General features: G+C 39.7%; 2 protein-coding genes across 4 annotated transcripts; one reads left to right on the top strand and one right to left on the bottom strand.

Annotated features, from left to right (window-relative positions):
• Positions 1–2093: 2093 nt before the first annotated feature.
• On the bottom strand, positions 2094–7763 carry LOC122642281. 3 transcript variants are annotated; one of them, XM_043835737.1, is made up of 4 exons: positions 6633–7763; positions 4762–6257; positions 2469–3320; positions 2094–2432 (listed from the first exon to the last, which is right to left on the bottom strand). In XM_043835737.1, exons 2-3 carry the CDS (start codon positions 4918–4920, stop codon positions 2553–2555), a joined length of 927 nt encoding a protein of 308 aa, XP_043691672.1. In that variant the 5' UTR covers positions 4921–6257; positions 6633–7763; the 3' UTR covers positions 2094–2432; positions 2469–2552. The 3 variants fall into 3 exon arrangements, with proteins under 3 accessions (XP_043691672.1, XP_043691660.1, XP_043691665.1); XM_043835725.1 differs by having other exon boundaries at positions 2469–3325; positions 4767–6257; XM_043835730.1 differs by having other exon boundaries at positions 2094–3325; positions 4767–6257.
• Positions 7764–37274: 29511 nt separating this feature from the next.
• Positions 37275–46361, top strand: LOC122648704. Its single transcript, XM_043841931.1, has 5 exons — positions 37275–37907; positions 38354–39146; positions 39654–39745; positions 44847–45155; positions 45564–46361. Exons 1-5 carry the CDS (start codon positions 37611–37613, stop codon positions 46272–46274), a joined length of 2202 nt encoding a protein of 733 aa, XP_043697866.1. The 5' UTR covers positions 37275–37610; the 3' UTR covers positions 46275–46361.
• The last annotated feature ends 17231 nt before the right edge of the window (positions 46362–63592 follow it).

Raw genomic sequence — 63592 nt, 5'->3', positions numbered from 1 at the left:
ACTTGGAGTTATGCTCAGGTCACAGTAGATGCGATGGTAACAGTAAAGCACAATTCTGTTTTCAGTATAACAATATGTAGGTAAGAGAGAGAGGAATTTGAACAACATTTGTTCAATACATGTTGAAGGCCCTCCTTGGCTTTATTTATTTATAGAGTAGGATGCATCTCTTCAAAACACCCTCATTGAATAGATGTGTCCATTGATTCGGATGGATTTAATTGAACGATTCCAATCCAAACACTCAAATGTTAGTGTTCCTTGAAGGTACCCCATGGTGTGGTAGTAACCTATTTTATAAGGGCAACAAGAGAGTCTCTCCTCTAAAGGGCTTACACCCCTATAAAACCATATCCTATATATGGACCTTTATCCTTTCTCTTCTACTTCCAACGGAGGATTAAACATTCCACACTAAAGTGCATTGCCCAAAAATAAAATACAAGAAAACAAAAAAAATACAAATTTGTGAAAAGAAAAACCAAAATTTAAAAGAAAAGATATTTTGAAACTTATTTATAAGGGAAGTAGTTTTTCTGTCCTGGAGTTTGGCCTATGCCAACACTCCCATGTGTCTATCTCTCTCCTCAATATAAGGGGGTAAATGTATCTTTTCATATGGAGAGGAGAGAGATAGGCTCATGGGAGTGTCGGCATATGCCACACCCCCAGACAAAGTTCTATTTCCCTATTTATAAATAAGAAAAAGGCTGGGTATGCTAATGGTATACCATAAGCTAGGGAAGAAGATAGAGATAAACACACAGGACGTGTTAGCTTACATTATACCGCTAGCATACCCATTCCTCTCCCTTGTAAATAATACAACACTTTCTCTATGCAATCAAATGAATAATAAAAAAATAAAAAATAAAAAACTTTGTTTTAGGAGTTTATCATTACGTAAAGGTAGTTAAAATATTAGAGATGCTAATCTTCACTATTTGCTTTACAGACAGACTCACTCACTCACTCTCTCTCTCTCTCTCTCTCCAAAGAGAGAAGCGGTCATCCACTCATCATGTACCGTAAGGTGGCTACTGGCTGGTGGTGTCTATACATATTTTTCAAACGAAGGGAAAGTAGGAAATAAGGAGGAAGAATAGAAATGTTTTTGACAAAAATAAATAAATAATATCCAAAAGTGTCTTCATCGTCTTCATCTATATCGCTCATAACATGTCGGGGGTTCAAGCAAAACAAAAGAGATGGAAGAGGAAGCACGCCAAAAGGTTCACTATATATGTATGTTTAAACTTCAAATATAAATCACTGATTAAAACTGTTTGCAATTGGCCGGTTGACAAGTAAGAATGGCCAGTAAGTTAACATTACTTGATAACATAAAAAATATTACTCTTTTAAATCTCCATGACATTGGGAATGTATATTCATTCAATTTCATAAATTATTCAACAACATATACAGCATGGCTTACTCTTGGGTTTTAAGCTTAAATACTGCAATTTTGCAGTCAGCGGCCTCAAAAAACTCTTTTATGTCTCACCCAACAGTCAAACAGATCGTTTACAAAGTAAATACAAACCCTCTACAGATGTAATTCATTTGTATGCTAAAAATTTTGCAACACCAACCCCCCATCCCTTTTCCCAGGGGCAGTACTGCACCTGGACGAGCTCAAAATTCCAACAAGTAGTAGCTGAGTCAAGTTCCCAAGACAAGTATCACGCAGTCCTCTCCTGTTAATGCATCAAAGATGCAAGAAAAACGACTCTTGTTGATTAAGGGACACCATTAAACCAGCAAAGAGAACCCCTGTTGGAATGCCTAGCTTGCTCAATTTTTCAAACAACCTGTCGAGCTTGTGGAGCAAAGACAGGAGGACCCCGCAATAACACATTCGAACCTTCCAAAGTACCTTTCCACTTCACAGGGATTGCATGTACTCCTCCGGGGCATGATGCAAGAAAACTGGGCTTGGACCTTGCCGGTGGTGGTTCCCTCAGCATATAATAACCATCCCGTGACTGAAAGCTTGGAAATGTACTCACCTGTGCCAAATTAGAAGTAGGTGCAGTTGAAGTCACGATACTGGAGAAGGTTAGTTTCCCCCTAATTTCTCTCTGTTTTTAGCATTACTCACTCTTGAATCAGCATCATTTTCTGGAGAGCCATCAATGATTATCACCTCATGGATAGGACCGGCAACAGCTTCAGTGGCAGCAACAACACCCTGACATTGGAGGTGTGGAGAAGAAACAACCCTATCCACACAAGTAAATGGGGGATTTGGTTTGTTATTCAACTGCTTTTCTTGAGGCAAGGCAACACATGATGCTGCAATGAAGATGCCGCAGAACCTCCTATGTATGCATGTTTGAAAATTGTACACCTTGCGACAGAAGGAGCTTTTGGTGTGCCTCAGAATCACTCAGATGTCTGACCCCATTTGGTAAACCAACATCATAACATTGGGAGGTTATATCACAGGAATCATGGTTGACAATAACAGCACCTTTTGGGGACGAACGATAAATTGAAACACAGTCCTCATTGGGGGCATTGATATTAGAGTAGCCAAGAAGAGTCAATTAATAGTTTGCATTTGGACCACCGCTTGGTGCACCCGACATACACTCTCCGAGTTTGGATGTGTCTTCATCTTTGTTTACCACTGTTAAATTCTTGCCCATTAACCTAAGAACAGGATGAGTTGTGGCCCGAGGATGAGCATGAGAGGATGAAGTCGCAGAATAGGAATCACTGAGACTTGGGAAGTTCACGGAAGCTGCGTGAGAATTTTTCATAGCAATAGGACATGTAGGCAATTCCAGGGTGGAAACCATCATCTTGTCAATTTTCAAACTCAGGCAAATGCTGGGAGAAGCAAGCACTTCGGGCCTGGTATCTTGATTGCTACTCATCTCCTTTCCCTTGGCAGGAAATGCGACTGGTTGACCTGGGAAGTTTGATTCTTCACACATTAGGACAGCACCCCAAGATGCACCCTCCTTCCTTGAGCAACAACATGTTTGATCATCTGAATATTCCAGTGACCCCTTGGATGGAGAGATCACAGTGAACTTTACATTCTCTCTTTCAAAATTGGTTCTTTCTGCCCCATCCACACTCACCATACATGGAAATGTTGACGTATCTCTTACTGCTGGCTTGGTGCTATGATATGACAAGTTAGAAATTTTATCTTGAATTGCAGGAGGTCTTGCAACTGACTCGTGCTCCAAATGTTTTACATCAGTTCCTCCCATATACGGATGAGAGATGGCAGAGGTTGCAGAAAAAGGAGATCCTGATGATTCTCTATCAGTTAGAGCATATATGTCTTGAGAAGTTAGAACCCTATGTAAGTACCGTGGTCCTCGGGACGAGGGTTCCTCAACCTTATGGCGACAAAGATTGGCTTCGATGAATAATGGTGTATCGTTTTGACATATCATCATGGGGATTGGGATCATACCTCATAAAGAAATGGAGTCGTCACCTAGGATTAGGGCCTAGAACCCAGTGGGTGTAGCCCCATCCGGGATTAGCGAAAAGGATTACGTGATTCCATATGGTCTGGTTAGAGATTCAGGGTAAGTAGTCAGGTTACGAGAGTGGGAAGGTGTTAGGCACCCACCTCGCCCGGATAAACCGGTCTTTCTACTAGATGCTTGTTTTCAAATATTCTCCCTTAATAATATATCATATACTAACATGCAAGGCTAGGTTATGATGCACTAATCATGACAAAGAAGAAATCATTTACTATGTACACTAAAGCGAATTACTTTAATTGTCAACATTACGCCAAAAATAATAAGAAGGAAAGAAACAGATACCTGTCAAGAAATACAAGAAATAAATGAAAATGCACCAAATACGAAATATGCGATGTCCCACGGCTCAGGTGGAGATGGACGATCGGCTTGCCTCTCTCTTGTCGGACAGAGTAAGGACTATATGAGATGGGTTTCGTCATTCACTTCGGGCAGAGCAACGGCTATATAAGGGATTCTCGTTATCTGTATGCAGACAGAATAACAGTTGCAAAGGGGATTTTTTGTTATCCGTACACTGACGGGAAAACAAAATTGCGGGATAAGAACCGCTCTTTATTCGAGTGGGTAATCGAAGGATCTACCCATGCCTTTGGAGTCTCGCCAACAGATGCTCAAGAGGGAGAGAATTGGGGGAAAAAGGGGTAAAAAATGAGTTGGGAGGGTCTCTCTGCCCTAAAAAACTGGGTTTTGGAGGGAGGGGGACCCTCCTATTTCTAGGGGAGGGTGCCCCACAGCTTGGGCGTCGTGGGGGACTTCTCCACGGCGCCATGGGTGACGTTAGCAGGCTGACGTCGAAAACCCCTGCAGCACTGTGGCTCCATACACCCTTGTCGTGGGGGACCTCCCCGGGGCCGTGGGACACTGTCTATAGCGCCGTGGACAGTGTGGTCCCCCTCATTTCACTTGTTGGGTCCAAATGGGTCATTTTTGGGTTCTAGAAGGTATTTGGGCCCATGGGCTTGGTCTTTTGGGGTTTTCTTTTCCTTTTTGACTCTTTAGAAAATTTTCTGTCGGGGGGCTCTGCCGCCCTACACCCCCCGCAAGGGGACCGCCATGGTTGGGGAAGGTGAGCAGTACCTCCTTCAGCATTTGGTAAAAGGGTCTTATAAGTCATTTTAGGGATGTTAGAGTGATTTGATTTAAATGTAAGTACAAGAGTCCTTCTTGAGAGATACCGATGTCTGTCCGTGTCCTGTTGTCATCATCATCGGAGGGTGACAAAATTCAGTACCTACACCCTGCTTGAAGTAAGTGCAGAGCTCTCCTGGAGAACTTCCGAACCCCCAGGACTTGGCAAAAATGATCCTGGTGGTCCTGGGATTGGTATTACATCAACTTCAGAAAGTGAATTTTCAACATTTTCAAGTATAATACCAACTTTATCCACACCATCCATCTCCAGATCATCACCAAAACATAGTTCAGTTGGTCCACTCTGTGTTTGGGTGCCACATACAAGTCTTTTATGCTTTTCATTACATGGCAAGTTATTGGCCCAAATATCAGAATAATTACCGACCTCATGGGGTTCTAAAGAGAAGTTTCTGCTTGATCTAATAGTGAAGCTTCACACAGTTTTCTCCGAGGAAAGCTTAATTACTGTATCCTTCTCATAGGTACAAGTACCCTCAGTAGCAGATTCTTGACGAGCAAACATATCAGGTACATTCTCTCTACCGTAGCAACAACCACGTTTAACCTGAGAATCTGCAGTAGCTGCCAAATTAAGACCACAACAATTGGGTTGAGACTGCAAATTCCCAAAGGTGACTAATTTTTGCCTTTTTGAGGCAATTACAACAAGTCTTCCTTCTCCAGATTCAAGTGCATTGGCTCTTCCCAGAGTCACCCTATTTGTGATCTCTCCCGTTTCAGTCTCAAAAATATTGTTTGAGCAGTCTAATTTATGAGTCCCTTCTATTTGGCTAACGCATCCGTAAGCAGAATTATGTCCCTGATCATATTCTTCATCCAAATTAGAGGGGATTGTTTTTACCTGATCTGTTTTTGCAATGGATCTATGCATCCGAGACTTCGATCTTAAAGGTGAAATGACTTCCATTGTCATTAACTCTAGATATCGGAGATGCTGGCCCAACTAACATTCTCTTCCTCCAAGTGGAATTCTTGCCTTTTTCTGACAAAAGATGACAAGTCCTAGATGGTTTTGATATCACCTTGGGCAAATTGTTGGAGCTTTTGACTGGGCCTGCATGAATCTCAACTCTCATGCTTCGTGACGAAGCAGTATGGTTTCTTGAAGATCTTGAAAGCTTCATCACACATCCATCAAGCTTAGAAGAAGTGCTTCCTTTACTCAACTGACCAAGATCACCAGCTTGCAGTTTTGAAGATTTTTTTTCTACTGGGAATGGCTGGAGCTCCATATGAGAGACTTCCTACCCTCTTGCTTTTCAGAGAAGAGATGGGATCTTCAGATGAGTTTGGAAGTATGTGCATATGACTCTTCTCCATAGAAGAATTACTAGAGTTTGATTGATCACTGTCATTCAATGGGTCCATCAGCGCTAGTGACGAACAGTTAGGATTATGACTGCCATCTTGGCCACAAAACTTCTTTGACAGACCAGTTCGTTTGGAGCATACCCACCGTCCTACAGCTCCTGACTCACTGGGTTTGATCCTATCATGAACTTCCAGGAGTTCAGATAGAGACTGTTTTTTCTTGAGACTTTCCTTCATCCCATACTTCCCTCCTGCGACCCCACATATCTGTTCATCAACAACAAAGCTACCATATTACTGAGATGCCATAATGGGGTAATTGCTATAAGAGGCAGTTAAATGGATATTTATGTAGTGCCTTTGTTTTTTGGAAATCCTAACCTAACATGAAATAACCTGAATCTGGAAACATATGCACTCAAGAGAAAGGTGTTACAAATCATTTTGTCTCATCATGATTATGGAACCCCAAAAGACTCACTTGTTCGGTGATCGAGGTTAAAGAAAATGCTAGTGCTTCAAAAATTTGTTAAATAATAAATTCCCGGTTAAAAGGGAAGAACATCATTAACTCTCATATTTATAATTAATTTTCTAACAGGATGAAAGCACAATAGAGAAAAGCAATTAAGAACAAAGTACCTCAGCCCTATCTGGCTTTTGAGGGAATGCCTTAATTGGTCTGAGGCTTTAGTTTCGCATACTCGGAATGTCTAGGTGCAAGATGTCTTCTCTTTACGGTAGAAAAGTTCTTGATCTGTCATATGCTTCCTGTGTTTGAAATCGATCCTCTCCAACGGTTGACGGCAGTGTGTCCTTAAATTTAGTTAGAATCCGAAGCTTTGTGCCATTAGAATCAAAATAGACTGCACCATCTTCTTCATTGTCCTCCTCAAGAGACATGTGGAATAGTCTTTTTTTTTTAGCTTCAGTGCAAACCTTGACATTTCCAGAAGGCATTCTTAAATCTGCAGCCCAATTTGAACCATTCCTCTTATCAAGCTCTTCGAGGGTACAACGTGGTGCGGATGCACAGATGTCTACCAATAACCTCTTTTTCCTCGGCTTCACGATATGCTTGCCTAGTTTAGAATTCACAGTCAACTTAGGAAGACATTGGTCAATAGGAGCATTCAATGTGGTGTTTGAAGTAGAAGAGAACGTCTTGCAAACAGGGCAAACTTTTGAAGCCAGGGAGTCTGATATGGTAGTAGTACACAATGTGTGGTCTTCAGTGCAGGGACTGAGATTAGAGATGCTACCCAATTTAACTATCAATCTGCACTTCTTACCCTTTGGTTCAGTTGCTACTCCAGGCTTGGGGGACGTGCAAGGAGGTCCTGCAACCTCAAGATCTACTGAGTCCTCCGGCAAAGTGTTGGCTTCCGGGGGCTGATCGAGAAAGGGAACCCACTACTTGGACATGACTCACTTCCGAATTGGGCATGCAGACTCTTCACCTTTGATGGGATATTCTCTTCACCTTGATACAAATCCACTGCTTTGGAAACCGTTAAATCTTTCCTGTTCCTCTACTAGAAACGGAGCTTCCAGACCCTAAAATCGATGGTTCAAATGGTGCACAAGATTCCCCATGTAGATCAACGGCGATTTCCCTCCCAAGTGAACCAACTTCCCCAACACAATTTCTTCGAAGTTGATCGGATCCTAGAGAAGTGTTGCTGGAACACCAACACCTTTTTCTTACAGAATCAGGAGTTTCAAACGGTGGCAACGGGTCCTTGATTCCATGCTTCAAGCAAAGTTGGAAATACGGCATACCAACACCATTTACAGAAAGAAAGAAAGAAAGAAAGAAGAGACCGAGATGCATATATACCTTATAGAGAATTTGGGGAGCTGATGATGATTATTATCAGTATCATCAACATGAGATTTCTTCTTTTTTAGCAGATCTGCCTTTTGCAAGGCACGCCTATCAGAAGCCCTTTCATCATCAGTTTTCAGTTGCGAAATCTTGCCAGAACATGAGGGATCTGGAGGGTTTTCGACGGATAACATCTGAAGAAAAACTTCCCTCTTCTTCTTGTGCTGTTTTGGCAACAGTCACAAAGTGCTCTTTGGCTACGATTCCACCGCCTTATCGTAGACTTCGTCCCCAGCATAACAAAGGGTCTGACCAGAGCTCGCTCCAAATTAAACCAACCACTACCGCCGATCTTACTACTGCTACTGCTACCGCCGCCGCCATCACCACTTCCTGCCAAAAGTGAAATTAAAGAAGATCGATCAAACCCCACAGTAAAGAAACAGTCCCTTTCTCTCCATCACCCATCCTGCAAGTAACAGATCACAAACCAAACGAAAAACAAGAAGAAAAAAGAAAATCACGAGTTTCCGAAACGTTATTTTATGTGCTAAGTAGTGGAGGCACGGAAGCCTCTGGGGCCTTCCGAACTCATGGCTACTATATATATATAGCAGTCGCTTCGACGCCCATGGCCATGAGCACTAACTAGAGGAGAACACATCTGATCAGACGTTACGGAAATAAACAAAACCCACCAAGACGGGAGAAGCAAACATTAGTTTTGAGACCTAGTAATAATAATAATAATACTAATAATAGTAATATCAATCGATGGTATTCTGGGAACGTCATTTTATGTGACGAAAGAAACCAGGAAAAAACGAAGTGAAGAATATCAAATTAAACTTGAGAGAAGACTCGCCAAAACCCATACGAATATAATTAAACCCACATCCCCCGCTCCTATACGATAAACTATCGGAAGGGGACCCAAATCCTAAATCAAAAGGGACTGAATCCGGGAGAGGAGATGCCTATTGACGACCGTAAGAGGAAAAAAAAACTAGAAAGATTGCGACTCGCGAGAAAGTGAGAACCCAGCAGTGAGCGGACCCAAGTTTCAGTTGGAGTGAACCGATACATTCGGGGTACAAGCACACTATTAAATCCAGTGAAAACCCATAGACAATAAGATTTTTAAAATAATGATCAACAGGCCCCTCCCTCTCTCTCTCTCTCTCTCTCTCTCTCTCTCTCTCAACAAGCAAAATAACCCAGCAGCTGAAAGAAAAACATGAAATTACAAGCAACTTTCTACTTACTTTCAAGCTGCATCTAGATGCAGTTCAGTGGACCACGAGAGAATATATGGATTTTGGAGGCAGAGAGAAAAAATAAAAATTAAAAAAAGGAAAAGATCATTTGAAAATTCCAAGCGATTGTAGAGGGGGTAACCATGAAGCCCAAGATTTAGAAAGTGGAAAAAGAGAAGTTGTAGCGCAAGCAAGATAAAATGAAAGGAGCGGTGGGGAGGGATCATCAACTGAAGATCGGAAACCAATCGAAGAAGAGAACTAAAATGAAACAAACCTGGATCTTCTCTTCATGGATTCTACATGAAAATCCGATAAAGTAAAGACGACAAGAGAGTTGGAGTCGGAGAGAGAGAGAGAGAGAGAGAGAGAGAAATTAAGATGAGAAACCGGTTTCAAGGTTCTAACGCATCAACAGTTGAGAAAACAGCACCACCCACTGACGCATCAAAGGGGTATCAGGTTCTCCACCAAAAGCAGGTCTCTTCTTCTCCTAATTCTTTAAATCTAAGTCTAATTTTAATTCCAATTCTAATTCTAATTGTATACATCAAACATTTAACAGCAGGCCCGTCTAGATTTACGTAGGGATGTAAACGGATCGAATTCGGTCGGATAGTGGCATTATCCTATTAGTATCCGATTATATCTAGACCGGATAATATCCTATCAATTTTCGGATGGATTCGGATAATTTTCGGATAGTGATTTTTTGAATACATGTTCTCCTAATTGGATATGAATACGGATTAAATACGATTTTTCGACTATCCGTTGACATATTTATCGTTTTTATGATGAGGATTAGGGTTGAGACTTGAGAGTTCAATAACTACCATTTCTTCTACCTTTTTTAGTCTTTTATTCTCTTACGATTTTTACTTTTGATTTTTTAATAGATATGTAATTCCATGTATCACATTGCATAAAACAATATATATAAACCAATAGCAAATCTAGAAAAAGAATCACAATATCTTAACTTATAAATTTATAAAAATAACACAACAAAATCCAATAAGGTAACTTAAAAGGATGGACAAACACAGAGTTATATTTTAGATGTTTTATTACCGTCAGACTGCTAAACGAATCGGATAATAACCGGTCAGATAGGGGGATTATCATATTCGTATCCGATTAATTTCGGACAAATTTGAATTCTCCTAAACGGATACAAACACGAATCGAATACGAATTTACGAATATTCATTTACATCTCTAAATTTATGTCTCATCAAAGTGATTATGAGAGAGAGAGAGAGAGAGAGAGAGAGAGAGAGAGAGAGAGAGAGGGGGGAAGGACGTCTTTCTCCAAGTAGCTGTCCTTTCTTATACCTACTATTAATTAGTTTTTTCTGTTTTTCTTCTTCTCTCTTTTTTATAATTTAATTTAATAAAATATTATGATATTTTTGGATATTATTAATTATGTATGTATGCACGCATGTGCAAGAAGGGAAAAGAAAGAGAAGATGAGAGGCCATGACCACCTTAAGGCTTAAAAGGGCCCTCCCACTCTCCTACTCCTATGCTCTGCTGCTCCATTATTTTCTACAAATGAAATAACCAAAACGGCACGACCTCCCTCCACATGTAAGTAACAATAACGAAATAGATATTATTAAGAAGATTAATAAAGTGGTGAATATATTGATAAGAGAGAGATTTTACAATGCGATTATAAGATCCTATGTATTTGAATCATAAATGAAAAAAGATGAATTGAGAATGTTGTTGCTCATATAATTAAAATAGGTTTGTTAAAGTGGAGAGTACGTCCAAAGTATTGTGTGATCGATGTATTTTTTTCAAAATTAAAAGAATTTTTATAAGATTGTCATACGATTAGTTCTATTATATGATGCGGAATGTTAAGCAGTTAAGAAGTGCATATACATAAACTAAGTGTAGTTCAGATGAAGATGTTGAGTTGGATATGTAGCAAAACTAGGAAGGGCATAGAAAGGAATCACTAAATTAAATTCATGATAAGGTATGTGAAAGTCAATTGAGGTACGTACAATGGCTATATTCAACGAACATCTTAAAGATGATCCACTTTAGAGGAGTGATTTGATTTAGATTGAAAGATCTAAAAAAAACAGAGGCAAACCTAAAATAATCCTAGGAGAGATGGTTAAAAAAGACAGGCGTAGCTTAGGCCTTCTATCACATATGACTTCGAATAGAGCTAATTGTAGCTAGAGCAATGATCCATGTAGCCGACCCCATTTAATTAATCAGGATAATGTTATATTATTGTATATTTAATACCTCTCTCAAGCTGGAAATTAAGAGTGCGTATGGTAACGTTCAGAACAGCGTTCAGAACAGTTCTTTTGTTCAAAAAGAACAAAAAAACATGAAAAAGTGTTGGCTTTACGGTTCGTTTTTTCGTTCTTTTAGACCGAACCGGAGGTCTTGAGCACCAAAAGAACAAGAACGACTCGCGACAGAGAAAACCCGTGATTTTCGAGACAAATCACGAAACTATCTCTCGCTCTGCTAGCACCAAGTTTGGAGACGACGAAGGGAGGACTCCTTGCTCTGCAGCCCTAGGTGAGATCTCTCACTCTCTCTTGCTTTCTCTCCCTCTCTATCTCTCGCATGCTCTGCCTCCCTCGCGCGCTATTTCCCTCTCTCTGTTTCTCTCCCTCCCTCTCTATCTCTTGCACTCTCTGCATCTCTCTCTCGCTCTTTCCCTCTCTCTGTCTCTCTCTCTCTCCCTCTCATACTCTCCCTCACTGTCTCTGTGTCGTTCTCTCGCTCTCCCTCTCATACTCTCCCTCTCACTGTCTCTGTGTCGATATTTCTGTGATGATTGATCCAATTTGGCTGATTTAACACTGTGGTAAGTCTGTTTTAGGGCTGTTTTCTGAACTGAATTGATCCCCATCTGAGAGAGATCTGTCCATCAACTTAGGGCAGGGTTTTAGGGCTGTTTTTTGATTTTTTTTTTTTTTTATTTGTATTTGTTATCAATATCTATTTGGTTAGTTTTAATTTAATGTGGATGAATTGCTTGGTTTCTTCCATGAGGGCCCTCCTGATCTGAAGTGGGTAAAGCGAATTCCTTAGACAGATGAGGGATTATGTGGATTTTCATAAAAAATGCTCTAATCTGGAAGTTTGTCTCAGTTCGATGGTTTTGTTTGGATGGATAGAATGGTCTGTACGTTGGGATAGATTTATTAGTTTTCTAATGTGTTTTTGATGATTTCCTTTGGTAGATATAAAGTAGTGTCCCCCCCCCCCAACAACAAGTTGCTGTTACTACAGTTTGTTCTTGATTTTCTTCTTGTTTTTCTGAATTATCTGAACTTCTTCGTCAAGGGGTTGGTAGTGAGTTTGGATTTTTGGAGCACCTTGTGGTGAACCTTTTGCTTCTTTTTTTTTGGGATATATGCCTTCTTTTGTCTGTTGAAAATAGGGGTGAATGGCATTGTACATGCCGGGAAATTTTTTAGCGGTTAATAGTCTGTTCAGCCCATTTCGAATCCATTCACATTCTTTGATGAGTTGCAGTAAGTTTAGAAGCTATTTTGGCTAATGGGTATCAGTAACTTTTTGACTGTTTTCTTGAGATCCTGTTGGTCTTGCATTAAATTGCCCCTACTTCCCATGTCAAGTCTGCCTTTTTGGTTTGGGTTTTGGAAAAGAAGAATTATCTAAAATTTAATAGTATCTCCCAATATATAGGATCATGTGTTTGTGTTGAAGGAGTGGTGGTTGCATTCTTTCTAGTTGCTTTTATGAGGTGATGCTTACCTTCTCTAAATGGATTGATCTATTTAGCCTTTTTCAGCCTTGGGTGGGTTTACATTTTGAGTGAAAATGAGTGAAAGTGAGTGAAAGAGTGAGAGAGTTTTTTTCTTACATTTGTTGAATATTTGGGAGTGAAAATGGGTGGTCTGGTTTGAAGAAATGGGAGAGATGCCTTTTCGGTTCAATTTTTTTTTACTGATCAGAGATATAGATGAACATTGGATTTTTAAACTATTCCATACATCACTAACCTTGAAATACTCTTTACCTTTGTTTGAATGGACATCCTGTGAGTATATAGAACCTTCTTAGGGGGTCTACATAAACATTAACCACAGAAACAGGGGATTCCTCTGTTAATGGACAGAACTAAGCAGAATAAATCAGCTAAAACTGAGAGAAGTAGTTGGCTTCATCAAGTAGTGTGTCTTCTTCGTCTTCACCTTGATTGATGATAACTTTAGCTAGTTTACTTCTTAGATTGGACAGCAACCCTTTTCCCCTGTTGTATAACTCATTGAGTAGATTTTATTATGCCAAAATGGGCAAAAGCTGATTTACAGTCTAAATTAGGGACTTGTTTTGATAAATTTATTTATTCTATATGCTATTAATCTGTTTGGTAAAGATGTACATGGTTACTGCATAATGAATGTATATGTCTCTCCTGAATTTTTGCAAATGAACACCAAAAAGAGTGGTTTAGTGCTCATGATCAAAATGGATTATTCATTCTTCCATACCTGCATGGACCTTGTTAGATCTATATGATAACAGATCAATCAAGGGTCTTTCCCTTTCAACAATTGCTGCCTTTAAACCTGCATAGCTTTGGAGAAGATATGGAAGATGAGATCTCTTTTCCTTCTTGTGAATGGATGTATTCATAACTTCCCTCCTGGATTTTCATTTTTTTTTTTTTTTTTCAAGTTAGATGCATTCATGTCGACTCTATTTATTTCCCATTTTGATGAGATCATAAATCACCTGCTGAATTCCTATTTGGAAATCTTGCTTGTTAACTTTCTCATGCAAAGATTCATTTCATTGCGACTCTCTTGCTGTATTTCTATTTTAGACCTTTGCTCATTTCATTCCTCATGTGAAGATTCATGCTACTGTGACTTTTTTTGTTGTATTTTTGTTTTGGATCTCTAGTTAATGGGTCTTTAGCTCAAATTGGTAGAGCACTTGGAACATGCTCATGTTCCAAGGGGATGGTGGTTCGAATCCACCAAGACCCTTTTTATTCAACTATTCATAGTATAGTCAGTTATGACACCAATCCACACAATAACCCAATATTAATGGTATTTTTGTAATTTGACATATTTTTATAATTATTTTGGTTATGTTAATGAGATATTTTAATTTTATGCTAAGGTTGGTAAGAGAGAAATTGATTTTACAAGTATTTTCTTGGTATAATTTAGAAGGAAATGGCATTATTGTAATTAATATAAAATTTGAAAGAACAAGTTTTACCAAACACCATTTTCGTTCTAAACTCATACTTGAGATCGTTACCAAACGGTCATTTTCGGTCTCAGAACACCGCTCTAGACCAAGAACGTAAAAGAACGTTTCTAATCAAGAACGGACGTTCTTTGTTCAGACCGTTACCAAACGCAAGCCTAAGGAGACGCTCCTAAGTCCTAATGGCAAATTAAGGCATTAACAATTAGCACTTTTGCTTCTACACACTTCAAGCTCCCAAGCACTTATTCATCATGACAAACTCAGATCATCAGCTGCATCAAATTTTTTTTCTTCCTGTGGAGATAAAGATGGTTTGAAGGAGGAAACTTGATAGTTCAAAGCGGGCCGGAGGTTTAGGATTCAGGGACCCAAAACTAGCTGCAACAATCAAGCGATGTTATCTAAGGTTAAGGTTGCATGGCGTCGTCTATCGGATCCTTCCTCACCCTGGGCAAGAATGATGATCAAAGCCGAAGCCCATACACTTCCCAACCACAGATTTTTTTAGACACTACAGCAGGTCCAGGTCGGAATGCATGCATCATAGGTGTGGCGGAGTACGTATTTTGGAAGGACGCAAGGCTCTAAGTTAAGGTAGGTAGGCTTGATATGGCAGCAGGTTCAAACAGGTGAAAATATAGCCATATGCTTGCATGGGAAGATAACTGGCCGTGTTCCTACGTACGATTCCAGGGTTTAAACTCAAACACACCCAAAGCAGCCTGAGGGAGGGTTGTCCAATTCATTTTGTTGCTGATATATATATATATATATTTTTATATTATTGATCAAGAAAACAGAGTTAATTAGGAAGTCTACGTACGTACCTTGCTAATTAAGTGCTTATTTTCATCAAGAAGAGGACAGGGAAGCAGCCATCCTCCGAATCCCATGAATTATCTCTTTTTCCCTGGCCTGGCCTGGCCTGGCGTGGCTTGGCCTGGTGAAGAATTAAGATATATAGTTTGCAATGGGGATCGAGCAGAGCAGCAAGGAATTGAATGGCAAATATAGCGTCAAAATACTACGTAGTTTATCTGGAGGATAATTAAATACCAGTACGCACCTCCTACAGCAGCTTATTAGATATCAGATATCCCCCCTTCTTCTCCCTTCTCCCTTCTCCCTTCTTTTTGGAAGAACGTACATTTGGCCGGACGTACTACTTGTCTTACTCTTCCAAAAAATTAGGACCCCGGCCTTCTTCTTATGGAAAGCGTGCTCGGGAGGCCGGTACGTACTCGGTACGTAGTGCCCACTGGTCTTAGCACTCTCCGCTCTCACAAAGGCATAATCAATCGACCATATACTCCTTTCCTGCTCATTTGCGAGAATGGTGTGGTTCGCTCGGGAGTCCTATATATGCCAGAGTCCTATAAGTATCTATTTGGTTGGCTGGCGAGAAATGAATTTATCTTAATTCTCTCATAAGATTAATGTCTCCTCCCCCCCCAACAGGTCATACAACGAGCCATCAAGGCTTCGACAAAAATTCATGGGAGAGGTTCATTCGGCTATACAGAAAAATATATATCACAATCAAACGCTAGCTCAGACCAGGAATAGTATCCCATCTTTCCCCCCCCCCCCCCCGAATCGGCCTGGTTAAATTAAACTGCGACGCAGCTCTTCTTGCAAACTCTACTAATTAATTAAGGGAGGTATGGGATTAATAATAATCCGCGATCATTGGGAGAAGCCGATTTCAGCAATCTCTGAGCCAGTAGTTATGACAGATATTTTATGTGTGGGGGAAGCTATGGCCATTTGATTGGGAATGCTTCCAGTTATTTCTTAAGTGTTCATGTGGAATCGGATTGCCTAGAGATAATCTCCCTTCTTTTGTATTAACAATATTTTGTAATATGTCAACTATTATACTATATTAATGTACCATAATATATCTGTACCTAAAATTCGGTTTGTTTTCGATTTTAACAGCCGATTCCTTTATTGGATCTAGAAAGTAACCCAGTCCCGCATCGGATTTGTTCCTCAATTCAGATTGTAACCAAATTCTATTCAGCTCCCTCCCTCCCTCCCTCCCTCCCTCCCTCCCTAAATTCCATTCATCCAGCTCTAATTCTATGTGCAAGATCATCATCATTTTTCCTCCCTTATGTATGATTGGACCTAGATCTTTAAAATTATCACTTTAAGGTATCTCTCTATCATCAATTTTCACTATCTACGCACTTCATATATCTAATTTTGTTCTGCTTATATAATCTGTAACCTTGTTTTCCTGTTTTTCAGTCCTTCGCAACCAAACTTTTTCCAGCCATCCAACTAAACAAAACGCTAACCTGTTTCACCCCTTAGCCCTATTTCAATCATTTAACACCACTCCCATCCTCAAAACACATATTACAGCCTTTAGCATTCCTAAGGCCACAAGAAATCCAATTTTATTTGCACCACACAGCTATATCCTTTGTTTTCTCCTGGCCAACTACTTCGTTAGCTTTGTATCTTAATAGATTTCGCCCTTTTCAAAGCTTGATACTATGATGGAATCCTTAATCTACATCGAGTTTGCAATATCCAGTGGCTGTCCCACGTCGATATGAGCATGCGTCTTATTGTGTGAGCGCACAAACAGAGCAGAAAATTATCAGAAAGAGGGAAAGAAGATATGAACTGATATCTATCATTTATAAATATTATCACCCCCTTGTTTGCTAGTTAATGGATTTTAAAATTAAAAATATAATAACAATGTGTTGGCTCCACACAGATGGGCTTTTTATAAATTAGTTGGCCCAAACCCTCCTCCCCCCCTAAAAAAATATACAAAAGGGAAAAGTTTTTCTTTGCCGAGGGTTCATCCACCAATCTAAATGGCATCATTATTTTCCCCCTATATGTTGGAGGTCCATAATGCTCTTCACTAAGAGTGCGTTTGGTAACGTTCAGAACAGCGTTCTGAACAGTTCTTTTGTTCAAAAAAAACAAAAAAACATGAAAAAGTGTTTGGTTTTACGGTTCGTTTTTTCGTTCTTTTAGACCGAACCGGAGGTCTTGAGCACCAAAAGAACAAGAACGACTCGCGACAGAGAAAACCCATGATTTTCGAGACAAATCACGAAACTATCTCTCGCTCTGCTAGCACCAAGTTTGGAGACGACGAAGGGAGGACTCCTTGCTCTGCAGCCCTAGGTGAGATCTCTCACTCTCTCTTGCTTTCTCTCCCTCTCTATCTCTCGCATGCTCTGCCTCCCTCGCGCGCTATTTCCCTCTCTCTGTTTCTCTCCCTCCCTCTCTATCTCTTGCACTCTCTGCATCTCTCTCTCGCTCTTTCCCTCTCCCTCTCCCTCTCATACTCTCCCTCACTGTCTCTGTGTCGTTCTCTCGCTCTTTTCCTCTCTCTGTCTCTGTGTCTCCCTCTCATACTCTCCCTCTCACTGTCTCTGTGTCGATATTTCTGTGATGATTGATCCAATTTGGCTGATTTAACACTGTGGTAAGTCTGTTTTAGGGCTGTTTTCTGAACTGAATTGATCCCCATCTGAGAGAGATCTGTCCATCAACTTAGGGCAGGGTTTTAGGGCTGTTTTCTGATTTTTTTTTTTAATTTGTATTTGTTATCAATATCTATTTGGTTAGTTTTAATTTAATGTGGATGAATTGCTTGGTTTCTTCCATGAGGGCCCTCCGGATCTGAAGTGGGTAAAGCGAATTCCTCAGACAGATGAGGGATTATGTGGATTTTCATAAAAAAATGCTCTAATCTGGAAGTTTGTCTCAGTTCAATGGTTTTGTTTGGATGGATAGAATGGTCTGTACGTTGGGATAGATTTATTAGTTTTCTAATGTGTTTTTGATGATTTCCTTTGGTAGATATAAAGTAGTGTCCCCCCCCCCCCAACAACAAGTTGTTGTTACTACAGTTTGTTCTTGATTTTCTTCTTGTTTTTCTGAATTATCTGAACTTCTTCGTCAAGGGGTTGGTAGTGAGTTTGGATTTTTGGAGCACCTTGTGGTGAACCTTTTGCTTTTTTTTTTGTTGGGATATATGCCTTCTTTTGTCTGTTGAAAATAGGGGTGAATGGCATTGTACATGCCGGGAAATTTTTTAGCGGTTAATAGTCTGTTCAGCCCATTTCGAATCCATTCACATTCTTTGATGAGTTGCAGTAAGTTTAGAAGCTATTTTGGCTAATGGGTATCAGTAACTTTTTGACTGTTTTCTTGAGATCCTGTTGGTCTTGCATTAAATTGCCCCTACTTCCCATGTCAAGTCTGCCTTTTTGGTTTGGGTTTTGGAAAAGAAGAATTATCTAAAATTTAATAGTATCTCCCAATATATAGGATCATGTGTTTGTGTTGAAGGAGTGGTGGTTGCATTCTTTCTAGTTGCTTTTATGAGGTGATGCTTACCTTCTCTAAATGGATTGATCTATTTAGCCTTTTTCAGCCTTGGGGTGGGTTTACATTTTGAGTGAAAATGAGGGAAAGTGAGTGAAAGAGTGAGAGTTTTTTTCTTACATTTGTTGAATATTTGGGAGTGAAAATGGGTGGTCTGGTTTGAAGAAATGGGAGAGATGCCTTTTCTGGTCAATTTTTTTTTGCTGATCAGAGATATAGATGAACATTGGATTTTTAAACTATTCCATACATCACTAACCTTGAAATACTCTTTACCTTTGTTTGAATGGACATCCTGTGAGTATATAGAACCTTCTTAGGCGGTCTACATAAACATTAACCACAGAAACAGGGGATTCCTCTGTTAATGGACAGAACTAAGCAGAATAAATCAGCTAAAACTGAGAGAAGTAGTTGGCTTCATCAAGTAGTGTGTCTTCTTCGTCTTCACCTTGATTGATGATAACTTTAGCTAGTTTACTTCTTAGATTGGACAGCAACCCTTTTCCCCTGTTGTATAACTCATTGAGTAGATTTTATTATGCCAAAATGGGCAAAAGCTGATTTACAGTCTAAATTAGGGACTTGTTTTGATAAATTTATATATTCTATATGCTATTAATCTGTTTTGGTAAAGATGTACATGGTTGCTGCATAATGAATGTATATGCCTCTCCTGAATTTTTGCAAATGAACACCAAAAAGAGTGGTTTAGTGCTCATGATCAAAATGGATTATTCATTCTTCCATACCTGCATAGACCTTGTTAGATCTATATGATAACAGATCAATCAAGGGTCTTTCCCTTTGAACAATTGTTGCCTTTAAACCTGCATAGCTTTGGAGAAGATATGGAAGATGAGATCTCTTTTCGTTCTTGTGAATGGATGTATTCATAACTTCCCTCCTGGATTTTCATTTTTTTTTTTTTTTCAAGTTAGATGCATTCATGTTGACTCTATTTATTTCCCATTTTAATGAGATCATAAATCACCTGCTGAATTCCTATTTGAAAATCTTGCTTGTTAATTTTCTCATGCAAAGATTCATTTCATTGCGACTCTCTTGCTGTATTTCTGTTTGAGACCTTTGCTCATTTCATTCCTCATGTGAAGAGTCATGCTACTGTGACTTTTTTTTGTTGTATTTCTGTTTTGGATCTCTAGTTAATGGGTCTTTAGCTCAAATTGGTAGAGCACTTGGAACATGCTCATGTTCCAAGGGGATGGTGGTTCGAATCCACCAAGACCCTTTTTATTCAACTATTCATAGTATAGTCAGTTATGACACCAATCCACACAATAACCCAATATTAATGGTATTTTTGTAATTTGACATATTTTTATAATTATTTTGGTTATGTTAATGAGATATTTTAATTTTATGCTAAGGTTGGTAAGAGAGAAATTGATTTTACAAATATGTTCTTGGTATAATTTAGAAGGAAATGGCATTATTGTAATTAATATAAAATTTGAAAGAACAAGTTTGACCAAACACCATTTTCGTTCTGAACTCATTCTTGAGACCGTTACCAAACGGTCATTTTCGGTCTCAGAACACCGTTCTAGACCAAGAAGTAAAAGAACGTTTCTAATCAAGAACGGACGTTCTTTGTTCAGACCGTTACCAAACGCAGCCTAAGAGTGTCAATCGATGGGTTCGGTCTAGTTTCGTTCGAGCTGAATTGGTTTCAGTTTGTTAGTAGGTCAATTCGAAATCAAACCATTAAGGAAGTTATCGATTTCAATCCAGCTTCTTATAGAATTTTTTCTACCAATTGTAATCAGCTACTATCGTGTTCGGTCCGGTCCAATTCCAAGTTTACATAAGGAAATCTTTATTGTTTTTCTACTTTCGACTTTTATTGGGTTACTGTCGGTCTAGTCTCGGTTATTTATCTGGTTCGGTCCAATTTTCAATTTCAATCAATGCATTCAGACGGACCGATTTGGTTCAATTTCTTTCGGTTTCAAAAAATCCAAATTGAAAACCAATACGCTATTGATTCGATTTGGTTAAGTCAAGAGACAGAACCAGTTGGTTTTTGATCACTCAGATCAATTCTGGCTGAACCTTGACACCCTTATCCTTCACTCTTTTTTGACACCTATCCAAACACAATGATGGACATCAGGGCCTTTAGGCCTGATTCGGTATGATTTTTATTTCGGAAGTTATTAGGTTTGATTTTTGCTCTTTTTTTCAATGAAATATAAATCAAATTTCACTAAAGAGCGTACCCAGTGCACGAGGTTTCCGTCACTACAGAATCTAGGGAGGGTGATAATGTATACAGCCTTACCCCTGCTTTTGTGATAAGCTGTCAAAATTTCACTAAAATTATGAAATAAGTGAGAAACTCTTTTAATTTTGAAATTGGAATTGCATTCATTCTTCTTCTTTTAACAAGCAAATGGTTAATTTGATGGGCAAAACAATAATTTCATATTAAAAATAAAGCACTGTTAAAAGAGCAAGAGTGAATGCAAATGGTTAATTTGAAGACGTTATAAAAAACAATACAAAAAAATTCCTTCCAAAATTAATAAGTTCTATAGCATTGTTAGTACCTCAAGTAATTAATGGAATATTTGTGATTTATTTACGATACAAAATAAATCACAATATTCCATTAAAAAATGATCATATGAAAGAAAGGAAGCAGTTACCAATAACAAAACAAAAAAGTTCCTTTCTAAATCAAATCAATAAGTTCTATAGCATTGTTTTTTTTATATAGGTAATATCAATTTATTCCAAAAAAAAACAAAAACAATTACAACCTATAAAGTAGAAATGTAAACGGATCAAATTCGGTCGGATAGTGGCATTATCATATTCATATCCGTTTATATTCGGACGGATTCGGATAATATCCTATCGGTTTTCGGACGGATTTGGATAGTTTTCGGATAGTGACTTTTTAAATACGGAATCTCCGAAATGGATATGAACGCGGATCAAATACGAATTTTCGACTATCCGTTGACATCTTTACTGTTTTTATGATGCGGGTTAGGGTTGAGACTTGAGAGTTCAATAACTACCCTTTCTTCTACTCTTCTTAGCCTTTGATTTTCTCACATAGATATGTGATTTCACGTATCACATTGCATAAAACAATATATATAAACCAATAGAAAATATAAAAAAAGAATCACATTATCTTAACTTATAAAATTATAAAAATAAGATAACAAAATCCAATAAGGTAACTTAAAAAGATAAACGGACACAAAAATATGTTTCAGATATTTTATTACCGTCGGGATTGCTAAACAAATCGGATAATAATCGATCGGATAGGGGGATTATCATATTCGTATCCGATTAGTTTCGGACGAATTCGGATTCTCCTAAACGGATACGAACACGAATCGAATACGGGTTTTCGAATATCCGTTTACATCTCTACTATAAAGGCAGCCTAAGAGAGATTCATTGATCAGAACCCCGGGAAGGCCTCAACCCAAAGAAAACAAGAGGAATTTACTAATAGGCCACTCCTCAAGCCTAGACCACTAATAAAAACTGGACCAAAATTACAAACAAAATGACAAAATCATCTCACCACCCAAAATGAATGGATCCCCCACTTCTCGACAAGGAATAAATTCCTTGGAGATTTCTTCCCTTTCGGGATGACAGTTTTACACCGGTCTTCAACATCTGCACGGATATTAGATATGAGGGAGGGCATCGGCCTTGTCCTATTCTGGAATATACGAAAGTTCCTCTCTTTCCAAATATGAGTAATAGTCGAACCAAAAGCCAGCTTGGCAATGCACCCAATAGAATCCCCATCAAATTTCTTCGCAATCCATTGAGCTGCCAAGATGAAGTTGCTCCCAAGTCTCCCAGATGGAGAGCAAAGCCTCTTTATGCTCCCCCAAATTTGTTTAGTAAACGAGCACTTAAAGAATAGGTGGTCCCTACTCTCCATACCCACCCAACAAAAGCAACAAAAAGGGGGGGACCAATACATTCATCTTCCTAAGCTGATCTTTAGTAGGAAGACCATCGACCAAGTCCCTCCAAGTTGTCGCTGAATGTCTAGGAATACAGTTGCTGAACCATACAGTAGATGCCCATGTCACTTTAGCTGAAGGACACCTCACAATGTCCCAGGCTGATCTAGTAGAAAAGGTCCCAGAAGTGGAACCTTTCCAAATGATGGCATCCTCAGCAACAACATTTCTGCGCTGAATGCTACCCAGTTGCCCCCATACCTCAATTAGAGCCTAAGAATTTGGTGGATCATAGTTCCATCTGCCCTCAAATAGAATGGATTGATCTTTAGCTAGTCTATTAGATCCTGTATCATACCTTATTCTGTCCCCAAATATGTTGATCAATATCCCTGCTGGGTGCCAAGGATCAAGCCAAATATAGGTAGAGGACCCACCAATAATGTGTTGAATGAACAGCTCTACACGAGATCTATACTTAAGCATCTTCCTTCAAACCCATGAGCAATTTTGAATCAGCTGCACTGTCCAAATAGAATCTATTTTCAAGTACCTATGTTGGACCCATTTGACCCATAAAGAATCTCTCTTAGATGCCACCCACCAGACTTGCTTAAGAATCCCAGCCACATTCATGTCTTTGATTCGTCTAATACCCAACCCACCTTCTCCTTTGGGCTTACAAATGGTATCCCAAGCAATGTAGTGAATTCTCCTTTCCAACTTAGGCCCAGACCACAAAAAGTTTGAAAACATGGATTCTAGCTTCCTAATAACATGGCTAGGTAATCCAAATAAACCAGACCAATAAATGTAGCCTCCTTGATTGTCTTGCTGCTCCTTTTAATCTTTAATACTATATTTGGTTGCTATCGTAAAAGATATGGGAAGGAAAGGTGAGGGAAAGAAATGTGAAAAAAAGGAATTCACTTCACAATGTAGCCTAGTTAAGAGGAGCAAGGGAGGTGTTTCCCTAAAAAATGAAACCCATTTTATGGAATATTCTTCATAAAATTGTATGTTGGTGGCTTTTCATTTCCATTGCATGGCAACAAAATGCATGTTGAAAACTTCAAAGAATGGCTTTCCTCTCCAAATATAATGAAAAAGCATAGTAATTTAAAATACAACAAAACTTCAACTTCTTAAGAAATTGAGTTATTTAGAGACTCAAAATATAACAGGTCAAACATGATGAAGTAGGTGGCGGAAGCGTGAGACAGGGAGAGGTAAATTATACACTCTCAAGGTATAAGAAAGGTCAAGTATAGCCACAAAAATCGATATTAAGAAGGGAAAATTTGCACAACTCTTCTAGGATGTTTAGGGATAGAGGAAAGCTTCAACTCTTCAAGGTTGATGTGAAATCTCTTCTAGATTTTCTAAGGTTGAACTCAATCTTGGTTCAAATGAGAGAAATCATCATGATTCTAACAAAATGCACAAAGCAATCTTCATTCGTCAAATTCTAATATCCATTACAAATAAGATAAGTAGGCCTTATACAGGCAAAGTAAAAAAAAATCTTAAATCTTGTTTACGATATCTCAATCGTTTATTTTCAAGAGTCTTCAAGGTTATGTAGGCAACTCTTCTAAGATGCCGAGGGATAGAAGAAAGCTTCAACTCTTCAAGGTTGATGTGAAAACTCTTCTAGATTTTCTAAGGTTGAACTCAATCTTGGTTCAAATGAGAGAACTCATCATGGTTCTAACAAAATGCACAAAGCAATCTTCATTCATCAAACTTTAGTCTCCATTACAAATAAGATAAGTAGGCCTTATATAGGCAAAGCAAAAAGAAATCCTAAAATTTTCAAAGATATCTCAGTCATTTTTTTTCAAGGGTTGAGATTACATGCTTTATTCCCAAGAAAATGAAAATTCTAGAAAATAAATAACTAAAAGTAGATTCCAAGACTAGGGATTGTTCCAATGTGCCTTGATGCAAGTTTAATGGTTGAAGTGGGTGTCCCAATAGAGAAGACTTTACAATATGCTTGTTGCTTCTCAAGATAATTCATGAGAAAATGTGAGCTTTATGGGGAAATGAAGAGACACAAGGGAGATGAAGGCCATTCATGAGCTAGACTGCACTTGATCAGTTTAAAAGGCATAACTCTTTCGATTTAGATCATATTGAGCTCATTCTAAATCCATTTGAACGAAGACGCAAATATCTATAACTTTTATGTTTTTTTTTTTTTCAAATTCCCAATGAAAATAATCTGAAATGTCACTTGAAGTGGAGACATGTGTAAAATCATAATTCTGGATTTTTCATTGGTCAACTTTGAATAATCCCTTTGTTGGCCTTGGTATTAGGTTCATTTTGGACCAAGAGTTGGTGTTGGACCTTGAAATAATTTTGAGCTTTATGAGCTTAAATGGGCTGATGTTGACCCACATGGTAGAATTGGGATGAGGTCTTCAAGATGCGGGTTGGGCTTGCATCACATGAAAACAAAGAAACGAGTCTTGAAAGGCATGTTTGACTAGAAACTGTAATAAAATAGAGGCATTCAAAGAGAATAAGAAACCTTCAATATTAGTAGAACTCAAATTCTCTAAGTGTATGAATGGTCCCCAATGCCACACCACCAATGTAATAAGAAATCTAGCAACAACATCACGAAAAAATTAGGGTTAAGTTGTGTCAAACTGTCAATGCCACTCTCTCCTTAAGAATGTTGTTGTCCCTATGGTGCAAAAGATCCTTGCAACACATTGTCAACACTTAATTTTGTCACTCCGAGAAGCATGGCAACAGTGATGGAAGGAGTCTCTCAGAATTTCATCAGAAATCTCATATCAGAGAAATTGGGGTTTTGCTGGTAAATTTACTAAAATGCCCCTAGTACCAATTTTATAGGATGAAATTTTGCTGCTACACTTGTTGCAGGAATGTTCCTACTACGAGGCTGACAGCCAAGAAAATAGGATCATAAAGGGTATTTTAGAAAATACTAAAACCTAGGAAGGTATTTGTGAACCCAAAAGGGAAATGAATTATTCCATTTTCTTGGCTGCCAACCTTGTAGCAGTAACATTCTTGCTACAAGTGTAGCAGCAAAATTTTTTCCAATTTTATACCCAATTTTTTTCTTTAAAAAATGATCAAAACTCCTATGATAGATGTGTATTATCATATTTAGCTTAAAACTAAAGTTTGGTTCAATGTGTATTATCTATTCTAATGTAGTGTACATAGGGATGTAAACAGATCGAATTCGGTCGGATGGTGGCATTATCATAATCGTATCTGATTATATTCGGACGGATTCGGATAATATCCTATCGGTTTTAGGACGGATTCGGATAATTTTTGGATCGTGATTTTTTAAATACAGGTTCTCCTAAATGGATATCTATACGGATCGAATACGATTTTTCGACTATCCGTTGACATTTTTACCATTTTTATGATGAGGGTTAAGGATTGAGATTTGAGAGTTCAGTAAATACCCTTTCTTCTACTCTTCTTAGTCTTTTATTCTCTCATGTTTTTTTACTTCTAATTTTTTAATAGATATGTAATTCCATGTATCACATTGCATAAAACAATATATATATATAAACCAATAGCAAATCTAGAAAAAGAATCACATTATCTTAACTTATAAATTTATAAAAATAAGATAACAAAATCCAATAAGGTAACTTAAAAGGATAGACAAACACAAAGTTATATTTCAGATATTTTATCACTGTCGGACTGCTAAAAGAATCGGATAATAATCGATCGGATAGGGGGATTATCATATTCGTATCCGATTAGTTTCTGACGGATTCGGATTCTCCTAAGCGGATATGAACGCGGATCGAATACGGATTTTCGAATATCCATTTACATCCCTAAGTGTACATCTCCACAAAGAGATATATCTATCAATGTAGAGGCATGTCTCTAAACCTCCTATAACTATAAGAGATAATTTGAATCTTCAAAACGTATTTTCAATCCTAAAAAATACAATAGAAGGAAAAAAAAAAAAGGAAGATGGAACGACACATATATTCATCATTGATTTTATCATTACTTATACCTTATTATGTTTTTCTTTTTTTTTTTCTTATTAATTTCCTACCTTTGTTAGTGAAAAAATAGAAGAAAAAAAATTAAAAAAAAAAAAAAAAAAACCGACATAAACTCATTATTTGTTTCATCATAGCTTTTGTTTTATAATAGTTTTCTTTTCTTTTCTATCCATTTCTTACCAATCCAACACATCCTACAAAAATGGATTAAAGCCCTAGATACAATAACTAGCTTCATAAATTGTGTTATTGTAAAGGGAGAATGTTCTATGTGCCGGGGGGTGTAGGCTGCGCCCAGACACATGGGGGTGGGTGTAATGACCATCCTGCCCCCTGAGTGGTAGGCCCATGTATCTGGTCGCAGCGTTGAGAACATGAGCCCTATTGTAAAAAAGAGAGAGGGTTCCATACAATGCCATGTGGGGGGGGGGGGGGAAATGTGTACGCCACCGTAATAGTGGTACAAAAAAATGATATTATTCACATGAGACCCCACATTTAAAAAAGTGTTGTGTGGAGTCCTTGGCTCATTATGTAAGGTACGTAGGATGAAATCTGCACTTCAACATGGGGATCTTTTTCCTGGAAGAAAACAAAAAGGCTTTGATAGGGGTTTGATTTGCAAACACCCCTTCTTCCATCTTAATGTTCAAATGGACCTGATTTTATTTTATCTTTCCAAAGCTGAGGAACCGAGTTGGAGAATGTTCCTTCATCTGGTAGTACTCCATGTATGGTAAATTGGTGCAGACAAGTGATGCAAACCGTTGGTTGGTTGGTTATCGATAGTTAGTACGTACTAGTCATAATTTACATCATTTTTTACTCCTCTTCATGCGTCAGGCTCCTTTCCAGCACTGGGCTCTATCCAACGGTTGGACTGGTATGATCGGCACCGGAATGCATGCCTGGGTGCAGATCATGCCAGCCCAGCCGTTGGATGCTCACTGGCACTCCCTGGGCTGTGCGTTCGCTAGAGAGGAGCCTGATCCCCTCTTCACTGTTAATCATCAAGTGGGCTCCTTAAATTAAATCTATCTCAAAGTCCAATGGTATTTGCAATTGCAACACCTAATGGAGTCGTAAGAATGGACAGACAGGGTTCCTCTGTCGCGTGGCAGGGCATCAGGTGCATATTGGACGGTCCTGTTGTCTTGGGTGTACAACCCAAAATAGAGGTGACATATGGGGCCGCGTGCCTAGGACAATATAGCCGTTCAATGTGCGCCAGACGCCCTGCCACGTCACAGAAGATCCTGTTTCGACGAAGGGACGACTGTAAGTTCTAGAAATCTCTAGATGGGTGGTGGCCTGGTGAAAGGACAATATTTGTATAAATTAACAAACAAATAAATTAAAATTAAGCTATTTTAGTGCTTTCTTGATGGCCTATTAGTGCTTTCTTGATGGCCTACTGCATACTCGAAATGGTAAGCTAGCCCACCTTCATATGACTAAAATAATTAAATTATATCTCTTCATATCATATCAGAGAGAGAGAGAGAGAGAGAGAGCTCTTCTGTTCTCTTCTCTTGTCTTGAAGTCCTTTAGAGGCTCTTCAGCCTTCACATCCTCTGCAAGTTGCGACGCAGAAGTCATCAAGTCATCATCACCCGTGAATTGGAAAAAGCATCAGTTTTGGGAGGAACGAACGTGAGATGATCATCGGATATCGTACTTACCAAAATGCACAAATTAAGATGGCTTTTAGTTTAACATGGTTGGATCCTCAGTGCCATTCCTGATGGATGCTTATATATGCAAGAGGTTTCTCAACTTCTTGATTGCTCCGTGTACTTCTTCTACACACACACACCCAGAAGTCAGAAGTCAGAAGTTGCCATTCCTGATGCTTAAGTTGTCTTCTTTTTTTCCAGAGGGGAAAAAGAATAATTTACATAATTTTTTAGTCCTCTTCACTGTTGATCATCAAGTGGGCTCCTTGAAATTTTAATTTCTCTCTGAAAATTCAATGGTTTTCGCAACTGCAACATCCAATGGAGTCGTACGAAGGGGAGAGTAAGTTCTGAAAAACTCTAGATGGGTCCGTGGTGAAAGGACAATATTTTTATAAACAAATCAATTAAAACTATTTTAGTGCTTTCCAGTTTCCACATGCCGTACTGCTCGAATTCCTAAGCCACCTTCATATGATTAAATAATTAAATCCTGTCCCTCATATTCATCATTTAAATCTTTATAGATCAGCACAAAGAATTTCTTGATGTGTAATACTTTGAAAGCCAATTAAAATAAGAGCAATCTGTGTGCTCTACAGAGAGAGAGAGAGAGAGAGAGAGAGAGCTCTTCTCTTGAAGTCCTTTTTGAGCCTCGTCACATCCTCAGCAAGTTGCGATGCAGCAGTAATCAAGTAATCACCACTAGTACTCCAATGCAAGGGCAACCCTTGAAGGCGAAAAGCATCAATTTCGGGAAGAAAGCTCGTGATCATAGGCCATCGTACTAACCAAAATGCCCAAATATGCTTTTTTCCTTTCACTTGGTTGGATCCGCAGTGCAATTCCTCCTGCTTCAAGAGGTTTCTGAACTTCTGCTCGGAGTACTTCTACACATACCCATAAGCTGCTTTCCTTTTGGAGGCTTAAACTCCTACTAGATGCTTCGGATGTTTCCTATGAACCCGTTTTTATTTGTTTGATTTTTCTTTCACAAAAATGGTTTTTGATTAGTTTCCAACAAGATTTTCCCTTTGAGCATGTTACATACGTAATTATGTGGATATTTACATGTATTAGTTATTATTTTACATGTATGAATTATTAATTATTACATTGTGTTGTACGTGTGTGAGGGAAAAAGATCCTGTGCAGCCATGGCGGGAGCTGCACAGGTGTAGCACCGTTAAACGATAGCAAAACTAGGGGTAAGGTAGTCATTTCATAGATGGGTCTCACCGGGGCCCCACATGTGAAATGACCCCCCTATATTTGGTGTGGTTTTCATGCTGCACTTGTGCAGCTCCCACTACAACTGCACCAGAGCCAAGTCCGTGCCTGAGTTAGTATTGAGTGTGAGTTAGTTATGATAACTATTAGTGTTATTGGGTTAATTGTTTAGATGTGGAAGGAGTCATGACTGGTAGGTTATGTAACGGCTATGCAGCCCTATTTAATAGTACTTGTGAATGGAAAAGATTAGAAGATTATTATCCCCTAAATTATCTCTTAAGAGTTATCTTAAGAAGAGGATTGGCAGCCTCCCAATTGTGCCAGGACGTCTGGCGGCTTCATCCGTAAAGCCCCAAATGTATCTCTCTCTCCCTATTATCTCTCTTTTTATTTTATTTTATTTTCAAATTATCTTGCACGTAACAAATGGCATCAGAGCCAAGCGCGACGAAGGAAATCGACTGTCTCGGGTCTACACGGGAATATCCTCCTATGTTCAACGGCAACAACAAGGTGACCTTCCAACCATGCAAGATGAAGAAGAGGCTCTCCATCCAAACCCACAAGTTGGGTTGGATCGTCTTCGGAAATTGCTCTACCAAGATTTGGGATCTGAGTGGATTATTTTAATTTTATTTCTCTCTTAACTTCTTTGAGGACAAGGACAATTTTAAGGGGGGAGGAGTTGTTACATACGTAATTATGTGGTTATTTACATGTATTAGTTATTATTTTACATATATTAATTATTATATTGAGTTGTACGTGCGTGAATTAGTATTGAGTGTGAGTTAGTTATGATAACTATCAGCGTTAGTGGGTTAGTTGTTTAGATGTGGAAGGAGTCATGACTGGTAAGTTATGTAACGACTATGCAACCCTATTTGATAGTACTTGTGAATGGAAAAGATTAGCAAATTATTACCCCCTAATTTATCTCTTAGGAGTTATCTTAAGAAGAGGATTGGCAGCCTCCCATTTGTGCCAGGACGTCTGACGGCTTTGTCCGTAAAGCCCCAAATTTATCTCTCTTCATCTCTCTCTCCCTATTATCTCTCCTTTTATTTTATTTTATTTTATTTTCAGATTATCTTGCACGTAACAGAGCAACATCAAGTTTTAGTGCCTTTTGTTGGTTAGTATTAAAGGAGTGAGATTTCCTCCTTTCAGGGGGCAAGAAGGTCATAAAGAGAAGACGATTGAAAATAGTTGGTCAAGCTTGATCAGTTATGTTCCACAGTATAGTATTTATGGCATAATGCTATGAAGGATGAGATCGAATCGATGGCAAAGAATCATGTTTGGGAACTCGTTCAGTTACCAAAGGGATTTATAGCCGTTGGTTGTAAATGGGTTATTAAAACCAAAAGGGATTTCAAAGGCAACATAGAACGATATAAAGCCTGCCTTGTAGTGAAAAGGTTTAATCAGAACGAAACTATTGATTATAAAGAAACATTTTCTCCAGTATCAAGGAAAGATTCAATACGCATTGTCATGACTTTGGTAGCACATTTCGATATAGAGTTACATCAAACGGATGTCTAGACAACAGTCTTAAATGGAGAATTATTGGAAGAAGTATACATGAAATAACCTGATGGATTTTCATCAGACAAGATAGATCACCTTGTATGCAAGTTGAATAGATCCATATATGGACTGAAATAAGCTTCCACAATGGTACCTGAAGTTTGATCACACAATTACTACATTTGGTTTTATAGAAAAATGTGCAGATCAATGTATCTATATAAAGACTAAAAGAAGTTATTTCATTATCTTGGTCTTACATGTAGATATTGTTTTGGCAAGCAATAATCTGAGATTACTACATGAAACAAAAGAGTTTATGACTCGAAATTTTGATATGAAAGATTTGGTTGAAGCTTTCTATATTTTCTGTATAGAAATTCATAGAGACATGTCAAATAAGACTTTAGGACTGTTTCGAAAAGGTTATATGCAAAAAATTTTGGAACGATTCAGAATAAAGGACTCTAAGCCAAGTATAGCACCTGTTGTCAAAGGTGATAGACTAAGTCTAGAACAATGTCTGATTAGTGACTTGGAGAAGCAAGAAATGCAATCAATTCTGTATGCATCTATTGTAAGTAGTCTAATGTATGCTCAATGAGTAGCAATTGTTCATATCGTCACTAAAGACATGATTGTTGGTCCCTTCACAAAATGACTTATACCTAAAGTGTTTACAGACCATGTGGGTCACGTGCGATTATACAGATCATTGAGTGCAATGGATCATATTTAAACTGTATGAAATATGCATTTGTAATTCTCGAGATCTTTTGGGTACTTGTTTTTCATAGTCTATGATTCTGAAATATTAATAAAACTTTCTGCCATTTTTTTGTGTCATTATCCTTGTGCTTGTGCACACCTTAAGCTTAAGTAATGACTAATGCCCATTACATTCATGGCAATTAAGTAGGACCTATAATTGACCATTGAGTTAATTCATAAAGGCACAACTATTACATTAAGGTTTAATTTGAGAAGGAAAACTCTTTTGTGTTGGGGGTCCCTAGTTTCACTCTAACATTACGTGATCTCTTCTCGTTGAGAGAGAGCATTGAGAGTAAGAGGAGGAGAAACTAGAAGGCTACCAAGCACACTGTCGTAGCCGCCGCCTTCACAAGCTCGCCACCGCTCACTAGAGAACATCAAGCATCGTCTCAAAAAGAATTGGTTTGTGATGATGAGCATCGATCCCGATGGTGGAGGTTAGTTATGCATTCTCATAAATGATTCCCATATTAGATAGCGATTAAGGTTTTTTTCGTTTCGCCGTTGTTAACATATTTCCGCCGCCGTGCGTGTTCTCTCCGCCTTTGTGCGTGTCTTAGCCTCCGCCTCTGTGTGTGTTTCTCCACCTCCTCCTCAGCTTCTCCGCCATGATTATCGGACTCGCCAATGACGAAGATGCTGATGACGATGCCGACAATGGCACACCTGCCTGGGGATGGCGATCATCGTCCCCTGTGGCCATCTCCTTTCTAGCTTGCTCCCATCTCCAAGTCCCTAGTCTCCCTGGTATTCTCCGCTGTGTCACTTCCTCTCTGTGGGGTTGTCTCTCTTGCCACCTGAGCACCTTGTGCAAAGGGCAGTGGTGGAATCTGTTGTTGTCTGAGCACCTTGTGCGAAGGGCAGTCCTTCTTCATGTGACCCTTCTTCTTGCAAAAGAAGCAGCGATCATTCTCTTTCTTCAAAGAGTCTTTCTTGGGTCCCAAATTGTTAGTCTGATCGGACTATTTATTGGCAGACTTATGAGTATGGTTTTTAGACTTTTTACTCTTATGGGCTTTGGAAGTAAACAGGGCAGTAGGCTTTTTCTCTTTCTTCAGTTTCTCTTCCTTAGACACAACCCTAGAAATTAGGTCATTAATACTCCAGACTCCATCTTGGGAAATGTAGTTGGTTTTTATGATGCCAAATTCAGAAGGTAGGGTATTTAAGGCTTGATGGACAATTAGGGCATCTGGAAGAGGAATGTCTAAGGCCTTGAGTTTAGTTTGGTAATCAACCATCCTAATAATGTAATCCCTAACACCCCCAGAACCATCATACTCCATATTAAATAACCCTTGCAGAAGTGTCCCAATCTCAAGATTCGATGAAACTTTGTATCTCTTGGAAATTGCATCTAGCAATTCCGGCAAGACATTTCTCGTAGACCACTTTTTAGGTGTTCCGGTATCGACCTCTTTATGGACAGTATACTGAGTCGATTACTCTTTTGCCATGCAGCATGCACAGACTTTTCATCCTCAGTACTATCAGCAGTTAGTTCCATTGGTGTATCCATAACAAGGGACGTGTGCACATCTGCCATTTTCATAGCAAACATAATGTCCTCTTTCCACTTCTTAAAGTTTGACCCAGTGAGGAGCTCAATAGTAACCATGTTATTATTGACAGAGAAGGTGACTGAAAATTTAAACAATGAACAGTATAATAATTAAAATGATGCAAGTACAGCTTGAAAACTTTATAAGCTAATGAGAATTTTACACACATCATTGTGAAAGCACCTTTGGGCTGAAATCTCAATATGCAATTGTAAAAATCCCTACATACCAGTGGCCATGGGAATACAGCTCAACTTTCAAAATCCACCACCTTTGGGTGTGCAGAATTCTAGGGTCAACCTATTCACATGCATACTGTATATGTACCCCTTCAAGTACCAATACATGACCACCACCTTTGGGTGTATGACCACACATCAGAGTTGAAGGACATCCCACAACTGTATAAGACCGGTGTTTCACAAATCCAACAAGGAAGGTCGCTTTGGCGGCTGCATCCTGTCTAAAACATGAAACCCTCTTTTGGGATTTTTCAAAATTACTTACATCCTTTAAACAATGTGTTATTTTATCATTTATGACAAGGGGCTTTAAATGTCTTAAAATTAACATAAAAATAATAATAATACTGTTCATCAAGGTAGGTATTCCAGCAATTCAGAAATTAGTTCGGTTCCCAATAGAACGAACCGATAAATTACATAAAGGGCATGCATCAAAAGAATACCAAAAATATTTAAAATATTCATATTTGGTCAAAACATAGGGCACCACTGTGTAGAGCACAGAAAAACAAAGCCAACGCAAAAAACGGGACCCCAAACAGAGTCTCGTAGCCCCCAGAAAGCTCGGTCAAAGTTCAGGTCCAAATTCGGTTGACTGTACTGGTCAAACTGGTCCGAAAAGGCAAACCAAATCAATTTGGTTCAACCCCGGTTTGAGTGAACCGGTTCAGGCCCGGTCCAATCGGGTTCGGGTAAACCCAAAACGGGTCATTAGCCGGGTCAACGGGCCAGGTTTTCGGGTCAGAAACCGGGTCGACCCGACCCGAGAGGCGCATGTTAGCATCGCCTATAAATAGCATCGGGCGCACGATAGCAAAACCCAATTGCACCTTCCTCTTTTTTTTTTTCTTTTTTTTTTTTTTTAACTTCTGCCGGCGAGTGAAGATCACCCGCGGCTTCCGCCTGCGCGTGGGAGCGCGTCCGAAAGCCGCCGGCGGTGATCCACCCACCGAAAATTCTGTATTTTCGAGCTCTACGCCCCCATGTGATCAGATTCTATTTTCGTCGGCTAAAAAAAATCGGCAGAATGCCAGTGTCCGTACGGGTTTTTGGAAAACTGGAAAAAACCCTAAAAACCTTGATTCGAATCGAAAAATTTTCGATTCCCTTATTATGTTCTATTATTTTGAATCCATATAGGTTCAAGAACGGATCTATGGAGGTTCTGATACCACATGTTAGAATAAATCGATCCGAATAGGGACAAAATCTCATAAGCCAGAATCTCCATATGGCGTTCAAGAACACAATCAAATAAATAATAGAAAATAGGGATAGAACCACCAACCTTGTTTCGCATCCATAGTGATGATGATCGCAGCGGAAAATAAAGAACAAAGATCTAGGTGCTTCCCCTCTATTCCCAAAGTAACTGGCCTGATGAGAATACCGTATGCGCAGGGACGACGAATGCTGAATATCTCCCTCTCTTTCAAGAATGCACTCCTCAATAGCAATTGAGAATAATAAGTTATGATGGGTAGAGGGGGGACCTAGCTCTCCTTATATAGTAATCCCTATAGGGTCTGACTCATCACAGTCCCAATAGGAATCTATCTGGCCCACACTAAGCCAGTCCACATTAGACTTCTAATATAACTTAATGACTCCACTTTATTAGACCAAAACCCTAATTAGCCTGGTTTAGGGATTTAATTATGTCCATATAGAATTTTATTAGAACTAAAATTCTAACACACAAACCAGTGGCTTCAAAAGGGAGAAACGTCAGATCCATCTTCTTTCCATCTCCCTCCACCTACCCCTGCATCCACACCCTTGCCGCCCTGATCCCACCTTGGCTATCACTGTCGATACCGTCAGCCCTATCCCTACCCCTTCCCCTCCCCTAAAGCTCCCCGCTATGTGGTTTGTTAGGGTTTCCTGTCATTGCCGGCAAACAACCTCCGCTTTTACGATCCAACTACTGGTTTCAGTTTTTGGGTTCTTTGTGAGCAACATTGAGGGGCTACCAGCTAAGGAAGGCTTTTTTTTCTCTTTTTTGTGTTATTGCAGGGACTGCTGACTCTGGTGCTAGTGGTAGCGTGGTTACCGTCAGCTCAGATGACCCATCGACCGTTCAATCTTCACCAACCTTCTCCTGTCACCGTACAAAACTCCACTCGCTAAGTAGACTATGGCAGTATGTCAGCACTCGTGGGCAGTGTGGATTTGTTCTTTTCGGTACATATTGGGACCCCTTTATTGGCACGTTTGTTCATGCGCTTAAAATTAATTGTTTTTATAGTCTATTCTCAAGGGAAGTGTTTGCGCACCAACCCCTAGTCTTGATGACCCAGTCAATGGCATGTGAGACTAGATCAATTTCCACTCCTTGGTTTTAGATACCGTATATCCATACCTCGTTTTTATCATGTTATCGATTGGTTTTATGTATTGTGCTTTCCTTTGAATAGCCTTGTTTTCTAAGAAAAAAAAACAAAAAAAAAAAAAAGTTATGAATTCTCCACCTTGTCTGTATGTTTTGTCTTTGAAGTCTGGGATGCATCTCAAATTTTAGAATTACGTTCATCCATTTACACATTCATGTGTTGTTAAAGTCTCTTTCATTTGTAGTTTTTCATTTGTATTCAAAATATTTTTACTTTGTACTAATCTACAAATATTTATTTTGTCGACACTTGGCTTACTCTATTTCGACCAAAATTTGATACATGAACAGTACAAACCTTGAGGTATATCTGTCCATAAAATTTAAGCTTTATCTAAATTACCATGTGGCAGAGTTTGCCAATGAAAAAATGTGATTGTATGACCGGTGCGCATGCGTGGATAGCCAATAAGTGATTTTTTCAACGAGTCACCCAATTATAAGTGGCGTAATGAAACAACCACATCACCACCCAATTGGACTGATTGCCTCACCCCTAATATAAAAGATATTCTAGGGCTTAGGCTGGCGTTCCACTAACCAGGTCCCACACTGCACCTTTTCAACCTTTTCTGCTCTTTCCATCCCCTCCCCCAAACCCTTTTTCGCTTTGCAAGTTCCAGAACTTTCCAAGCATTTTTGGCTTTTTGCTCCCATTTTTTATTTCTAATTTTTCATAGATATTAGATATCTTGCCAAAAAAAGAAAGAGAACAGCAAATAAAATAAAATAAAAGATACCCTTAGAGTCTAGAAGTTTCGGTGGTGTATTGATTTAAGCTATGGACTCTCCCATCCTCGTTGTCTCTGTGGTTGAGTGGTTGGTTTGGTGTCCATCCTTCTTAGACAAAGCTTGCGCAGACTGGAACTCAGCACCAACGATCTTTAAGTAACGAAGTGAAATTATAAGGGCAAAATATTTCGAAGATCCCAGTTGGTCTTAAACCCAATTCACTTTGTTCGCAGTTGTAATTGCGTTTGCAAATCATTCTTTCCTTATATCGGACCAAGACCCTATTCAGTTTTTCCTGTCCATGATTCCTTATTTGCTTCTTTTTCTCTAATTTTTACAGCTTCATTGCCAATTTAATCTTTGACCCTTTTCTTCTTTCTTCGCCATAAGTCTCGCACTTCAGTTGAAAACCGATCCTTTTTGGTTTGGTTATTTCAGATTCCATTTCCATTTCAACCAAGACCTATCTGTGTTCAAAGTAATATGATCAATCAGGAACAAACTCATTTTGGTTCTCTATTTGTTCAATAATTTCGTTTGTTTCAGATGAATTCAGAGCTTCCATTTCCCATTTCTTCTTCTCAAATCCCACCTGTAATTCTTTCTTCCAACCTATTTGATTGGACCCGTCTATCGAAACTCCCTTATTATACAAAGTCCTTTCATGAATACATTTACCAATAGCTAGCATTGCTGCTTCAAATCTAGCAGACATTTAAGAAACTAGTTCTTAACCCATTAAATTTCCAGCAGTTCTGATTTAATCATGAATCCTTCACGCCCAGTGAAAGAAGAATTTCCTGAAGGGGGTTCATCTTACTCCGGCAAGCCGCCATTGTTTCCTCCCCAGCCAATGGAGGGTCTTAATGAAACAGGCCCTCCACCTTTCCTCACAAAGGCGTTCGATATGGCCGATGACCCAAACACTGATCATATAGTTTCTTGGAGCATAGCCGGCAATAGCTTTGTTGTCTGGGATCCTCACACCTTCTCCATGGATCTTCTTCCCAGAAATTTCAAGCACAACAACTTCTCAAGCTTCGTCAGGCAGCTTAACACCTATGTAAGTTTCTCCTCTAATCAATCATTCACATTTTACTCTAATCGTGATTCGTGAGTCTTGAATTTGGCTTCTGGTTCTGGGACTCTACGTGTGAAGTAGAGAACAATCAAGAACAAGGGATTCATGAAACATCCAGAATGGTTGTTTAAGTTGTGTTTAAACCTTAATTTAATATTCGCAGTTTCTATAAGCTACCAGTTTCTTCCGCATAAACTATTATCCGTTTCTTTGATTTTTGTTTTTTCCTAATGGGTGGTCCCCTTTTCTAGGGTTAGCAGCCAAAAGAGTGAATAATACATTTTACTGTTCTTTGTGTATATTTCCCAAAAATTCAAAAGTTACTCTAGATATTTTCGTTTCATAAATCTGATTTCTTAGCTCCTGCAATTCCTGAAAGTTCTTGCCTGTTTCAGTTTTCTGATTTCAAGAGAATTTACCTTTGGCAGGGCTTCAGAAAGGTCGATCCAGACAAGTGGGAGTTTGCCAATGAAGGATTTCTAAGAGGTCAGAAGCATCTATTGAAGAACATCAAGAGGAGGAAGGCACCGTCACGGCCTATCCCTCAGCAGCAAGCTCTGGACCCTTGCCTCGAAGTAGGACAATTTGGATTGGATGTAGAAATCGACCGGTTGAGGCGTGACAAGCAGGAACTCATGATGGAACTTGTGACACTCAGACAGCAACAACAGAATACCCGTGCCCACCTTCAAACCATGGAGCAAAGGCTACAAGGAACAGAGTTAAAGCAGAAACAAATGATGAATTTCTTGGCAGGAGCAATGCGGAAACCAGATTTTATCCAGCAATTAGCCCAGCAAAAGGGAAAGAGAAAGGAACTAGAAGAAGCCGTCACAAAGAAACGGAGGCCCATCGATCAAGGACCCAGCAATGTCATTGAAGTTGGCAAATCGAGCCTAAGAGGGTGGGAAGAACAGAACTCAACCAAGAGCGAACCAGAAGACTTCGGAGACCTTTTCGGGTTCAAACCGTCGGAGCTGGAGTTGCTGGAAATGGAAATGCAGGGATTGGGTAAATCCGGGACTGAGCAACAACAAGAAGAAGAAGAAAAGCAAGAAACGAAACTTGAGTGTGAAGAAGGTAAAGCACTGGATAAGGGGTTCTGGGAAGAATTGTTGAATCAGGGCTTGGGTGAAGAAACGGGTCCCTTAGCCGCCGACGAAGACGCGGAGGACATAAATGTCTTTACCGAGGAGGACATGAATGTCTTGACAAAATTTGGTTACTTGAATTCTAGCTCAAGATAGAGGAGAGTTGGCGCTGTTGCCTCCAAGCCTCCATGTCTGTTTCGGGTCCCTATGGCAGCAACAGTCCTCAAAATTTCATCATCTGGGTTCCTTCTCTCATAGAGGAAAAGGGTTATATCAAGATCAAATATTTGATCTTGATAAAGATGGAGCTGTAATCAGAAGGAACTCAAACATTGTATGTATTATTGGATAAACTGGTGTTACAGTAGTTTAGGATATGTTTTTTAGCTGCAACTGCAACTGTAACTGCAACTTCTATTTTTCTTGTTTTAGGTGAAGAATTTGCCATTTACTGCTCCTCGATGATCTCATTTCTCTTCAGTTGAGCAGATTGCAGGAGAGCTGCTCCAAAGAATTTGGGGGAAGTCCTACCTAGCTTAACCCGTGTAACCCATGTAGTATATATATATTTCATTTACCCAATCTTCCTTTCGATGGTTTTAACAATTTTCTTTTTCTAATCTGGAATGAAATGTAGATCTTTTCGGCAGCAAGGGCAAGTCAGAGTTGAACTCCAAAGAGAACTGGAAGATCTCCAACCAAAGTTGCAACGTTTTGCAACCTAAAACGGTTAGATATTGATGCTTTTTGTCGGTTTGATATTTTGTGGTTGTCATGCAGCACTTGCTTGAACTGTCGGTCGTAGTGTAAGTGTCGTTTCACTTTTCAGTTTCTTTGACAGAAGCGGTGGATGGATGGAGGGGATGGATTAGTGTTAACACCGTTATCAGAAAGAAAGGTCGGGTGATGGACGATGTAACATTTGTACCATATGCACTGCCAAGAGACAGGACTACAAGTCATCAACTCATGCGCTGCGCGGAAGCCCGCACGGCACGCCACGGGCTTCCATAAGTACGAGGCTTTCCAAGGTACCAATTTACTAACTACTAAGGTCATAGGCCATCAGTACTTACTAAACCTCAGTGCCATTCCTGGTATTTTTAATTTTTTATCCTGTCATGTACAGTTATTTAGTTGCTCTCACAGTGAGGTAGAAAGGATCGACGAATTAACTTCATTCGGGTAGTGTGATTGGCCAGAGGGTTAGGTCGTTATTTTTTATCCCTTATGAGAAGAATCGGATAACCGTTTTCGGACTGGGAACAATGATCCGCTATTGCTGCTTATACAAGAGATTTCTCAACCTCCGCTCCAGAAGCTGCTTTCCTTTTGGAGGCTTAAACCTCCATTAATCTACTGGATGGTTCGGATGTTTTCTAGCTAGGAACCCATTTGTTTGATTTTCTTTCACAAAAATGATTTTTGATGGGTCAGTGCTAGGATCTCTCACTCTCTCTCTCCAAACAAATCAGTTTGACCCCTACATCATAAAGGTTTAGGGAAAAATCCCATAATCACAAAAAAATTAGTCTGCAAGGAACTTCATCCGGCCCAATATAGATTAGGGGATTGGAAGATGAGCATGGAAGTCACAAGTAGGCCTTCTCCTTAAGATAAGACTGATCAGTTCTAGGAGTTATTCCTATGTTTCAAATGTCAGCTTTTCTGGTCACAATAATTAGGAACAATTTTTGGACAAGGTGCTGATTTGATCCGCCAGAGATTCATCTGGTTAATAACTGAATCAAAAACTCAGTGAGCATCACTGATTGAGTGTATATATATATGGGAAAGACAACGCTACCTGGGTGTGTGCGGTATAGTACCACTACACTAGGTGGCAATTTTCTCATTCATAGCCTTCATTAATGCATGCTCGCTTCCACACAAGTGACTGCAGGCCCTTAATGAACCAGGATCCTTTGCAGTATCGCGGTGTGTGCAGTCTACGGCACAGCAGAGGCTACGTGGCACACATGGCCTCTGCTATGCCACAGGATGTTCCTCCAATTGTGCTTAGTCCTTCAAACCTTCAAGCATCAGATTTGCTCACGTACAGCTTTCCTCTTGACACTGCTATCATCATTTAAGGGAAATCCTCTCCGTGTTCAGGCTGATGTCGCATAGGGGTGGGCAAAATAATCGTTGAGTCCCAAGAAAATTCCACCTTTCCATTGGGTTGTGGTGGTCATTTCGCCCACCCCTCCCTGTGTAGCTATAGAATTTCTCTTGTTTATCACTAAGTTTTGCCATGTGAATAAGTGGTGTGACAATTTTAACCATATTGATATCCAGAAAATGCTCAAATTGGTCACACGTTGATCGACCAATGTAATAGTATATTTTCTGGTATTTTCAACCAGCAATTTATTTTTTGATTAACCTTCAATTTTTTCATTGGATTTTTAATTAGGACTTTATTTCGTCACTTAGCCAACTTAATTTTGGTTGAAACTAAAGATGAGGTAGGGAGGAGTTTTGGGTTCTACCAATCCACAAAATTCAACTCTATCTAATCTTTCATGTGACAAATATTGATGTCAAACTAAAGAAACTCTTTACACTTGCTAGACTAAAAGATCTTTTTTATTATTATTTTTGAAAGTCTTAAAAGTTATTTTTTTTTATAAGCTAAGCTACAAATACCTTCTTAATATTTTTCTCTTTTTTATAAGAGAAGTTTTCTAGATGAAATGACCATTATGAAATCTATGGAGAACCAAAAAATATATCAGATGATAAGTTGTATGAGGCTAAAATTTTGTGGTAAAGTATGCAAGTTTGTATTTATGGAAAGTGTATGGCTCTCTGTGTCTCTCTCTCTCTACAATTATTATATCTAGGCCAAAAACAAAAATTCTAGTCTATCAAGACTCAAGTGCTGAGCGTAGTTGGTTATGGTGTTGCTTATTGTAGCAGTGACGGATTATATGTCTCATATTTGAGACTTTTCCTGGGCTCTACATGTGGTGTGTTGAAAGAGATTGGATCATCTACACGTACCAATAGATGAACATACATCTCAGAGCCAATCACATTTTAATTTTGTTGCTATAGAAATCCCTCCTTCCCTTGTAAATGGAAAAAATAGGACAGGTGGTTGGCTCTGAGATGTACGTTCACCAATTGGTACGTATGGAGGAACCGAACTCGTATGGAAGCCCATTGCTACCAGGAGGTCTTGAGTACAAATCGATCCAAGACCTTCTGGTTCACATCTTTCCTCTCCATGATACAATAAAATGGGACCGACCCAAGACCTCCTGATTCACATCTTCCTTCCCCATGGTATAGAATAGAATAGAATGGGACTTATTAAATAAAAAGTGTCATGTGGCCACTTGACCGACACTATTATTTTTATAGAATAGAATATAAACCTCTTGTATTTTAAGACATTCATTTCTTTTAAGAAAAAAAAAATTTATTTGTACAAGATTTTTAAGGATTTATTTTATGTCCACTTGATATAAACCACGTGTCAAGAATTTCAGCTTTATCTAAACTGTCTTGTGGCATTTGGTCTCTCTTTAGATCTGTTAGACTATAATATTATTCCCTTCTACAAACGTGTATAAAAACACAATTAAATATATGATATAATATGTAATTGAATAATAGGATATATATTTTTTAATTAAATATAAAGTGAGATCACTCGATCAATAGTCCATCAAGTTTATGAAATTGCATGGGATCAACAAAAATTTCTTATTTGATTATTGGCCGTTGGTCACCGTTGCCAAGGCCCACCCCAGCTTGCAAAATCTCCAATTTTCAAATAAACAATTATGATTGTTTGACTGGTGAGGGAGCGTAGGAGGATCCGGTTTCTCTCCAGTAAGTCGCCCAGGGAGTGCTTAGTGAAACATCCAACGGCTGGGTTGACTGGATGTACATCAGGCCCCATGCAAGCACACATTTCGTAGTGCCCCCAACAGCCCAGTCGTTGGATGTCTCCCTGGACGGGGTACTCATCAGAGAGGAGCCCGATGCAATATACGAAGGATTGAGCTCCTCTCTAGAGAGCCTAGCTCCCAGGGAGTGCCCAGGGGGCATCTAACCGTTGGGCTGTGCCACACACATCCCGATGGCTGATTGGGCGAGTATTGGGATATGTGTGGCATAGCCAAGCCCTTGGATGCCCCACTGGGCATTCCCTGGGTGCTGAGCTCCCTGGAGAGGAGTCGGATCCGCATACGGAGCCTTAGAGGTAGTTTTCAATGATGTCAATTGTCATAAAATTAGTTCCTCTAGTTCTCTGCCTGGCCCAGTTCCTCTAATAGGGGGGTGGATCCCATCCGAACAAAGTGTTTGGGCAGGGGTAGAGTGGTCACTCCAGACCCCCTTATTAGAGGAACGGGGGAATTGGGCCGGGCAAGAGCTGGAGGAGATAAAAGATCTGTCAACTGTCACCCAATTATAAGTAGGGTAATGGAACAACCACGTCACCACCCAATGGGAGAGATTTTGATTTGCCTCAACCCTCAAAACATTTTCTAGGGCTTACGCTGGCGTTCCACTAACCAGTGTTCTAGCATAACGGGTCCCACACTCCACCTTCCCCGCTCTTTTTCCTTCTCTCCCCCAAATCCTTTGTCGCTTTTGCTTCCTTTTTTATTTGTATATCTTGCTTAAAAAGGAAAGAGACCAATAAAATAAAAGATGCCCAACGACTCTAGAAGTTTCGACGGTGGATCGATTTAAGCTTTGGACTCTCCCACCCTCGTCGCCTCTGTAATTCGTCGTTGTTCATGCGTGTCTTCGACAAAGCTGCCGCAGTCTGGAACACAGCACCGACCATCTTTAGGTAACGAAGTGAAATGAAAAGGGCAAAATATCTGGAAGATCTGATACGATCGTGTTGGCAGATGACATCGGAGACACGTCGATTGGGGAGGTGGCAGCAGCTTCTGGAGAGATGGATGGGTGCCACGCCAGTCTATCAGGAACTGTAGATGACCAAAAGCATTAGATATTTATGAGTAATGCAACAGTTGGTAATAGTAAGGAAAGCATGAAAGCGTAAGACAATTAGTAATGAGAGGAGCTGGTAGCTTGTGATAGGTTAGGAGGTATAGTGGATGTCAGAGAATATTATAACCGTTAGAAAGATATTATAAAAAGGGTGTAGAAAGCTATGAAAAAGAAATGAAAATATTATCTTCCAATCTCTCTCTTCCCTTCTTCTTCTTCTTCGTCTTCTTCTCTGGAGGTTCTAGCCCTCGAAGCTAGCTATTCCCTGGTTCGCATCAAGATCCCACTGGTCTTAGAGCCAATTCACTTCGTTCGCAGTTGTAATTGTGTTTGCAGATCATTCTTTTCCGTAAATTTGGACCAAAACCCTATTCAGTTTTTCCTGTCCTTGATCCCTTATTTGCTTCTTTCTTCCTAATTCTTACAGCTTCATTGTCAATCAATCTTTGACCCTTTTCTTCTTTCTTCGTCTTAAATCCCGCAATTCAGTTAAAACCCGATTCTCTTTTCTTTTCAACCCCAAGACCCATTTGTTTTGAAAGCAATATGATCGATCGGAAACAGACTCATTTGTTTTCTCTATTTGTTCTTCTGTAATTTCGTTGGTTTCTATCGATCAGATGATTTCAGAGCTTCCATTTCCCATTTCTTCTTCTCAAATCCGACCTGTAATTCTTTATTCAAACCCATTTGATTGGCCCAGTCTAGCGAAACTCTCTTATTATACAAAGCCCTTTGATGAATACATTTACTAACAGCATTGTTGTTTCAAATCCAGCAGACGTCTAAGAAACTAGTAAGTTCTTCAAGGGGAAATTATCTGAATCCATTAAATTTCCAGCCTTTCTAATTGTGTCCAATCATGAATCCTTCACGCCCAATGAAAAAAGAGTTTCCTGAAGGGGGTTCATCTTACTCCGGCGAGCCGCGGTCGTTTTCTCCCCAGCCAATGGAAGGTCTTAATGAAACAGGCCCTCCACCTTTCCTCACAAAAACGTTCGATATGGTCGATGACCCAAACTCCGACCATATAGTTTCTTGGAGCATGGCCGGCAACAGCTTTGTTGTCTGGGATCCCCACACTTTCTCCATGAATCTTCTCCCCAGAAACTTCAAGCACAACAACTTCTCAAGCTTCGTCAGGCAGCTTAACACCTATGTAAGTTTCTCCTCTGATCAACCTTTCGCATTTTACTCCTATAGTGAGTCTTGAGTTTGGCCTCTTGGAATCTACTTGTGAAGTATAGTTCAATCGAGAACAAGGGGTTCATAAATTTTTTCCTACTCTTTAATGGGTTCCCTTTTCTAGTTTTAGTAGTCAAAAGAAAAAAGTACATTATTATTTGTGTGAATTTCCCAAAAACTAAAAAAATTCTTTCAACTTAAAAAAAAATCAAAAGTAACTCTAGATATTTTAGCTGTTTCTCAGTTTTCGTCGTTCTTTCTATTTGGGCTTAACAAATTAGCTAGCTTCGTACATCGTTCTGATTTTTCTAGCTCCTGCAATTCCTGAAAGTTCTTGATTGTTTCAGTTTTCTGATTTCATGAGAATTTATCTTTGGGACAGGGCTTCAGAAAGGTCGATCCAGACAAGTGGGAGTTTGCCAATGAAGGATTTCTAAGAGGTCACAAGCATCTATTGAAGAACATCAAGAGGAGGAAGGCACCATCGCAGTCTATCCATCAGCAACAAGTTCTAGACCCTTGCCTCGAAGTGGGACAATTTGGATTGGATACAGAAATCGACCGGCTGAGTCGTGACAAGCAGGTCCTAATGATGGAGCTCGTGAAACTTAGACAGCAGCAGCAGAATACCCGTGCCCACCTTCAAGCCATGGAGCAAAGGCTACAAGGAACAGAGTTAAAGCAGCAACAAATGATGGCTTTTTTGGTAAGAGCAATGCAGAACCCAAGTTTTATCCAGAAATTAGTCCAACACAAGGAAAGGAGAAAGGAACTAGAAGAAGCCATCACAAAGAAACGGAGGCCCATCGATCAAGGACCCAGCAATGTCGTTGAAGTTGGAGAGTCGAGCCAGAGAAGGTGGGAAGAACAAAACCCAATCAAGAGCGAACCAGAAGACTTTGGAGACCTCTTCGGGTTCGAAGCGTCTGAGCTAGAGATGCTGGGAATGGATATGCAGGGATTGGGTAAAGCTGGGAAGGAGCAACAAGAAGGAGAAGAAGAAGAGCTAGAAACTGAGCTTGAGGGTGAAGAAGGTAAAGCACTGGATAAGGGATTCTGGGAAGAATTGTTTAACGAGAGCTTAATTGGGTAAAGAAACGAGTCCCTTAGCTGCCAAGGAAGACGAAGATCGAGGACATGAATATCTTGACTAAGTTAGGTTACTTGAGTTATTGATCAAGGTAGAGAAGAGTTAGCGTTGTTGCCTCCAAGAATCAATTTTATTTCTTCATTCTGCAGGGCGTAGAAGGACGACATACATCCATGGCTGTTTTGGGTCCTCAAAATTTCATCTGGGTTCGTTCTCTCATAGAGGAAAAGGGTTAATTACAAAGATGGAGCTGTAATCAGAAGGAAACTAGTGTTACTGTAGTTTGGGATGTGTTTTTTTTTTTTTCTTGTTTCCAGAAACTGCAACTTCATTTTTCTTTTTCTTGTTTTAGGTGCAGAATTTGCCATTTACGCTCCTCCTCGATGATCACATTTCACTTCAGTAGAGCAGATTGCAGGCGCTGCTCCAAAGAATTTGGAGGAAGTCCCTACCTTAACTCACTCGTTTAGTATATTCCATTTACCCAATCTTTGGCCTTAAAAGGGTGTTAACAAATTTCCTTTGTAATCTGGAATGAAATGTAGATCTTTTCAGCAGCAAGGGCAAAGTCAGAATTGAGCTTCAGAGAGAGAGACCTCGAAGATGGTTTTATCTCCAACCAAAGTTGAAAGTTGAAACCCAAACGGTTAGATATGATGCTTTTTTATCGATTAGATGGTTTTTGCTTGACCTCTCTCTCTGTCGTAGTCTAGTCTCGTTTCTCTTTTCAGTTTAGTTTCGAGTGGACTGACTGACGATGTAACATTTGTACCATACGGGCACTGTCAAGACACTGTAGGACTACAAGTCATCAACCCATGCGCTGCAGAGCCTGCACAGCACGCCACGGCTTCCAAAACAAGGCTTTTTTGTAAAGGTACTAAGCTCTCATCTCTCATGGTTAAAGTAAAGACCTAACGAACTCAGAAACATAAATTGCTTCTCATTGAGGTCTTTGTCTTCATTAACACCAGCTGTTCAATCCCTTGAGAGACTCTTGAGCTGCCGAGTTACCATGCTTTAAGATTGTTTTTCTTAGTGAATGATGGAGAAGGGGAAAAATAAACCTAGGGTTTCCATCATTGTTCTTCATGCCTTGCTTTGAGAAGCGTGGCTACAAATTAAGCATCTAAGGGGTTTCCTCATCAAGTAAATTGCATATGATCTTCTGGGTACGTTTTGGGTGTTTTGGGTAGGATGGTTTATCCAAAGATCTTCCAATAATACCCAATTAAATCTAAAGTATTTGGCCTGTTTATTTCCTGTGATAACAAATTAACATTCAGTGGCTGTCATGCTGAAGCAGCAGAAAAACTAAGAGCTAATTAAGCTTAATTATTCTGTTCTTCATACAGTTTGCTTGGGAGCCAACCTTCTAATCTATCAATGGTGATCAGCCCTTGCTAAACGGATGTAAGACATGTACAAAGCAAAGTTCTTCAACTAATTAATTAATTAAGATCCACCATTCCACCCTTTATATAAGCTATTTAGTGGTAGGGTTAGACTCATGAATCACAATTATATCCATTACCCTATTATATTTAGAAATTTTTTTCGCTAGTATTTTGGTCCATTTTTTCCCATGTTCATGATATTTACAATTAAAACTTTAGATATTAATAGAAAATATAATCATAATTATAATAATTGATAATAATAATAATAATAATAATTCATTATTGGGAGAAAGAACGCCACCTGATCACGCCAAACACGCTGCCCATGCACCCTGGCACTGGGGCGAAATGACCGCCACACTTCTGGTCATTTTCGGGGTTCCAAGGCGTGCGACAATCATTTTGCGCACCCCTATGTCAGGGCGTAGGAGCGGCGTGTGTTGCACGACCAAGTGGCGTTCTCTTTCCCTTTATTATCATAACTATTATTATTATTATTATTATTATTATTATTATTATTTGTGGGAGAAAAGTTTTCTAGTCTCCAGAGTAGAGATGAGACATCGTGGTTTGGAGCAACAAACAACATAAATGAAATAAACTCCCCCTATAGGACGATGTGTCCAAAATGCCCTCAAAATTATAATTTCTATCCCTACTTTGTCCTTAGAAAACCGTGATCTTCATACCAGAGAACCCCTCCCTTTAGTATTATTATTATTATTATTATTATTGTCACGCCCCCATCCCAACAAGGGATAAAATACATTATAAGGGGTGACTAGGACGACGCTTGTCATCCTACTAAGCTGCCAGGATCACTGACACAGTGTCCCAACGCACAGTCATAACTAATATTAAAACAATATAATATCAGAGTGCGGAAAGGGAAATATTACATTCCAAATGATCACTAGTTTTGCGGAAGCGTATAAAATTAATAGTTACAAGATGATCAAAGCCTAGATGATAAATACTGTAGTTAATCCATTTTTCATTACCATCTAATAATGATCAACAAGGGTATAACAGTAAATGTTTATACATGGGCCTACGCCCTAAAATAAACAAAAGGGGAACAAGTCCCTAGAATTCTCACGGCCCGTAGGCACAATTGTCATAAGGACACCGTGCCATGTTCCTCTAACACGCCTTCCGCTCCTCCGTACTCGCATCATAATCTAAAAATTGTGTACACGAGGGGGTTAGCTCTCCACCGAGCCATGAGGGGATGGGGATGCACAAACACACAATTCACATAGTCCAACGATGCATGCATATGTTAAGTAAATTTTCCACCTAACATCACAACTAAGTCAATGGCATATGCTATCGTGACAACTCGGGAGACACTGTGGGTCACTTAACTTATCGCCACAATGAAACCTCAATTGTCACCTGGGACCTACGCCGATCGAAGCCTCCAAGACCACTCAGGTGGCACTCGATAACCAATACTACCATGACCGGCCTCTCCCACCTCCACGAATCCGGTGTCGATTACCCAACACCTAAACCCTGTTGGTAAGGGTCGTAGCATAAGGGTGTAAAATCCTAGCCACAACTACATGCAAGTCCCATCGTCCCGAGAGGTAATCCGGCGCATCAACTTTTCATCCGGTTTAGTGCCTTTGACAAGACGGCACGCGCATCAGATTCAACATGACATTCAACATAATTTCTTCATAAATATATATATTATCCGGGGCAGACGCACCCACCGCACGAGACCCATCAAAGTAAAGCATCTCCAATTAACATCATAACATTCATATATAAAAGTATGCAATATGCGAAGCATGCTTAATAATTTATAATGATGACATAATATACAATGCAATAATAATATCAAGCCCAAACAACCAAACCCACTCACAATATGTGTTATGCCCGATGTTATGAGTTGTCGCGAAATCAAGTAACACGTCACAAGATGAAAACTTTAAACCTAAATAAAGAAGTGAAAATAGGGTTAATTAAGTAAAGGGACGGATCCCCAAAAGGTCTCCCATAAATCATTTAAGTATAAGGTTTCAGAAGTAGAGTGGTTGCGGTGTGGTTTCATGCCCAAATTCTCGCAACCACATGTAAATCCTAGGAAACCAGGGGCTCGTGACTTCACCAAGGTCGGTTGCGAGATGTGGTTTTAAAACTCAACCGAGTGTAAATCCTAGGAAACCAGGGGTTCGTGACAGTTTCGATCCAAGGTCGGTTGCAGATGTGGTTTCGAAAACTGAAACCGAGTGTAAATCCTAGGAAACCAGGGGTTCAGGACAGTTTCAGTCAAGGTCGGTTGCAGATGTGGTTTCAGAAAACTGAAACCGAGTGTAAATCCGACCTTCACAGGGGCTCAGGACAATTTTAGTCAAGGTCGGATGCAGATGTGGTTTCAGAAAACTGAAACCGAGTGTAAATCCGACCTTCACAGGGGCCTTCTCGGGAAGGTAATTTCAGGGTGGTTTCTTGCAGGTCTAAAACCACATGTAAGTCCTAGCTAACCAGGGGCTTAGGAAGGTCTCTGCCAAGGGTACCGCAGGTGTGGTTTCTCAGGTCTGAAACCACATGTAAAACCACATACCTGCAGAATCGAAAATTGAAGGGTTTCTTGCTAGGGATTCATTTTCCAAGGGGTTTAAAGGTAGGGAGGCTTCAAGAAAGCTTCCTCCTAGGTACATTAGGGTTCTAAGACCTCATTAGGTCCATGTAATCCCATGGATTTAAGAGGAAAAACAAAGAGAACCTAAATTAAGACATAATAGGATAGAAACCTTAAATTTCTTAAATGGAAAGAGATTACTTAGGCTTAGGGCTTGTAATGGAGTGAAATAACTCCACTATAGTCTAGGTTTAGAGGTTCCATCGATTCCTTGGTCGAATCTCTCCCATTTCCCAAACCTCAAAACTCAAAATAGATGAAGAGATGTGGGTTTCAATGGCTTACCTTCCCCAATGTAGAAAAGCTCCACGTAGAGGGCTCCACAAGGTGAGATTCCAAGCCTTCAACCAAGCTTTTCCATTCCTCCTTCTCCTTTTCTCCTTCCTTCTTTCTTCTTTCCTTCTTTCTTCTTTCTTCTTTCTCCTTTCTCTCCTCTTTCTCTCCTCCACGATTTAGGTTAGATGGGAGAAGAAATGAAAATGAATGCTTCTCCCCCCCCCCCCTTTGTCTTATTTATAGAAAATGGGCTTGGGTCCTTTAAGTTAAATGGGTCAAGTAGTTAAATGGGTGGATCCAAGATAAATGGGTCATTAGGCCAAATGGGTAGTTTAAGTTAAATGGGTCAAGAGGGCTTAATGGGTTGACCCATGGTCTTATTTAGGGTACAGGAATGGGTTAACCCATCTTTGGGTCAAATAGAGTCAAATGGGCCCTCAAGTTGAATGGGCATCTTAACTAAATGGGCCTGCCCATAGGTTTCAAATAGAAAAGAACCCACTTGGGGATGGGTCCATCCACCATGGGATTATAAGCCCATCACACGCTCCCTTAAATAAGGGGGACCCACAAATAGAATATTCCCAACTCAACTAAAATAGCCCGGGCGGTCTAAATCTTGACCCGCACTTCGAGGGCATCGAGGAAAAAGATAAATAAATAAGCCAAGGGCTAAAACTTACTTCTCCATTGCCATGGTGTGTCAATGGTAAGCCCGTATCATGGTCAATAATTTGTAACTGGGTTTGACCACCAGTGAGAACAGCTCACCAAGACGCGTGGCGATGATAACCACACGTCACGGGAAGAAATAATAATTAATTATGATCCGGGTGCGGGTATAACATCCTCCCCACCTTACAAGAAATTTCGTCCCCGAAATTTGAGGCAGCTAGGGTCTCAAGTGAGAAGGGCTGTTGGATAACAACATCCCAGGTCACCCACATCTTGAACTAAGTCAAAGGTCGGGTCAAGATGAGGCAGTGCCTACGTGGCACAGCAAGTCAGGTTCCACAATTCTCTTTTCCTTACAGGTCACATTACCACAGGGGTGTGGTTCATAATAACCCTAGAAAACAGGGGTTCCAACTACTAAGTTAAGTCTCAAGGAACAGAGTTCCCTAAATCTTCCGGATCGGTGATACCATTCTAGCCTTCACTACTCGTGGTCTTGGGTTACAGGATTTAACCTGTCCATGTCCCAACATAGGGTTCACATTCTAAGGCTTTCACATCCGGTTGTCTCATTACCTAACCCAACTTTAGAATGATTTGGAATATTGATGGAATCTCCTATTGTTCACTCCCAGATCGGAGGGAACGCATTTGGTGATCCATTACCCCATTCATATCTGTCGTTGGAGAAGGTTTTGTTACATCCTTCAGCTTTTAGCTTTCACAACCTTTAAACCTATAACACAATTATCCCACAGAAAGAGTCCACATCAGTCCTCTTTCGAGAACCAACAACCTTTACTAGCTTTTGTCCAAGTCAACTCTTTAAGCGTCTCCATAATTTAACCTATCCGGTCATTAAATTCATTCTTCATTACCCTAAGGTTTGGTCAACCAAGGTCAAGGCACCAACTAGTTACACAAAGAAGGTCGATTTAAGGTCATACTTGTAGTACCAGAGAATCACTCTAGTCACACAAGTCCAAGGTTCTAAGGGATATCTATATATATTTATCACACCAATATGTAGGCATAGATTCAATAGTTACATTCAAATCCCTATGGACATATTTGTCATCTAGGTCAATCCACCGAACAAGAAGTTCTCAGTGCACGGTTCACTAAGTCTTTTTTTTTTTTTTTTTTGGAAAGTCAAATCACGGTGTAGGACTTTCTCTATGAGTCTAAACAAGGTTTGGATGGACCAAGTAAAGTTCAAATAGAGTCGTCACTAGCTTGAGGTGTTATGAATGACTTCCAAATACACGTGACCTTCATGGCTTACTCAAATAAACCAGTCTATTACTTTCCTTTTCTACGCACCCCATTGAGGGTCTCTACCCGTATAGGTTTAGGTTTCTCTATCCATAAGGTTCGGGTCTTTAAATTCATAGGATCGAAGGTCTTTATCCTCAAAGGTAACTCTTCTTCCTTTATGTAAGAGAGGAGTCACAACGGTTACCAATGCCTGCTAGTTCTTATTAGCTGGCCCAATCGGGTACAAGTCCTAACCTCTTTCAATTCAAGGTATTGACTAGACTTAGGTGGTTCCCACAAATGGGTCACACAACGGGGTGTCCGATCTAGGGTATAGGCACATAATCATCACATATAAGTGTAGTCAAAGGTCTCCAAAACAAGCTAAAAATCCTAAAAGAAATCGGGTGGACTCACGAGCGACGCCGCACTCCGGGTGCATTCATGGCCCCTCCGCGAAAATAGGGAGAGTGGACTAACGGGCGGATGTGGAATGCGAATCCGTTCGTTTGTCCAATCTCAAAAGTCTCAATGGCCGAGAGGGTTTAAGTCAAACGGATTTACGGACGGATGCATGAGTGTGGATCCGTTCGTTGATCCGCATGATTTATAATGAAAATTTCAAGTTTTATGCGGAGCGGATTCACGATAAGTGGATTCGCTCGCTTCGCTCATTTGCGAAATTTAACATAACAGAGCCGAGTTTTAAAACTCACTTTTGGCTCCAAAGAAAGGAACATAACCGCAGGGAGAAAAAGCTCTCACAGGACTTCCGCTCAAGCTTCCCTCGGTGGTTTTCTTGTAATCTTAAGCCTCAAGGTTTAACTCTCACTTGTTCAAGATATGGCTTTCTTCCCATTCCTACTTTCTCTTTTCTTGGATTTGGGATGAATCATTTCAAGTTGTGATCATGTCTTGACTTTGCTTGTAATACCATGACCATGTACACCAAATCCATGCCAAACCGATTGGAACTAGGGTTTTTGGGTGTAAATCAAGTCCTATTTGATTGATGGCACTAAGTTGTTGGATCCTTGTTTGATTATTGCATCTTTTATAAACTTTCAAGTCTTTGCAAGCATTTTAGAGATTATCACTATGTTGTCATGTCTAGTTGAATTTTACTTGGATTATGCCCAGGTTTTGGTTGTGGTAAAGTCCTCAATTCACAATATTTTGAAGAAACTCTTCAAGTTCAAATCTAATCCTTTTACATGCCATAAAATCTCATAGAAAATTATCACATTGTCTTATCTTCAAGCATATTCTCTTGTATACATGATCGTTGATAAAAATCCTTATAATCTTTCCTCTCTTCCTCAAATAAATAATTCTTGTCTCTTGTTGAGGTATTTTCATCCAATAACTTGCTTGTTTCGTATTCGTTGGGATGTAAAGTAGCCAAAAGTATATGTTGTTCACATTGATCTCATTATTCACATCCATGCACTAGGGATTTCACACGGATTTTACATGTGCATTGATCTTATTCATTTCTCTTCACTCCAAACATCTTCCTCTGGTTATCATGTCTCATTTCCCTTATATGCTCTTGTCACAATACAATTTCCACATCTTGTAGACATTTCACTTCTATAATTTTATTTGTCAAGCATAAAGCTTAAGTTACCGGGGTAAGATATGCCACAAGAGGGGCGAGGGAAACATCAAATAGAGGTAATAAAAGCCTAACATAGGTTGGTTCATCAAGACAGGGCAAGAAAACCCTTTATGGCTTGGGCGGTTTTAGGTGTGGTTTCAGTAAGTTGCAACCACAGGTAAATCCGAGCTTTCACAGAACCAATTTTGTTATTAGAAATTCATGGATTCTCAGTCGGTTTCACAAAATTGAATCCACGGATGAAACCGCATGGCCCAAAAATTAAAATTTTAAAACCCACGACTTAGAGGTTTATTTCCCTCCTTCAAAACACAACTCTAATACATTTGAAGAACCAAAAGCCGCGATCGTTCTTGCTCTCACTTCCCTCCTCGGTGGATTTTAGTGCTCCAAATTACTCCTCAACAACATCCAATCGCATTCAGGGAAGATCTTTCTCTCTCCCATCGAGTTCTCTCAAGGAGAAACCCCAAAACACAATTTAGGTTTTGGAAACTTGGGGTTTTGCTTTCTTTTGCTCAGAGACTGTTCACAATCTAATCTTAACCATTTTCTCACCATAAGCAACCTATACAAGGGCTTGCATACGATCTTGGCATCTAACTCAAGGATTTAGGTTGGATTTTGGAAAAACCAAAACCTACTCGAATTTTCCTCTTCTCTTTTGCCATGTATGAATCGGTCTTACTAGATAGGGCTTAGTTTACATCCTTTGAGTGGTCACAAGCCAACTTTACTTGTTTCTCAAGATTCAAACTTCCAATCACAAAATCTAAAAATTTTCTTTAAAGTTTATAGCATGTTTCAAGATCAAATAAGTCCATATTTTGCTTGAACTCACTGTTTTGCATAAAGCATTACTTTCTAGGCATATTATGACCATGAATCTTCATTATTTATCATGTCATTCACATAATGGTCATGCCTTTTCTTTTTTCCCTAACTTCTTAGATCACAATTGAATAAAATCAAAATTTTCTAGCCTAAGAATCCTGCTGAAATTTAATTTACTTTGGAAGGAAAATCAAGGACTAGGTTTTGAACTTCACAACCTTACATTGATCATCTACTTAGGCCTTAGCATTCAAGGTACAAATTTGCTATCAATCTTGGCTTTTAGCTGCAGGTTAAAATAATCAATGGCTCCAAGAACACAGCGTGCATGTGTTGAACAAGTTGCACCAACTGTCCTAGATCCACTATGGTTTCAAAAGATAGAGGACCCAGAGCTTTACCCAGACTACTTTCGCTTTAAAAAAATATAGTGGAAGGGCGGGATGTAGTATTGGATGATCTCAAAGCTTCCATGGTGGGGCAGAGATTCGAGGCATTGGGGTGGACCAACATTCTCAACCTTCCTGAACCATACTACCTACAACTCATTTACCATTCTATACAAATCTGGACACCGAGAACCCAGGCATACGAATTATCAAAGTTGTTTCATGTGTCAAGGGGGTTCCTATAGCCTTCATTGCAAGACACGCTTGGCCGGCGTTATCAATGTGTCCATTGGAGGAGCAAGGACCTATTGTTCACTTAGAAGGAATCCCTATACCTTAATCAAGTGGGAGGTATTGACATTCTGACGACCATCAGTGCTGAACTCGCAGTGGTGGATGGCTTCGATGAAGTCACGAAGCAACTCTCCAATCGAGACTTGGCGCCTAGAGGGTATCGAGAGAGGGGTAGGTGACATCGACACCTTTCTTGGTCGCGGTGGTTGCGGTGGTGCAAATGACTAGCCCAGCTTTCTCTCAACAAATTGAAGTTATCTCGGATCGCTTCTTCTAGTTTTTGTCTTAGGGTCACAACGAGAACTTTTTGAAATGGTAGACTTGTATATTTAATCTGAGATGAACAGAATCAAATGTTTTGAGTTGGAACAGATGAGATCTTGCATTTCGAGTTGAGAAAGACACAGTTATGCCGAAGCAGAGAATCTGGAACAATCATGGTGTTTAGATAAGTATCTTTTGATTGAGCAGGATAGAATCATATGTCTTTGTTGGAATAGATGAAATCATGAATGTTGAAATGGGAAGGATATGATTGCCTCCCAAGAAGATTTGGAATAATTGAATATTTATAATTAATCTTATATGTATCTCTATGTATTTGCTTACTTCTTTCTTGTTTAAATCATTATTGATAATTATGCTTGGTTATAATTGGTTCATTATTGTTTATGAATTTTAACATATAGTTACTCATTTATGACCTACTTAAGGCTCAACCAAGCAATTTCAAAGTTGTAGCTTAACAGCCTATGGTTCAAGTCCTAAGTGCCATGTTGCCTATTATCTTCTAAGTTTTTATTTCACTACAACCAGTCTTCTCCTATGTCTGCACACAATCATTTATGTTCTTGAAGATTTTTAGTTTATAACCTAATTGTGGAGAGTAAATCAAGAGTCCGCGAGACTGTGGTCGATGCAGAGCATCATTTCTCTGATACCACTCTGTCACGCCCCCATCCCAACAAGGGATAAAATACATTATAAGGGGTGACTAGGACGACGCTTGTCATCCTACTAAGCTGCCAGGATCACTGACACAGTGTCCCAACGCACAGTCATAACTAATATTAAAACAATATAATATCAGAGTGCGAAAAGGGAAATATTACATTCCAAATGATCACTAGTTTTGCGGAAGCGTAAAAATTAATAGTTACAAGATGATCAAAGCCTAGATGATAAATACTGTAGTTAATCCATTTTTCATTACCATCTAATAATGATCAACAAGGGTATAACAGTAAATGTTTATACATGGGCCTACGCCCTAAAATAAACAAAAGGGGAACAAGTCCCTAGAATTCTCACGGCCCGTAGGCACAATTGTCACAAGGACACCCGTTGCCATGTTCCTCTAACACAGCCTTCCGCTCCTCGCACCGCATCATAATCTAAAAATTGTGTACACGAGGGGGTTAGCTCTCTACTGAGCCAGTGAGGGGATGGGGATGCACAAACACACAATTCACATAGTCCAATGATGCATGCATATGTTAAGTAAATTTTCCACCTAACATCACAACTAAGTCAATGGCATATGCTACTGTGACAACTCGGGAGACACTGTGGGTCACGTAACTTATCGCCACAATGAAACCTCAATTGTCACCTGGGACCTACGCCGATCGAAGCCTCCAAGACCACTCAGTGGCAGACCCCTGATAACCAATACTACCATGACTGGCCTCTCCCACCTCCACAGAATCCGGTGTATTGATTACCCAACACCTAAACCCCTGTTGGTAAGGGTCGTAGCATAAGGGTGTAAAATCCTAGCCACAGCTACATGCAAGTCCTATCGTCCCGAGGGTAATCCGGCGCATCAACTTTTCATCCGGTTTAGTGCCCTTACGACGGCACGGCGCATACGCTTCAACATGACATTCAACATAATTTCTTCATAAATATATATATTATCCGGGGTTTCGGCACCGGCACCCACCGGCACCGAGACCCATCAAAGTAAAACATCTCCAATTAACATCATAACATTCATATATAAAAGTATGCAATATGCGCAAGCATGCTTAATAATTTATAATGATGACATAATATACAATGCAATAATAATATCAAGCCCAAACAACCAAACCCACTCACAATATGTGTTATGCCCCGATGTTATGAGTTGTCGCCGAAATCAAGTAACACGTCACAAGATGAAAACTTTAAACCTAAATAAAGAGTGAAAATAGGGTTAATTAAGTAAAGGGACGGATCCCCAAAAGGTCTCCCATAAATCATTTAAGTATAAGGTTTCAGAAGTAGAGTGGTTACAGGTGTGGTTTCATGCCCAAATTCTGCAACCACATGTAAATCCTAGGAAACCAGGGGCTCAGGACAGTTTCAGTCAAGGTCGGTTGCAGATGTGGTTTCAGAAAACTGAAACCGAGTGTAAATCCTAGGAAACCAGGGGTTCAGGACAGTTTCAGTCAAGGTCGGTTGCAGATGTGGTTTCAGAAAACTGAAACCGAGTGTAAATCCTAGGAAACCAGGGGTTCGGGACATTTCAGTCAAGGTCGGTTGCGGATGTGGTTTCGAAAATCAAACCAGTGTAAATCCTAGGAAACCAGGGGTTCAGGACAGTTTTAGTCAAGGTCGGTTGCAGATGTGGTTTCAAAAAACTGAAACCGAGTGTAAATCCGACCTTCACAGGGGCTCAGGACAATTTTAGTCAAGGTCGGATGCAGATGTGGTTTCAGAAAACTGAAACCGAGTGTAAATCCGACCTTCACAGGGGCCTTCTCGGGAAGGTAATTTCAGGGTGGTTTCTTGCAGGTCTAAAACCACATGTAAGTCCTAGCTAACCAGGGGCTTAGGAAGGTCTCGCCAAGGGTGGTTGCGGTGTGGTTTCTCAGTCCAAACCACATGTAAAACCACATACCTGCAGAATCGAAAATTGAAGGGTTTCTTGCTAGGGATTCATTTTCCAAGGGGTTTAAAGGTAGGGAGGCTTCAAGAAAGCTTCCTCCTAGGTACATTAGGGTTCTAAGACCTCATTAGGTCCATGTAATCCCATGGATTTAAGAGGAAAAACAAAGAGAACCTAAATTAAGACATAATAGGGTAGAAACCTTAAATTTCTTAAATGGAAAGAGATTACTTAGGCTTAGGGCTTGTAATGGAGTGAAATAACTCCACTATAGTCTAGGTTTAGAGGTTCCATCGATTCCTTGGTCGAATCTCTCCCATTTCCCAAACCTCAAAACTCAAAATAGATGAAGAGATGTGGGTTTCAATGGCTTACCTTCCCCAATGTAGAAAAGCTCCACGTAGAGGGCTCCACAAGGTGAGATTCCAAGCCTTCAACCAAGCTTTTCCATTCCTCCTTCTCCTTTTCTCCTTCCTTCTTTCTTCTTTCCTTCTTTCTTCTTTCTTCTTTCTCCTTTCTCTCCTCCACGATTTAGGTTAGATGGGAGAAGAAATGAAAATGAATGCTTCTCCCCCCCCCCCCCCTTGTCTTATTTATAGAAAATGGGCTTGGGTCCTTTAAGTTAAATGGGTCAAGTAGTTAAATGGGTGGATCCAAGATAAATGGGTCATTAGGCCAAATGGGTAGTTTAAGTTAAATGGGTCAAGAGGGCTTAATGGGTTGACCCATGGTCTTATTTAGGGTACAGGAATGGGTTAACCCATCTTTGGGTCAAATAGAGTCAAATGGGCCCTCAAGTTGAATGGGCCTCTTAACTAAATGGGCCTGCCCATAGGTTTCAAATAGAAAAGAACCCACTTGGGGATGGGTCCATCCACCATGGGATTATAAGCCCATCACACGCTCCCTTAAATAAGGGGGACCCACAAATAGAATATTCCCAACTCAACTAAAATAGCCTGGGCGGTCTAAATCTTGACCCGCACTTCGAGGGCATCGAGGAAAAAGATAAATAAATAAGCCAAGGGCTAAAACTTACTTCTCCATTGCCATGGTGTGTCAATGGTAAGCCCGTATCATGGTCAATAATTTGTAACTGGGTTTGACCACCAGTGAGAACAGCTCACCAGCACGTGGCAGTGATAACCACACGTCACGGGGAAGAAATAATAATTAATTATGATCCGGGGTGCGGGTATAACATCCTCCCCACCTTACAAGAAATTTCGTCCCCGAAATTTGAGGCAGCTAGGGTCTCAAGTGAGAAGGGCTGTTGGATAACAACATCCCAGGTCACCCACATCTTGAACTAAGTCAAAGGTCGGGTCAAGATGAGGCAGTGCCTACGTGGCACAGCAAGTCAGGTTCCACAATTCTCTTTTCCTTACAGGGTCACATTACCACAGGGGTGTGGTTCATAATAACCCTAGAAAAACAGGGTTCCAACTACTAAGTTAAGTCTCAAGGAACAGAGTTCCCTAAATCTTCCAGATCAGGTGATACCATTCTAGCCTTCACTACTCTGGTCAGTCTTGGGTTACAGGATTTAACCTGTCCATGTCCCAACATAGGGTTCACATTCTGAAGGCTTTCACATCTGGTTGTCTCATTACCTAACCCAACTTTAGAATGATTTGGAATATTGATGGAATCTCCTATTGTTCACTCCCAGTACGGAGGGAACGCATTTGGTGATCCATTACCCCATTCATATCTGTCGTTGGAGAAGGTTTTGTTACATCCTTCAGTTTTAGCTTTCACAACCTTTAAACCTATAACACAATTATCCCACAGGAAAGAGTCCACATCAGTCCTCTTTCGAGAACCAACAACCTTTACTAGCTTTTGTCCAAGTCAACTCTTTAAGCAGTCTCCATAATTTAACCTATCCGGTCATTAAATTCATTCTTCATTACCCTAAGGTTTGGTCAACCAAGGTCAAGGCACCAACTAGTTACACAGCAAGGTCGATTTAAGGTCATACTTGTAGTACCAGAGAATCACTCTAGTCACACAAGTCCAAGGTTCTAAGGGATATCTATATATATTTATCACACCAATATGTAGGCATAGATTCAATAGTTACATTCAAATCCCTATGGACATATTTGTCATCTAGGTCAATCCACCAGAACAAGAAGTTCTCAGGTACGGTTCACTAAGTCTTTTTTTTTTTTTTTTTTTTGGAAAGTCAAATCACGGTGTAGGACTTTCTCTATGAGTCTAAACAAGGTTTGGATGGACCAAGTAAAGTTCAAATAGAGTCGTCACTAGCTTGAGGTGTTATGAATGACTTCCAAATACACGTGACCTTCATGGCTTACTCAAATAAACCAGTCTATTACTTTCCTTTTCTACGCACCCCATTGAGGGTCTCTACCCGTATAGGTTTAGGTTTCTCTATCCATAAGGTTCGGGTCTTTAAATTCATAGGATCGAAGGTCTTTATCCTCAAAGGTAACTCTTCTTCCTTTATGTAAGAGAGGAGTCACAGCGGTTACCAATGCCTGCTACTTTTTATTAGCTGGCCCAATCGGGTACAAGTCCTAACCTCTTTCAATTCAAGGTATTGACTAGACTTAGGTGGTTCCCACAAATGGGTCACACAACGGGGTGTCCGATCTAGGGTATAGGCACATAATCATCACATATAAGTGTAGTCAAAGGTCTCCAAAACAAGCTAAAAATCCTAAAAGAAATCGGGTGGACTCACGAGCGACGTCGCAAGACGGTGCATTCATGGCCCCTCCGCGAAAATAGGGAGAGTGGACTAACGGGCGGATGTGGAATGCGAATCCGTTCGTTTGTCCAATCTCAAAAGTCTCAATGGCCGAGAGGGTTTAAGTCAAACGGATTTACGGACGGATGCATGAGTGTGGATCCGTTCGTTGATCCGCACAGATTTATAATGAAAATTTCAAGTTTTATGCGGAGCGGATTCACGATAAGTGGATTCGCTCGTTCGTTCATTTGCAGAAATTTAACATAACAGAGCCGCGAGTTTTAAAACTCACTTTTGGCTCCAAAGAAAGGAACATAACCGCAGGGAGAAAAAGCTCTACAGGGACTTCCGTTCAAGCTTCCCTCGGGTGGTTTTCTTGTAATCTTAAGCCTCAAGGTTTAACTCTCACTTGTTCAAGATATGGCTTTCTTCCCATTCCTACTTTCTCTTTTCTTGGATTTGGGATGAATCATTTCAAGTTGTGATCATGTCTTGACTTTGCTTGTAATACCATGACCATGTACACCAAATCCATGCCAAACCGATTGGAACTAGGGTTTTTGGGTGTAAATCAAGTCCTATTTGATTGATGGCACTAAGTTGTTGGATCCTTGTTTGATTATTGCATCTTTTATAAACTTTCAAGTCTTTGCAAGCATTTTAGAGATTATCACTATGCTGTCATGTCTAGTTGAATTTTACTTGGATTATGCCCAGGTTTTGGTTGTGGTAAAGTCCTCAATTCACAATATTTTGAAGAAACTCTTCAAGTTCAAATCTAATCCTTTTACATGCCATAAAATCTCATAGAAAATTATCACATTGTCTTATCTTCAAGCATATTCTCTTGTATACATGATCGTTGATAAAAATCCTTATAATCTTTCCTCTCTTCCTCAAATAAATAATTCTTGTCTCTTGTTGAGGTATTTTCATCCAATAACTTGCTTGTTTCGTATTCGTTGGGATGTAAAGTAGCCAAAAGTATATGTTGTTCACATTGATCTCATTATTCACGTCCATGCACTAGGGATTTCACACGGATTTTACATGTGCATTGATCTTATTCATTTCTCTTCACTCCAAACATCTTCCTCTGGTTATCATGTCTCATTTCCCTTATATGCTCTTGTCACAATACAATTTCCACATCTTGTAGACATTTCACTTCTATAATTTTATTTGTCAAGCATAAAGCTTAAGTTACCGGGGTAAGATATGCCACAAGAGGGGCGAGGGAAACATCAAATAGAGGTAATAAAAGCCTAACATAGGTTGGTTCATCAAGACAGGGCAAGAAAACCCTTTATGGCTTGGGCGGTTTTAGGTGTGGTTTCAGTAAGTTGCAACCACAGTAAATCCGAGCTTTCACGTAACCAATTTTGTTATTAGAAATTCATGGATTCTCAGTCGGTTTCACAAAATTGAATCCACGGATGAAACCGCATGGCCCAAAAATTAAAATTTTAAAACCCACGACTTAGAGGTTTATTTCCCTCCTTCAAAACACAACTCTAATACATTTGAAGAACCAAAAGCCGCGATCGTTCTTGCTCTCACTTCCCTCCTCGGTGGATTTTAGTGCTCCAAATTACTCCTCAACAACATCCAATCGCATTCAGGTAAGATCTTTCTCTCTCCCATCGAGTTCTCTCAAGGAGAAACCCCAAAACACAATTTAGGTTTTGGAAACTTGGGGGTTTTGCTTTCTTTTGCTCAGTAGACTGTTCACAATCTAATCTTAACCATTTTCTCACCATAAGCAACCTATACAAGGGCTTGCATACGATCTTGGCATCTAACTCAAGGATTTAGGTTGGATTTTGGAAAAACCAAAACCTACTCGAATTTTCCTCTTCTCTTTTGCCATGTATGAATCGGTCTTACTAGATAGGGCTTAGTTTACATCCTTTGAGTGGTCACAAGCCAACTTTACTTGTTTCTCAAGATTCAAACTTCCAATCACAAAATCTAAAAATTTTCTTTAAAGTTTATAGCATGTTTCAAGATCAAATAAGTCCATATTTTGCTTGAACTCACTGTTTTGCATAAAGCATTACTTTCTAGGCATATTATGACCATGAATCTTCATTATTTATCATGTCATTCACATAATGGTCATGCCTTTTCTTTTTTCCCTAACTTCTTAGATCACAATTGAATAAAATCAAAATTTTCTAGCCTAAGAATCCTGCTGAAATTTAATTTACTTTGGAAGGAAAATCAAGGACTAGGTTTTGAACTTCACAACCTTACATTGATCATCTACTTAGGCCTTAGCATTCAAGGTACAAATTTGCTATCAATCTTGGCTTTTAGCTG

Source organism: Telopea speciosissima, chromosome 1 (assembly GCF_018873765.1).
Source record: "Telopea speciosissima isolate NSW1024214 ecotype Mountain lineage chromosome 1, Tspe_v1, whole genome shotgun sequence".
In the NCBI taxonomy this organism is placed as follows: Eukaryota; Viridiplantae; Streptophyta; class Magnoliopsida; order Proteales; family Proteaceae; genus Telopea; species Telopea speciosissima.
Note: the sequence above shows the minus strand (reverse complement) of the source record. Positions and strands in the feature narration are given on the sequence as shown.

Bases quoted from the DNA above. Each gene is read 5' to 3' on its own strand.
- LOC122642281 (XM_043835737.1), bottom strand. From the start codon at position 4,920: ATGGATGGTGTGGATAAAGTTGGTATTATACTTGAAAATGTTGAAAAT. The intron at 3,321-4,761 runs GTGTAGGTACTG...TACTTACATAGG, and splicing joins CTGCACTTACTTCAAGCAGG to GTTCTAACTTCTCAAGACAT.
- LOC122648704 (XM_043841931.1), top strand. From the start codon at position 37,611: ATGAATCCTTCACGCCCAGTGAAAGAAGAATTTCCTGAAGGGGGTTCA. The intron at 39,147-39,653 runs GTTACTTGAATT...AATGAAATGTAG, and splicing joins GAATGTCTTGACAAAATTTG to ATCTTTTCGGCAGCAAGGGC. The intron at 45,156-45,563 runs GTAAGTTTCTCC...TCTTTGGGACAG, and splicing joins TCAGGCAGCTTAACACCTAT to GGCTTCAGAAAGGTCGATCC.